General features: G+C 39.2%; 1 protein-coding gene and 1 non-coding gene across 3 annotated transcripts; one reads left to right on the plus strand and one right to left on the minus strand.

Moving 5' to 3' along the window:
• Positions 1-1139: 1139 nt before the first annotated feature.
• Positions 1140-1246, minus strand: LOC137943292 (small nucleolar RNA R71). The gene has a single exon (XR_011110630.1). It is a non-coding gene; the product is annotated as a small nucleolar RNA R71 (small nucleolar RNA).
• A 5944-nt stretch (positions 1247-7190) lies between these two features.
• On the plus strand, positions 7191-36785 carry LOC137942716 (uncharacterized). 2 transcript variants are annotated; one of them, XM_068788450.1, is made up of 11 exons: positions 7191-7477; positions 8268-8310; positions 8566-8619; positions 9260-9323; positions 21014-21070; positions 21261-21367; positions 21444-21482; positions 21724-21812; positions 32087-32165; positions 33022-33069; positions 36399-36785. In XM_068788450.1, exons 1-11 carry the CDS (start codon positions 7296-7298, stop codon positions 36477-36479), a joined length of 843 nt encoding a protein of 280 aa, XP_068644551.1. In that variant the 5' UTR covers positions 7191-7295; the 3' UTR covers positions 36480-36785. The 2 variants fall into 2 exon arrangements, with proteins under 2 accessions (XP_068644551.1, XP_068644552.1); XM_068788451.1 differs by lacking the exon at positions 21014-21070.
• Positions 36786-72089: the final 35304 nt, after the last annotated feature.

A 72089-nucleotide genomic window follows, 5' to 3' on the forward strand; every position in this document is an offset into this window, starting at 1 on the left:
TACTCTGCAGTAGTGGACGAGTTATGTCTCGTGAGGGTTTGCATGGAATTTACCCACAAAATTCATCTAAATCAATAATATAAAAAGAAAAAAAACTGAAGAAAATTTACTCCTCATTAGCATATGACTAACACTTAGTATCGTAAAATATCTGAAATTCATATGAGATCTTGCAAAATATTAAAACCTGTGTAAAAGATAGCCTATTATCAATCCAAATACACTCATTGTTACTCCACCTGAACCAATGTGACCCATAAGCCGTTTTGACTGAAGAATACACGAAATTCAATCCTCCCTGTGGATATGACCCTCGCTTACTGCTAGATTACATGAACGATTCGTACGCTTGCGAGGTATAAAAGTCGATATAACTAAAATTCTACATCAAGTTTTTGGCGCCGTTGCCGGGGAGGCACGTATTAAGCGTATATCTTTGTTCTCCATAGTCTTAGGTTAGATTTTATTTTATTTTATTTTTGTTTTTATTTTTATTTTTTTATTTTTTTTGCTTTCATAATTTTAGTTTGGTATTTTTTATGAAATTATTTTTATTTCTTCTAGTTAGTTCATATTTTTAGTAGCGAGTTTGTTAGCTTAATTTGATAGTTCATTTTGTTTCTTTTTGTGTTTTTATGCACGGGCGCCGCTCCCTAGGTGGACCATTAGCTCCCTTTGTTGAAGAGGTAGAACATATTTGTAGGAAAACACCCGAAGTCAAGTTAGGAGCTACCATGGCCAATCAGGGTGAACCATTACAGTTACCTGCAGCAGGTGACCGTAGAGCCCTGAGGGATTATTCTATCCCATCCCACTTCACATCACCTTCTTGCATTATATTGCCACCCACTACTGCCGCCAGTTATGAGTTGAAACCGGGTGTGATCCAACTCCTCCCTACATTCTATGGGTTGGATAAGGAGGACCCATATTACCACATCAAGGAATTCTTAGATATTTGTGCAACTTTTAAATTCCAGAATTTCTCAGATAACTCTATCCGGTTAAGACTTTTTCCATTTTCACTTAAGGATAAGGCCAAGTCTTGGCTTAATTCCTTGGAGGTGGGCAGCATTACTTCATGGGACACGTTAGTCACAAAATTTTTGTCCAAGTACTTTCCCATTCAGAGAACTACAGCCCTCAGGAGAGAAATCTCCAACTTTATGCAGCAGGAGGGTGAACACTTTTATGAGGCTTGGGAGAAATGGAAGGATTTGATTCGTAGGTGTCCGCATCATGGGTTTAAGAAATGGCATTTAGTGCAATACTTTTATCAAGGTCTTACACCCCAGGTTAGATCCATGGTAGACGCAACGAGTGGTGGGAGCTTGATGGGTAAGAGTGCTAGTGAGGCGTGGGACTTCTTTGAAACGTTGAGTGATCAATCTCAGCAATGGGGTTCGTCATTTAATGTTGATAGGAGATCCCACGAAACCAAAAGAGGGGGTCTCTACGAGGTTAGTGAAACACCTATGCTCATGGCCAAGATTGAGGGGTTGACTAGAAAAATTGATGCCCTTATGGTGTCCAAGAGTTCACCTGCTCCTAACCCATCTACTGTCTGTGCCATATGCTCTGGTTCATCTCATCCCACACAAATGTGTCCATCTAGTTCATCCTACCCAGAGCTCATTGAGGACTTGAATGCAGTCCAGAATTTTCATAGACCAAACCGGAACGATCCTTTTTCAGAAACATATAATCCGGGTTGGGCTAGGCACCCAAATTTCTCATGGTCCAAGGGCCCACAGGTTGGGGGTCCTCCAGGGTTTACTCAACCCCAAGCTCCGCGCCCACACTTCACCCAACAACCATTGATTCCACAAAAATCTTCACTTGAGGATACACTTCAATTATTCATGCAGAATACACAGTCCTCCATTGCCAAACTTGAAATGCAAGTGAGTCAGTTGGCCAGCCACATGAGTGAACAAGCACAAAATAGACTCCCGAGTCAAACCATTCCTAACCCCAAAATCACACATGAGAGTGAGTTGAGTTCCAAACCCCACCATGAGCAAGCAAAAGCCATAACCACCCTTGGGAGTGGTCGTGAGTTGAACAATGGGGAAGGGACCACTAAGTCTAAGGAGTCAAAGGATGACAATGGGGACACATCATTGAGTGACGAACCTCCAAGTTCTCCACCAACAACCAAGCAGATCCCTAACCAAGTCCCACTAGCTCCTTATCCGCAGAGGTTATCGGGCCCACCTAGGAAAGGAGATAGCATGCATGAAACGTTGGAACTGTTTAGTAAGGTTCACATTAACATTCCACTTCTTGATGCTATTAGACAAGTCCCTGCCTATGCCCGATTTTTGAAAGACTTTTTTACACAGAAGAGAAAACAACATGTTAACAAAAAGGTCTTTCTTACTGAGAATGTAAGCTCAATTCTGAAGCACAACACTCCTCCTAAAGTTAAAGATCCTGGATGTCCCACAATTTCATGTGTCATTGGTGAACATACCATCCAGAGAGCTCTTCTTGACTTAGGAGCAAGTGTGAATTTGCTTCCTTTCTTTGTGTACCAGCAATTAGGTTTGGGGGAATTGAAGCCTACCCCCATCACACTTCAACTAGCTGACCGTTCTGTCAAGATACCACGAGGAATAGTTGAAGATGTTTTGATAAAAGTGGACAAATTTTTGTTCCCGGTTGATTTCATTGTTCTTGATACAGAACCAGTATTCAATGTGACCAACCAAATTCCTGTCATCCTAGGACGTCCCTTCTTAGCCACATCTAATGCTATCATTCATTGTAAAAGTGGTGAGTTGGAGTTGTCTTTTGGAAATTTTAAGGTCTCATTGAATGTATTTAATGCCGGGCACCACCCACTTGAGTCTGATGATCTGAGTCCTGCATTTAATATAGAAACTGTTATGCTTGATAACGAATCCACTCTTGAATCTTTTGAGTCTTGCATAACATCTTTAGACATGGACTATTTTGATGAGGAAACATATTTCCGAGAGGTTAATTCTTTACTCAATTCTGTACCTCTGTTGGAGGAAGCTTATGAGGTTATCACAACTGATCATCCACAGGATCTTCCTCTTGACTTAGACAAACCTCTCGAAACTTCCAAGCTAGATCTTAAGCCACTTCCTCCCACGTTGAAGTATGCGTTCTTGGGACCCATGAACTCATTACCAGTCATTATTTCCTCTGATTTGAGTATTGAGCAGGAGGAACAATTGACTGAAGTTTTACAAGCACACAGAGAGGCATTGGGGTGGACTCTTGATGCCTTAAAAGGGATTAGCCCCTCCATATGCATGCATCGTATTCATTTGGAGGAGGGGACTAATGCCTCACGTGAGATGCAACGTAGGTTAAATCCCCATATGCTGGAGGTTGTGAGAGAAGAAGTCATTAGGTTGCTTGTGACAGGAATCATTTACCCTATTTCCGATAGCACCTGGGTGAGTCCAATTCAAGTTGTCCCTAAGAAAGGGGGGATAACAATAATGAAAAATGAGAGTGGTGAATTGATTCCCACAAGAACTACCACCAAGTGGCGTGTCTGCATTGACTATAGAAAACTTAATTCCGTCACTAGGAAGGATCACTTCCCACTACCTTTCATTGATCAGGTACTAGAGCGATTGGCCGGCCACAATTTTTATTGCTTCTTAGATGGATACTCCGGCTACAATCAAATTCCCATTGCTCCAGAAGACCAGGAAAAGACCACATTCACGTGTCCGTTTGGCACCTATGCTTACAGACGCATGCCTTTTGGTTTATGCAATGCACCCGCCACTTTCCAACGGTGCATGATGAGTATTTTTTCTGACATGATTGGTGAATTTTTAGAGGTCTTTATGGATGACTTTTCTGTGTTTGGCTCTAGTTTTGATACATGTCTGTACAATCTTTCACTCGTATTGTCCCGTTGCATTAAGTCCAATTTAGTCTTGAATTGGGAGAAATGCCACTTCATGGTGAAAGAAGGAATTGTGTTAGGACATGTAGTGTCTGAGAGGGGTGTAGAAGTGGACAAAGCCAAGGTTGACCTAATTACCAATCTGTCACCACCTACTTCTGTGAAGGGAGTGCGTTCTTTCCTTGGCCATGCTGGGTTCTATAGGCGTTTCATTAAAGACTTTAGCAAAATTTCTCGTCCTTTGACTAATTTACTTGCTCAAGATGTTGCTTTTGCCTTTGATGATGCATGTATTCATGCTTTTGAGACACTGAAGAAATGTTTGTCCACTGCACCCATTGTCCAACCCCCTATTTGGTCTTTGCCTTTTGAGTTGATGTGTGATGCCTCTGACTATGCATTGGGGGCTGTTTTGGGGCAAAAGACAGATAAAATGCCCTGTGTCATTCAATATGCTAGCCGAACTCTTCATGATGCTCAATTGAATTATACTACCACTGAGAAGGAGTTGCTAGCTGTTGTGTTTGCCTTGAACAAATTCAGATCATATATGTTAGGGTCAAAGGTTATAGTGTTCACTGATCATTCTGCTTTGAAGTATTTATTATCCATCAAGGACACTAAACCTCGCTTGATTAGATGGATCTTGCAATTGCAAGAATTTGACCTTGAGATTCGAGATAAGAAGGGTTGTGAGAATGTTGTTGCTGATCATCTATCTAGGATATGTGTAGTACCTCAGGAAGGATTCCTTCCTTTAAATGATTCCTTCCCTGATGAACAACTTCTCCAAGTATCCCAGTTGCCTTGGTTTGCTGATATAGTCAACTATCTTGTAACTCATAAGATTCCTGATTATTGGAGTAAACAAGATAGATTGAAATTCTTTTCCCAAGTCAAACATTTTTTTTGGGATGACCCTTATTTGTTCAAGGTGTGTTCTGACCAAGTCATTAGGCGTTGTGTACATGAGCAAGACTTTGCCAACATTCTTGAATTTTGTCATTCCCACGCATGTGGTGGACATTTTGGTGCTAGAAAGACCGTGGCTAAAGTCTTGCAATGTGGTTTCTATTGGCCTTCATTATTTAGAGATACCCATGAGTTTTGTCAGGTGTGTGATAAATGCCAACGAACTGGTTGTTTGTCTAGGAAGAACATGATGCCTCTTAACCCCATTCTTATTGTTGAATTGTTTGATGTGTGGGGTATTGACTTCATGGGTCCTTTTCCTGTCTCGTTCGGCTATCAATACATCCTTGTTGCTGTTGAATATGTCTCTAAATGGATTGAAGCTATATCATGTAAGACAAACGATCACAAAGTGGTGGTAAAGTTTTTAAAAGAAAATATCTTTAATCGATTTGGTACCCCGAGAGCGATCATCAGTGATGGGGGATCTCATTTTTGTAACAGAGCATTTGAGGTTAGAGAACGTCAGCTCTGTTTCGCTCTTCGCCGGACATTACCTCCGGCCGTCGGCTTCTAACCGTCGTCGCCAGCGTCGTCTCTACCTCCGGCCACTCACTATTGCTACCCGACGCCACCAATTTCCGGAAATCGCAGCACCCGTGAGAACGAGTTGCTGCCCGAGCGAGAGGAGGAAGAAGGGGAGTAATTCGTCATTATTGAATATGATTTTCTTATTTTAAAACGATTTGCCCTGGAAATTACCTCCATTTCACTAAGGGCATTTTGGTAAATATCTTCTTCTCCACCCAAATTCTCCTGAAATTCCATAATTGAATCTATAAAAAGCATTTCAGGAAGAAATAAGACTAAAAAATAATGAAATATAATTCAGGAGAGAGAAATATGCAATATCGACAGTGATTAATGCCAAATTCAATAAATGCTCATTTCATTTGAAAACCGATAAGTAACTACCTATAATACAATTATAAAGGTTATTCTATTATAATTAACCTACTTCTCATGTCAAAATATGGCATCTATCATCTTGGTACAAAATTCTGTATTTATAATCTCATTGGGTTATACATATGATTAAACTCATGTGAATATATTTCGTTCCTACATTATTATAAACAATGGAAATCATGTTGCACAATGTTTTTCCAACTATAAGATAAAATATTTTGAAATATAAAAAGATTTGGTTTGTGTTTTACATATCCAAGTTTATTTGGTGAGGTTATAAAAAATATTGCATGAAAACCACCACATTTGCAAGGTAAAGTTGGTAATTGATCTTACATATTGGTGTGAACAAGTTGCGATTGACAAGTGGTGGATGCTATCTTGTTGGTAGAAACAAAAGAAGAAGAGATTGTTTTGTTTTCCTAATTAATGAGAATGATAAATAGGAGAACCAACTTATCATTGGAAAAGTTAATTATTCTTACATAAAAAAATAATAACAAAAAAAAAAACATTTGTCTAAAACCATGGTGCTAAACCTCTAGACTTGTATGTTTACTTGGAAGAATAAAATGACAAAGAAAATCATTGTAACAAAAATAAAACAAAAGATTAGCATAAAAAAAACACAAAGACAAGTTGTGTAGTTCAAGGATCTTCTATACTAGTGAATGTTTAGATTGTTAAATCTGTCAATTAGGTTAATGATATTTGTACTTAAATTATTAATATAATGCCCTTAGCTAATGACTATGCATGTATTAATTGGGGATGAAAATATTTTGTTATATTTGTAAATAAAAATAAGAAACAAAATTATCTTAAGTTTATTAGTAGAGGAAAAGGAGGTTGGATTCGAGTTCATCTGATATTGGCTGCATTTAATTTTTTCTTTCTTAGAAAAGTTACTATTTTTATAAGAATGTTGTTTTCTTCACCGTAGATACAATAATGCCTTCTTTTTAAAATTTTTATTATAAAAATAATAAAAATAAGAAAAAATCAAAATAACCTACATGAATTTATAGGGAAAAAATACAGAATAGGAAAAATTCCTATTCATTTTAAATTATTTAATTAGAATTTGAGGGTGCACTCTAGCTTATGGAGACTATATTCCTTTTCTTCCTCATTAGTATACAAAAAATTAGATACAAATATTCAATAATATGTCTCATTTTTTCAAGCTTGGCTTCCAAGGCATTTATTTATTTAGGAGACCTAGAGGACGTTCAAATTCTAGTTTTACTCGATTCAGATCTCGGACCATACGGGCCTCAGGGCCCAGCCTATGTACGTGAGGGACCATCATGTCAAGTAAATGGGTCCCCGAATTACGTAGCACGAAGGGCCCACCGGGGAGTACAAAACGGCAAACGCGGCAAAGCCATCCATATTCGGCGATGGGCATCCTGCAACTGGAATCCTGTGATTTACATGTAAACGAGGGAGTAAAACTCTCCCATTCCATCACGCTGTCTCTGGAATCTTCGTTCATACTCTGCTGCTCCGAGACATGATGGTTTCAGAGATAATCGGCAAATGGATTCTTCTTTTTTCTCTTCTTCTCTCTCATAAATCTCTTACTTCTGTCTCGGCCATTTGTGACCTCAGCGTTCTTCATGGCAACGATCTCTACAATTTCAGTTTGACCCGACCGACTGCTAAGCATCCTCATGGAATCCTCAGCGAAGACGGGTATGTATGATTTTTTGGAAGCTCAATCCTTCAGTCAGCTGGTTATTTCTTTTATTTCTATTATCTTCTTTTCTTTCGGCTTAGCTTTTTCCAAAATACAAGATGTACTCCTTGCTTTTGTTTTCTTACTATATAGTATGTTTGAATTTTTTTTATTGTGCCTCAATGACAAGTATTTTTGTTTTCTTCAGTATTTATCTTTTTTGGTGAATTACTGTTATTTTCATTAAAATTAAGAATGTCGAACGGTTAACTTTTTTGTTTTGAGAGAAGGCTAATGTTCCGGCAATTGCTAGGAGAGTTGAAATGGTGTGGATAATTAGTTAATGGGATATGAAGGGTAAGGGATTGGTATTCTTTGGAGAGATTTAGACTGACATTATAGTCAGAAAAAAAAGTATTTAGACTAACATTTTACTTGTACCGTCTGCAAAGGTTTCATTCTCTTGGACTTAGTTCACTAAGCAATGGTCGATTCTAAGAAGACACAATTCAAAAATAAAAGTTTCTATTGCTTTTCAACGTCCCTTGTCATCTTTTTTAAAACGATGAAACTTCTTTCTTGATTAAGTCTCCGTGAAGTTTGTAATTATGTTGTTTTATTTTCAGATCATTTTCATTTTTTTTTCTTATAACACTTCAACAAAAGACACGCAACATCAGCTTCTCTCGTTTATGCTTGTCTATGCAATAATGTTGTTTTCAAATCTCTTTATCAAATTTCTTTTGAGTGAAAGGTGTATGTGCGAGTATCTAGTCTAATGATATATCTGTTCCTATGTGAATGCAGATTTTACAAAATATCAGTAAATGAAACGGTGCTCTGGTTTCAGGTTGGCTCCATCAGGTCACCTATTTCTTCTTTTTATGATCAATGGTTTTTATGTATTTGAAAATTATTTTAAATGCGATAGTGTTGTACTTTACTCTCGTGAGCATTTCACATTAGTTTCTCATCTTATATGGTCCAGATGATCCATGAACATGTGCCTCTCGAATATGATCAAAATTGATGGTCCTTTTCGAATATGATCAAAATTGATGGTCCTTTTCTTTCTTTTTTATTTTATTTTTTTATGTCCAAACAGCTTTGTGATCAAATGATCTTCAACCATGACCAGCCTAAATGCTTTGGTTGCCAGGTAATTGCTATTTGTACTTCTGAAAATGATTTTTGTCTTCTAGATGAAGAGAGAGAGAGACGAGTGTACCCATAGCTGTTGTATTGGTTCTGTCAAGGAACTCAAATAAATGATCCATGAAAATTTTTATTATGTGTTTGTGGTAAGTATGTAAACCCAACGACACTGATTTTTTTCATTGGCCTTTAAATATGTGTCCTTCTGGTATGTGGTTATGATAAAACTTCAAAAAGTCAAGTGAAAAGTTCATTGGCCTCAAGGCTGCAATTGTGCTATGTAATATACTTATTGACACGACCGATTCATATCTGGTGAAGAGATTGATGGCACTGATTGAAAATGTAAACCAGATTCAATTTGATGATTTTCATCATAGGTCTTCTGGAGAAATACCAGTTGACCTACTTAATCAGACTTTGCACCAGATAGAGCTGACTGCCTGTAAACCACTTGTCTGATAGTGGGGAGTGTGATGAACTGAAAACAGGAAACTCTTTTTACTGAAAAAATATCTTTATATGTAGTTTGATTAATTGCATTTTGGTCTAAACGTGCATTCATTGTCTAGAATTATCTCTTGAGGTAGTCAATTTCATGCAGACTTGCCAGTTTAATTTTTCTATCTTGGTTCATCTCACAGGGTTGTGGAGGTGAAACACACTGTGGCATAAAATGCAGTGCACTTGTTTCGAACAACATTGGAGGTATGCTTAGATTTAATATTTTAGTTCTTGTCTAAAAACCACGTTTCAGCATCTCAGTATCCGGTGCCAAATTCTGATACTTGTTGGCTGATCTGGTTGACATGATGTACTTTATCAGACTGTAGTGGCTGTGAAAAGATACAATATTGAATGGATTAAAAGGAGAAGAGAGGGAGAAAGGGAGAAAAGGAGATAAAAGAGTAGGAGAAGAAGCACTTGAGAGTCTGCATTGATTGAGGGCTAAAAAATCAAACCCTCTCTTTTATTAACCCACTTATAGCTTCATAAATACAAGTCATAATTCAATGAAAATTGAAAACTAGAGTTCTAATATGAAGCCTATCTTGCTGTAACTTTATGAGACCCATATGAATATGTGAAATGACCAAAAGACCTCTATATCAGTATTTTAACTCTCCTCCTAAAGCTGGGAAGTAAATGTAAAATAGACTCTGCTCGTCACAAAACACCAAATGTTCACGCTTTCCAAGGAGTTCTGTAAACACATTACCAAGTTTGTCGGAGTATTTTACATGTGGAGTAACAACCTTCCCTTGCATAACAACATCTCTAATGAAATAACAATCAACTTCTATGTGTTTAGTCTTCTCGTGAAACAAGAGATTGTTGGCTATGAAAATTGCAGCTTGATTGTCACACTTCATAACCATAAGCTTAGGAATGTGAAATCCAAACTCAACAAGAATTGATTTTACCATATAGGTTCCCTAATTGCGTGAACCATTGCCCTATACTTTGCTTCGGCATTAGATCTAGCCACTACAATTTTTTTCTACTCTTCCTACTCACTAAGTTACCTCCAACAAAATGGCAGTACCCAGTGGTAGCCCTCCTATCCATCTTGTATTGACATATTCTGCATCAAAATATCCCAACACAAGAATCTTCTCATGACAGGTATACAAAAGACCTTTTCTAGGAGCTCCTTTCAAATACTTTAGAATCCTCTAAGCAGATTCTAAGTGTATTTTCCTTGGGTTTATTATGAATTGACTCATCAATCCTATTGCAAATGATATATTGGACTTGGTAACAGTGGTATAAATCAACTTACCCACTAGATGTCTATACAGTATCTCCTTGGGTATAGGACTTTGAGAATAATGAAGGCTAACATTGATTTCTTTGGGAATATCCACTGGTTGTGCATCCAAGAGACCATACTCCTCCAACATATCTAAAACGTACTTTCTTTGAGATAAAATAACACCTTGCTTACTTTGAGCCACCTCAATACCAAGGAACTATTTTATTTTTCCTTAATCCTTTGTTTGAAAATGAGTGGCAAAATATTTTTCTACTTGCTCAATTCCTTCAAGGTCATTCCTAGGCAAAACAATGTCATCCACTTAACACTACCAAAACAATAATCCCAGTTTTTCTTTTTGGCAAAAACATAGAATGGTCACAATGGGTCCAGTAAAAACCAAACTGCATCGCCCACATTACTGAAATTTCCAAACCATGCTCTAGGACTTTGCTTAAGCCCATAAAAAGGATTTTTTAGCCGACACATTTTCCTTGTTTCTCCCTCAACCACATACCCAAGACGTTGCACATTATAAACCTCTTCCTTTAATCACCATATAGAAAAGCATTTTTAACATTCAGTTGAAATAGTGGCTACCCTTTGTTAGCAGCCACAAAAATGAAAATACGAACTGAGGTGAGTTGAGCAATTGGAGAAAACGTTTCAAACACGTCTATTAAAATACAAGTTCAGGGGTATTTTGGTCATTTTCTATATTTTCATATTACATTTTTCTCTTAGAGTATGTCTATTAGACAGAGAATGTCTTATTTTATCAGGTCTCTTGTTGTCAGGAGTTAGCTCCTTTTGTTTCTCTTAATAAAATTCACATTTCATAAAAAAAAAAGTCTTATTTTATCTCTTGTTAAATTTTCATTCAATTTAGACATGTATTGAGGGTCATTTTTGTACTTTTGTAAATTTTCACTTAAACCCTGATTATAAAGAAGCAGGAAGGGCCTTTCTGGCTCGGATTCCAAGGCAGCAGAGTTGCCCCTCTTCCAAAAATCTTTTTCCTCTTCTATTTTCTCCCTAAATCACCTATTTTTCATTCTATCAGAGAAGTAACGCAAGTCTGGGGCAAGTTTCTTTCAATTTTGCGGATCTTCTCTTCATTTTCAGCAATCTCCTTGAAGTTTTTTCCCAGATTTCTGGACTAGTAGGGTAAAAATTCAATTTTTTTCCCTTTTTCTGCATATCTTAGCCTATTGGCTAATGATTACTGTTTCTATTTGATTGATTGTGGGATTTAGAAGTGTTTGATGATCCCAGTTTGAGGAAATTTCTCAAATCTGCCTGTGTCATCAACCCAATGCTTGTGTCATCATCCATATAGCCTACATCATCCTGGTTTCTTGCAATTAGGTCATTCTTTCATCGATTTATAGTCTCAATTGCTGGAATTGATCACTGTTGGTTCTAAATTGAATGAAATGGGTGTTGAATTGCCCTAATTGAATTCGGTGTGGGGCCCACTTGACTACGCAAGCATAGAAATTTGGGGAAAGTGCTTCCCTTTGGTTAATTGACGCTCTAGTGTATTGAATTGTGGTGTTTGGTGATATTTAATGGCTGATTCCAGCACACGGGTTGCTGTCCAGAGGACTATTGAGAGCTCAGATGTGAAATTCTCTTAGTTTATTCAGATAGTTATGATCCGGTTGAATGGATCAAATTATGTGAACTGGTCTAGATTAGTTTTGATGTATTTGAGGGCTAGAAGAATGGAAAAATATATAAATGATGATCCCCCGGTACCTGTTACTGAAGATTGGGTGGCAGAAGATAATTTAGTAATGACCTGGTTGGTCAATGATATAAAATCCAGATTTAGTGATTAGATTTTGAGTTGCAGTACTGCTAAGGCAATGTGGACCACATTGGCTTCCATTTTGTCTCAAGAAAGTAATTTGTCAAGGATCTATGAGTTATATGTGAAGTTCCTTAATATAAAGCGTGGAGGTAGATAAGTGACAAATTATTTCACTGAGATGAGGAGAGTACTATAGGAGATTAGTACATTCCATCCTTTTACTACGAATGTTGAAGACATTCGTTAGAAAGAAAATCAGATTCAAGTAGCCCAATTTTTGGATGGTTTGGGGCATGAGTATGATGCTATTAGAGCCTAGTTGTTGGTCAATGAGGATGTGACCACTCTTGAGCAAGCTTTTAACAGAGTTCTTCGAGCTGAAGGTACGAATGAGTCAGGTGGAGCTCTCTCAGAAGCAGTTGTTCTTAACCTTCAATCTTCTATTGGTAAGCCTAATGGTCAGTTTCAGGGGGGTAATAATAGAGGTAGAAGTCGCTCTTACACAACCCGTGGTCGTGGCCGAAATGATCAAAGGGATCAGAAATGTGTTTATTGTGGTAGGACTAATCATATTTATGAGAAATGTTGGGAAAAAATTGGTAAACCTACTTGGGCCAATTCTACCGTCACAGATAAGGACACTCCTCACACACTGGATCCTATGAGGACATTCAACAGTTATTACAACGATTGGGTCAACTGATTGCTTCATCTACTGCTTTTTAGACTACCGAGACTCCACAATGGCTAGTATAGGTATGAATGCACTGAATATGTCTCATTCCCCCTCTTGGATCATTGATTCAGAAGCCTCTACACACGTCAGGTATGCCCTCCCTATTTCAGTCCATTAGTCCATCTCATTCATATCATTGAGTTACTTTAGCTGATGGATCCACCTCTCCTATTCAGGAGGTACAGTTCACATTACTCCACAAATATCCTTAGATTCTGTTTTATTTGTACCAAAGTTTCCAATTAACCTCTTGTCCATGAGTCATATAACTAAATCCTTAAACTGTTCAATAACCTTTTATCCTACTTCTTGTGTTTTCTAGGATTTGTAGACGAAGAGGATGATTGGTCTAGGACATGAGAAGGGAGGGTTCTACATGCTGGATGATGTATCCATTTCTCGAGCTGTAGTTCTCATTACTACAAATTCTTCTTACTTGTGGCATCTGCGCTTGGGACATCCCTCACTAGCTAAGTTGGGTCAGTCTTTTGTTTCTCTGCCAGCTGATATTTCATTTGATTGCGAATCCCGTTAGATGGGAAAGCATCATCGCTCCAATTTCCCAGTTTATTCTAGTCAAAGCACCAAGTTGTTTGAATTAGACCACTCTGATGTATGGGCTCCATGTCGGGTCCCTAGCCCATCGGGTTTTAAGTATTTTGTGTCGTTCATTTATGATTTCAGTAGAGTCTCTAGGGTGTATCTCCTATGGGAGAAGTCCGAAGTATTTGATGTATTCCTCAATTTTTTCAATGGAATAAAAAATCAATTTGGTGTCTGTGTTCATGTATTTTGTACTGACAATGGTTTGAAATTTCTTAACCATAAATTTTTAGTATTTTGTGCAAACATCTTGCCCTTATACACCACAACAAAATGGGGTGGTTGAACATAAAAATAGACATCTCCTTAAGGTTACAAGGACACTATTATTGCATATGAATGTTCCTAAATCTTTTTGGGGAGACGGTTTTAGCTTCGTGCTACTTGGATAGTCATATGCCCTCATCTGTTTTGAGTGTTCAAGTTCTTTTTCGGGTTTTAAAGCCTAACTGTAAATTGTTTGGTGTGGTTCTTTGTATTTTTGGATGTACCTGTTTTGTTCATATGTTTGGAACTTCGGTCGATAAGTTGTCACCTCGGTCTGTCAAATGTGTTTTTCTGGGATATTCTCGTCGACAAAAAGGGTACAGATGTTATGATCCTATTCGATGGAAAACATGTATCGGCCGATGTGACTTTCTTTGAACATACTCCATATTTTTCATTATCTACTGAGCTTCCTGTATCACCTGAATCTCCTTCAAACTGTCCCGTTCCTGTTGCAGTTTTGGATGTTTTAGCGTCATCGAGTTCTTCATTGCCTCTTTGCATTTTCAGCCGTCGCTCTCGTACTCCTGCAGTGCCTCCAGCAGTTACCTCTACAGAGCTCTCTTCTCATGATCCACCAATTTTCTTATTGCCTGCAAATCTTGTTGTCTCTGTTTTGGACTTGCCTATTGTCTACGAAAAGGCAAACGATCTTGTACTTCTCATCCAATATCCAAATATGTGTCTCTTGATTTTTTGTCCCCATCCTTCAAGTCTCTTGATTTTTTGTCCCCATCCTTCAAGTCCTTTGCTATGTCATTGTTTACTTTCCATATACCTCGTTCAGTGCAGAAAGCCTTGTGCTCTCCAGAATGAAAACAAGCTATGGATGATGAGATGAGTGCTTTGGTGTCTCGGGGAACATGGCGTCTATGTGATCCACCTGCAGGAGCAACTATTGTGGGGGTGTCGTTGGGTTTATACCATCAAATATATTGCTGATGGCTTTATTAACGCTACAAAGCTCGATTGGTAGCAACGAAAGGATATACGCAGACTTTTGGAGTTGATGTCTTTGAGACATTCTCTCCTGTGGCCCGACTTACTTCGGTACGTATCTTAATATCTGTGGCTGTTAATATGGGTTGACCTCTATTTCAACTCAATGTGAAGAATGTCTTTCTATATGGTGATCTGCATGATGAAGTGTATATGGAGCAACCTCCTGGGTATGTTGCTCAGGGGGAGACAGGAAAGGTGTGTAAGCTGCAGAATGCTATTTATGGACTTAAACAGAGTCCACGAGCTTGATTTGAAAAGTTTAGTGATGTGGTACTACAATTTGGGTTCTATAGGAGCCATTGTGATCATTCTATGTTTCTGCTTAAAAGGCAGACTGGTATGGTGGTTCTGGTTGTCTATGTAGATGACGTTGTGTTATTTGGTGATGATCTTGATGGTATTACAGAAGTTAAACAATATCTGGCTACACATTTTTAGACAAAGGATTTGGGCTCTCTCAAGTACTTCCTTGGCATTGAAGTCGCTCGTAGCAAGCGAGGTATTGTTCTTTCTCTGAGAAAACATATATTGGATATGTTACAGGAGTATGGTTTATTAGGTGCTAAACCCATAGACACCCCCATGGAAGTTAATCATAATCTACTTGACACCCAGGGTCCTACACTCTAGGATAAAACTCAATACCGACGATTAGAAGGTAAACTGATCTATGCTATAGTTACCAGGCCGGATATCTCATTTGTTGTGGGAGTTTTGAGTTGGTTCATGGAAAATCCTCAAAAAGTCCATTTAGAAGCTGCTCAGAGGATTTTGAAGTACTTGAAGGGTGCACCTGGAAAAAGGTCTTTTGTATACTAAGAATGGAAAAGTTGATGTACTTGGGTATTCTGATGCCGATTATGTTGGGTGTAAGATGGATAAACGTTCTACATTAGGCTACTGTTGTTTGTTGGAGGCAACCTGGTAAGTTGGAAAAGTAAAAAACAAACAGTTGTGGCTAGGTCCAGTGCAGAGGCCGAGTATCGAGCAATGACTCATACAGTCAGTGAGTTTATGTGGATTAAGTTTGTGCTTCTTAAGTTTGGTTTTACGTTACCTGACCCTATGGTTATGAATTGTGATAACCAGACAGTCATTTTTATTGCCAGCAACCCTGTATTTCATGAGAGAACAAAACATATAGAGGTTGACTGTCACTTCATTAGAGATGCAGTTATGCAGAGGAAGGTGGTAACTCCTTATGTAAAGTCTTCAGACCAGTTGGGAGATATATTTACCAAGTCTTAGAGGAGACGTGAACATGTATCATTTAGTGACAAGCTGGGATTGTTTGATATCTACTCTCCAGCTTGAGGAGTGTTAAAATACAAGGCTAGGGGTATTTTGGTCATTTCCTATATTTTCCATATTACATTTTTCTCTTATAGTATGGCTATTAGACAGAGAACGTCTTATTTTATCTCTAGTTAAATTTTCATTCAATTTAGACATGTATTTTAGGAGATATGTAAATTTGGGTATTGAGGGGCATTTTTGTCCTTTTTTTAAAATTTCACTTAAACCTTGATTATAAAGAATCAGAAAGGGCCTTTTTGGCTCGGATTCCAAGGTAGCAGAGCTGCCCATCTTCCATAAATCTTTTTCCTCTTCTATTTTCTCCCCAAATCACCTATTTTTCAACGTCAACACCACAATTTTAGTATATCTCTTTGCCACCAATCTAGTATTGTACAGGTCAATGGTCCCATGTCCCTTTTACTTGGGGGGAGGGGGGGGGGGGGGGGGGGGGTTAGTCAATTTGAATCAGGAGATGAACTTCAGCCGCATTACTTAGGTCATCTCTTGACGTCGTTAGTGGTGCACCAGTGCCTGATTCATGTTGATGAATCAGATAAATCCGAAGATAACACCCATGGTTTAATTTCCAGATTTCGGATTCCATAGTATTTTGCCATCCGGATGAAGCGAGCGGGAGGCCGAAATTTTTTTTCTCTCCCGCTCGCTTCTCCCTCTTGGTCTGTCCCGGCGTCTCCGTCGCAGCACACCGCTGTACCTTCTGGCCTCCCGACGCCGAACATTGTCTCCGTCGCAGCCCTCGCAGCGCCCCCTTTCCCTGTCGGAGAGCCTCCGTTGCAGCACCTACGGCGTAGCGTTGTCTCTGTCGCAGGGCTGCCTCCGTCGCAGAGCCTTCGACACAGCCCTTGTAGCGCCCCCCCAGGGCCGCCTCTGTCACAACGTCATGAGGAAGAAGACGCAGATTTAATTTTTCCTAAGTTAGGAAAAATTAAACCACCGGTTCTGCCCGAGTCTTGGACCGAACCCGCCCGATTTCAGCCAAGTTAATTCGGGTCAACTCGGTTTCAAAAAAAATCTATATTATTATGGAAATATATTATTAATACTATAAAAAATCCATCTTTTGTTATTAGTAAAATAATATCTTTATTTATTCATTATATTTATTTTGGTTTAATTAACCTATTTTTATAATTAATAAAACCAGTGGTTTTAAATTTAACGGAAAAATATTATTAATTAATAATACATAAAAATATATAGTGTGTTAAAGTTAGCATTTGATCAATTCTTTTTGTTTAATCATTCCTTTTTATGTTAAAGTATATCATATGTTATTACTAAATTAAGAACTTAATTTATTATATTCGTTTTTGTTATTTTTAACTTTATTTATTTATTTTTTATAATTAATCATGTGCACAGTTAATTGGCTCACGTAATTACTGTATTAATGTGCAATAAATTGCAACCATTAAATAATATAATATCTAATTTAATTAATTAGTATATTAATATATTTTAATTATACATTAAATTACTTATTCGTGTGGTAATCATGTTTGTTTTACCTAATTTTGGGTTTAGGTATTATGTTTTATTTAAGTATATTATTACAAGTTACTTGTTCTCTTGCTTTTGATATTTTTCTCGTTTTGGGGCACTAACACTGGAAACTGTTTTCCAGTGCACATGAACTCGTCCACACTAACACCAAATTTGAAATTGAAGTTCATGTAGATGATTGAAATGAATTTGAAGTTTGTTGACTAACCCCCCTTAATTGTGCACAACCAATGGCATCCCACGATAGTGGCCCTCGTAGGTGGATCACAAAGACCCACGTTTCCCTACACTCCAAAGCATCCATTTCCTCATTCATAACTTGTTTCCACTCAGGTGAAGCTATAACATCTTGCATTAAATGAGGTATAGGAGACATAAATAATGATAGAGCAAAAGACTTGGAGGGTAGCAAAAAATTGAGGGGACATGTATTTGGAAATGGGACGAGAAGTACATGACTTTTTACTTTTTCGAAGACCAATGGGCAATTCCAAATCAGATGGAACTAGACTTGTAGGCAAAGAGGAAGATGGTTGGTCATGAGGATGGGGCTCATGAGCTGGAACATGAGGAGCTTCTGGTGTTGGTAACAAAAAACAAGACGTCGGTTTTAAACTTGAAGTGGTAGAGAGGAGCTTGCAGTTGGTGCATCCATGACAACAATAGGCACTGGGTTATTTAGAGAAGGATCAGATGATAGCTGATAATCAATAGCGGACTCACAATTCTAAAAAAGTGTAACATTAATAGAAATATATGTTTTACGCTTAACATAATTATAACACTTATAACCTTTCTGATGATGGGAACAACTTAGAAAAAGACATTTGACAGAGCGAGGACATAATTTATCCACAAAGTTATTGAACAAATGAACAAAACACGTAGACCTAAAGATACGAGGAAGAACTTTAAAAAAGTTTATATTGTAGTTTTAAAACCTGCATAGGAACTTATCCTTGCAAAACAGATGATGTCATACGATTGCTTAAGAAACCTGATGTTAACATTGCCTCCCCCCAAAAAAGATTTGGGAACATTTATTTGGAAAAGCATGGTACACATAACTTCAAGAAGATGACTGTTTTTTCGTTTGGCAACTCGATTTTTTTGGGGAGAATATATGCAGGAAGTCTGATGAGTAATACCATGTAAATCACAAAATGAATTAAACTTGTGATTGAGATACTCAATGCCATTATCTGTACGAAAAATATGAACATTGGTGCCAAATTGATTTTTATTTTATTGAAAAATATCACAAATACATCAAAGACTTTGGACTCCCATATACGAGATACACCCACGTAACTCTGTTGAAATCTTCTACAAAGGAAAGAAAATACTTAAAACCAAAATGAGGACTTGACACAGGTCCCTTACATCTGAATGGATTCATTCAAAACACCAGAGCTATGATTAGAACTAGCTGGTGATGTTTCCCAAGTTGAAACAACACACAATCAAAGGTAAGATTAGTTGGCAAAGATGGAAAGGATTGACAAAGTTTAGCTAATGCAAGAGCCATTGGTATGGAGAAATCTTTCCACCGACTTTGGAATGGATACATTATACAACTAGTAGAATGCTCCTTTCTGTTGTTCGAAATCAATAGTCTTTTTCGTCTGCAAGTCTTGAATAATGCAAAAATTAGGGGAGAAAATTACAAAACAATTTAGAGAATTAGTGATATGACTAACATTCAAAAGATTGACATGAAAATTTGGAACAAATAGAACAAAATTCAAGGATATCTAAGGTGTAGTGTGTAGAGCACTCTCCCTTGAATTGAGGAGGTAGATGTATTGGCTAAAGTAATATGATGATAGGACTGAAAAGGAGTGATAGATTGAAAAAAAGAAGACATACTTGATATATGTGTGAATGCCCATGAATCAATGATTCTGGAGGGAGAATGGGACATATTGAGTGCTGGCATACCTGTGCTTCCCGTTGTATCACTTGCTGAGGAAGAGAAATTTTGGCTCTTTGATGGTAGTAGTAGTAGGTGTGGAGGTCAATTGACCAAGCCGCTGGAGTAGTTGCTAAATTTATTCTAATGGACCAGTATATGAAACATTTTCTCTTCGGGTCATTGCGGGCTGCCCATGTTTCCAAACTTCTCTTAGCATTTATCAGAAAAATGGTTCATGCGGCCACTATGAACACACTTTCTATCCCTTCTATCACTAAGTCCACAACCTCAAGTAGAGAAGTCTCTACCATGAACTCCATTGCTACCCTTCGACCTTGGATCTTAGACTTATTAAACGATGAGTGGAGGTTGAGAGCAATTGCATCATTGATTCTCGTATCCTTCTCACTTTTACTTGCCATTGCTTCTTTTGCCCGAATTACACAATTAAACGCTTGTTCAAGAGTAGTCATACCATCATTAGCTAACAACTGTGTTCGAATTTGGTGATACTCAGATTCAAGACCATTTAGAAACCTTGCCACCTGAATTTGATTTTTCTCATGAATATCATCTGCATTAGTAGTAAAAGGATGAAAAGTTTTTATTTCCTACAAAACACTTCTCATCTCTGTAAAATAGTCAGTGACTGATTTGTCATCCCTTTACATATTAAAATAATGGACATACAACTCATATATTCTGGATGAATTACTCTCCTGAGACAAGATCGAAGCCAGTATAGTCAACAAATGTAGGCATAGTGTAAGTGACACAGGCATGGATTGAGCAAAAAATCCAATTAAGGATCCACGAGGGGTAGTAAGGCATAATAACTGCTTAATTAGTAGTTGAAGCCATCAACCAAATGGTAATAACAGAAAAAAGAGGGAAAAATTTGACCTTTACCTTACCAATAGAGAGACTTCCATAGGGATCACAAAACCGTAGAGAGAACTAAGAAAAGTGTAGAAGAACCTCTCAAAATTGACTTCTACTGCTCTGATACTATGAAAAGATACAATATTGAATGGATTAAAAGAGAAGAAAGGGAGAAAAGGAGATAAAGAGAGTAGGGGAAGCAGCACTTGAGGCTGCTTGAATGAGCGCTCAGAAATTGAGCCCTCTTTTAATAACCTCGCATAAGTGAAAAATACAAGGATGCTACCCTTCATTTTAAACTCACTCATAACTTCATAAATACAAGTCAGAATTCAATGAAAATTAAAAATTAGAGTTCTAATATGAACTCTACCTTGCTATAACTTTATAAGATCCATATGAGCATGTAAAAATGACTAAAATACCCCTATACCAGTATTTTAACTGGCTGAAATACTCCATTTAATCTTTTTGACATGGATCATAACACTAACAGCTATTTGGTGAACCTTGTTACAGATAGTCAGCCTATGCTTTTAGTTGAATAGAAGAAACAAAAATGTTTTGTATGGTCACTAGGTTCTGGTCTTATGTGCAGGTTACCATGTTTGTGAAACAATTGGGCAAGCTTCAACAGCAAATGTTTTTATTCTTGGTTTGTAACTATCAAAACAATTTTTTTTCAGTTTTTGTTTTAAGTGTTTTCTGTTTTTTTACTTGATTCTTTCATGCACTGACGTATGATCTGTTCTATAATGTGAATTAATTTATGGCAGAATTTGAGTAATGTTTATAATTAGATGCAATATTACATATTTGCCTTTTTTTTGGTAATGATATTCCAGATGTTATGAATCCTCACAAAGGCATCAACATTAAGACGTCAGCTAGAGGGCCCGAAAATAACTGTTCACTCACTGTATCTGTGTACTGTGATCCAAATGGAGTGCAGGTTAGTTTTCAATTCTACACATATCATGTAATCCTATCATGATCTTACCTAATTTTCACTTTCAAATATCCTGCAGGGTCCATATTCATTGGATAGATCAGGGACCTGTGATTATGTGAGTGAAGACTGTTTTTCTCGTTCATTTTTTATTTAATCACTTTGAGAACTGTGACATTGGTTTTGCACTCTAGAAATAGTCAAGAGTTTAAAGATAAGATGGCATAATGAATTTTGAAACTTGAGAAGAAAATATTTACAGGGACAACCAATTTTTTATTGCTTTATGCCTGTCTGTGATTATGATAATTTCTTTCTTTACTATTTTTATATCTAATCGGTGGGTTTTGTACCTTTAGGCTGCAAAAATGAGCCATCCTTCGGGCTGCGCTACTATAATTTCTGGTCATGGAAGTGGCTGGGGCTGGTTTGGAACTCTCATCATCATGTATGTACATAACTCCTTCAAAACTGTTAAAGTATTTGCAAAGGTATTCTGGTCATTTACTTACTATTGTATACTCTGGAGTTAGCTATAGACTATATGTCATGTTAGGAACTTAAGGTTCAAGTTTGGTTAAATTCTGACTTGTATTTATGAAGTTATATAGGTAGAGGTTATAAGGGGTATTAGTGCAATCTTACCATTATAACCAGTTAAGTGAAATAAAAGAAAAGGGAGGCTCGATTTTTTGCTTCCAACAAGTGCAACCTCAAGCCCTCCTCTTCTTTTCTCTCAATTCTCTCTTCCTTTATCTCTGTCTATCTCAATTTCTCACTTTTTTAGTGGTATCAAAGCAATAAGATCCTTATCCAGGCCTTTGTAGAGGTTCTTTTTCCCTCTTCTTGAAGTTTGCATATTCCAGGAATGGGAAATTTCCAGATCATCGTCTGATTGGAGTTAATGGTTAGACATTTTTTATTTCTTTCTGCCATAACGCAAGTGTTAATTTTAGATCAAGTCTATGAAAATTTTATGCTCTTAAATTGTCCAACATTGGAAATCTTCCAACTTTTGCTTGTGCAACCATAGTATTGTCTTTGTCACTCCTCTAAAAGGTGACATCACCTATATTTTGCCCTAAATGTGGTGTTATTTCTCGGATTTTTGCCCATTGATGGTGGAATTGGTTTAATATATGAATCATTGCTATTGTTCCTGCTCTAATTACTCTGTGTGGGGCCCACGTAGCCTGTGTACACATAAATCAGTGCATGTGTTGAGTTTTTTGAGATGGCTGATTCTGGTGAAGTCTTTACTCCAATTAAGGAGACAAATTATTCAGATGGAAAGATACAACTGTGATAACTACAGAGGAGGTGAATGACCAGAACTACTTAAGTTGGTTTGAATCAGATCAGATCTACTTGAAAGCCAAAAGAAAGACTAAATATTTGAGAGATGATCCTCCTGTTTGAGTTCCTGTTTGAGTGAATAATGATTGGGAAGCTAAAAATAGCCAAATAATGACTTGGTTACTCAATAGTACGGATGCAAAACTCAAAAACCTAATTGTGAACTATGAAACTATTGAGGAGATTTGGACGCCCCTTTAGTCCATATATGTGCAGGAAAGTAATTTGTCAAAGATCTGTGAGTTCTGTTCTAGATTGTTTGGTTTGAAGAGGGGTGATAGGAAAGTTCTTGGTTACTACAGTGAGTTCTAGGGTATCTTACAAGAAATCAACATCTATCACCCATTTACTATTGATGAAAAACAACTGAGGAAGTAGCAAAGACAAATTTATGTTGCAAAGTTTTTGGAAGGTCTCGAGCTCTAGTATGATCTCAATTACTTGTTTCAGATGAGATTCCTGCGCTCCCTAATGCTTTTGATAGAGTGATGCATGTAGAATCAGCTGTGACATCACATGGTGGTAAGGAAACACCTATTGGTTGATGCTTCTATCCTTAATATTCAACATGAGTCTAGTCAATCAGCAGTCACTCATAGCCATGGTAGTAGCAACAGAGGTCGAGGTTGAGATAGCTCAGGTCGTGGCAGATGCAGAGGGGATCATAGGTGTGTCCATTGTGGATGTACCAATCATGTTTCAAAAAAATGTTGAAAAAGTTTGGTAAGTTAGAATGGACAAATTATAGTGTTTTTTGGAGAGGTGAGACCTCTGCAACTCCTATAGGTGATATTGTGCCTAGGACTCCAAATGAGATGCAACAATTACTTTAGTGGGTGGCCTAGTTAGCGTCTGCGTCTACGTCTTGGCCTCAATCCACTCCTGTTGCTACAACTGCTCTTGTTAAGTTAGGTGAGTTTGCTCTGCATGTATGCCAGTGTTTACATGGTTATTGATATTTGGTGCATCCTCTCATATGTTTGGCATGTCTTCGTTTTTTTTTTTTTTTTGAATCTTAATCAATGTTCGCCGTGCAAACAAGTTACACTTGCAGATGGCTCGTCTTCATTGGTTAGTAGTAGGAACTATTAAGCCTATTCTCGATTCTGTTTTATTTGTTCCTAAATTTCTTGTCAATCTTCTCTCAGTTAGCCAAATCTCAAAGTCTTTGAATTGTTCAGTAACTTTCTACCTTTCTCATTGTTTATTTTAGGACCTCTAGACAAAGAAGATGATTGGTTCATGGCTTGAGAGAGATCGATTACATCATTTGGAGGGATTATCATCACATGCATCTTCTGTGCTTCATGTCCATGGTACACCCTTCCAATGGTGTTTTTGTCTAGGTCGTTCGTCCCTAGGGAAATTATCGCAGTTATTTTCTGCATTTTCATCTCCTCAATTTCAAGGTAAGTCTTGTCAACTTGGAAAGCACCAATGAGCATTGTTTCCTCCTAGTCAGTCTTCTAGTTGTAGTCTTTTTGAGATCGTCAGTTCTGATTTATGGGGACCAGCTCCTGTTGTCCATACTTTTGGTTATAAGTATTTTTTGTTGTTCATTGGTGATTTTAGTATATCTACCTGGTTGTATCTGTGTTTGATTATTTTAAAAAAAATTATAATGAATAAAGACTCAGTTTGGTGCTTCATTCCGTGTTTTGTGTACAAACAATGGGCTTGAGTTTAGGAATCATAAATTTAATTCTTTTCGTCAATCTATAGGCATCATTCATCATTTGTCAAAAAAAAAAAAAATAGGCATCATTCATCAATCTAGTTGAGTGTATACTCCACAACAAAATGGTGTTACAAAAAGGAAAAATCACCATTTACTTGAAGTTGTATGCATTGTTGTTTCATATGCATTTTCCTTAATCGTTTTGGGTTGATGCGGTTCTCACTGTCTGTTTTCTTATCAGCAAGATGCTTTCTTTCTTACTTGATGTCAAAATTCCATTTCATATTCTCAAGCTTGGTGTGGAATTATTTCCCTCGTGTCATCAAGTCTTTGGTTGTGTTTGTTTTGTGCATGTACTTGGACCAACAATGGATAAACTTTCACCTAAAGTTGTGAAATTTGTTTTCTTGGGATATTCCCAAACACAAAAGGGTTGTAAATATTATTATCTATCTATGCCAAAAAGCTTTGTGCCCTCGGATGTTACATTTTTTGAAGATGCTCCTTATTTTCACTTGTCTGATTCTACCCCTAGTGTTACCATTCATCTTGCTCCTATTGCTCCTAGTCCTATGGAGGATATGTCTAGTCCTCTACCACGGTTCCAGTATCAAAATCATTATAGGTGTATCAATGCAAAAAACATGGGACAACGCCATAAAATACTCTCTACAACCTGAGTCAACACCTTTTGTGTTTGAGGCACATGAGGTAAGTGATCTCCATCTTCTTATTGTTGTTTGCACTTATACACTGTATCCTATTTCTCAATTTATTTCTTTTCATTCTTTGTTGAAGTCCTTTAAAACATTTGCCCTATCATTGACTTCTTGTGCTTTTCCTTCTTCGGTGCAAGAAGTGTTGTCATCTCCCTTGTCGAAACAGGCTATGGATGTAGAGATGGATGCTCTATTGGACCTTGGGACTTGGACTCTATGTGGCCTTTGGGTACTTCAGTTATGGGTCGTCGTTGGGTATATACTGTCAAACACAATGCTGATGGATCTATTTAACTGTATAAGACACGTCTTATTGTTAAAGGATATACCCAAATTTATGGTGTAGATGTGTTTGAAAATTTCTCTTCTATAGCCTTGTTATCTTCTGTTTGGATTCTTGTGTCCATGGCAGTGACATAGGGTTGGCCATTACTCCAGTTGGACATTAAAAATGCATTTTTATATGGTCACCTAGATGAGGAGGTATATATGGAACAACCTCTTGGGTATGTTGCTCAAGGGAAGACTGCAAAGGTATGTAAGTTGAATAAGGCTATTTATGGTCTTAAAAAGATTCTTAGGCATGGTTTTACAAGTTCAACAGGGTAGTTATGACATTGGATTTTTCTAGAAGTCATTGTGATCATTCCTTGGTTATTTTGTGACGACATATTGGAATTATGGTGATACGTGTTTAAGTGGATTATAATACTATCTAGGCTTAGGCTCCATGAGAATGTTTTTGGCTTTGTTTTAAACCGAGCAGGCTTTGATCATTGGCTCATCCAGATTGACACTAAATTTGACAAATGGACCTCTAATTATGATTGTTGGACCTTCTCTCGCAAGTTAAAATGGCTCAAAGATAAACTTAAGTCTTGGTCCTTCGGAACATCACCTCTCTACCACTATCGATAAGTCCTTGCTCCAGTCTCAGATTGCTGGCCTTGACCTGATTGAGGAGCAAATGTGCCTTTCTTATGCTGAATTCTCTCATCGCATTTTTTATTTATTTATTTATTTTTTTTTTTGAGAAAAGGAATTCTCTCGTCACATTTCTCTCCAAATTAATCTTCAATCTATTCTTCACATTGAACGGGTACAATGGAAGTAGTGGGCCATTTTTAAGTGGCTGGCTGAGGGCAACACCAACACAAAGGTCTTTCATGCTATAGCCTTAGCCTACCAGAGGTCTAATCAAGTCACTTCCTTGTCTATTGACAATGATGTTACTTTGGATAGGGCCTCTTTTACTGATGCTCTTCTCAGTTTCTTCACAGATCTTTATAGGGAAGACTGCCACTACCGCCCTCGACTGCCTCATCGTAGATTCACCTTGATCTCTTCTGTCTTGGCGACATTCATTGAGCTCCCCTTCTTGGACTTTGAAGTTGAGGACGTTGTTATGGGTTTCCCTCATGATAGGGGCGTAGGCTTTGATGGATATAATGGTGAATTCTATACTCTTTTGGCCTACCTTGAGGACGGATATTCTCTCCATGGTTCATAGCTTCTATGTTCGTGGCATCACTTTTAAAAGTGTTGGTGCTTCCCTTATTGCTCTGGTGCCTAAGAAAGCCAACGTTGAGCATCCGCATGACTTCAGGCCGATAAGTCTTGTCTCTAGCCCATACAAGGTCAATCCTCGCATCTTGGCTCACCGTCTTAAGCTTGTTCTCCCCATCGTGATCCATTACGATCAAAGTGCTCTTATCCACGACCGAGACATTCTTGACTCTGCCTTCGCTACTCGTGAGATTATTGATCACTTCGTCAAGTTGGGTCTCCCCCGTTTTGTCCTCAAGCTTGAGCTTGAAAAAGCTTTGGACCGCATGAGTTGATCCCTCCTAGATGATCGGGTGAGCTGGTCCCACCTAGATGATCTCTTACAACGCATGGGTTTTGGTGACCGATGGAGGTTTTGGATTTGTAGTTGCATTTCATCGGCCTCATACTCTCTTCTTCTCAACGCCATTGTTTGTTGCTTCTTCCATGGTTGCATTTGGTAAGGAGACCCCCTCTCGCCGCTGCTCTTCAATATTATCGTCGAGTACCTGTCCTCCATGTTTTACTCCACTCTTCAATATTATCGTCGAGTACCTGTCCTCCATGTGTTACTCCACTCGTAACCTTGGATGGCTTAACACCGTCTCAGATCGAAGCTACTTTGATATTCCACTGATGTAGTTTTTTTATGACACTATTTGCTTCGGTACTAGCAGGCTTGATCAAATCCACAATATCAAAACTCTACTTGGCCTCTTTGAGATCACTTCTGGTCAGAAGATTAATTGGAGGAAGACGACTATTATGGGTATCCATATTGAGCCCCCTCTTCTTCAGCTTATGGCAGACACCATGGGTTGCTCGATCATCTCTCTCATCCTCCTTCCTCGGCCTCCCTTTTATTGATTGCAAACCACATAGGGGGCTTTGGGCCTTGGTAATTGAGAGGCTAGAGCGGTGGTTGTCTACTTGGAAGGGTAGGCTTCTCTCCAAAGCAGGAAGATTGGCTCTCTTCAACTCTTGTCTGGCTGGTATACCCAACTACTTCCTCTTGTTTCTGCCTTACCCCACCTCTGTTTGCTGGACATTGACACGATCAAGAGACGATTCCTGTAGCGTGGCACCAACAATGAATTTCACTATCACCTTATTAGCTGGGAAGATGTTTATATGCTAAAGTCCTTGGGCGGTTTGGGATCAGATGTACCAATGAGATGGGATCTGCTCTCTTTCTCAAGTGGTTTTGAAAACTCAACTCCAACTCGACGGCCTTTTGGAAACCGATGGTGTCCTCCAAGCTCCAGTGTCTTGTGGCTAGATGGATCACTGATGGCAGTAAACATCATCTCTCTCCCATTTAGAAAACCATGTTCCATCTACTCCTAGTCTTTCGCTCTGCTATCCGTTACTTTGTTGGCGATGGTTCTAGCCTTAGCTTTTGGACTGATTGGTGGTTGGGTTATGGTCCTCTTGCCTCTTCCTTCCCCTGGCTTCTCTAGCTCACCACTTGCCGTGATCTCTCTGTTGTTGATGTTTGGGGAAATGGCTCCTAGGACCTTCGCTTGAGGCATGACCTCACTAACGAGGAGGCCATTACTATATGTGACCTGATTGACGGCTTTGGTGGAATTAAACTTCATGCTTATGTGGCTGACGAAATGATTTGGCTCCCTGACTACAGTGGCCATTTCTCCATTTCCTTAGCCTACGTACTCCTCATGGACTGGACTAGGCCCCCCGTTACCCATCCGGCCGCCATTGCTTGGCATCTCTTGGCACCCCCTTTGGTGAGATTCTTCCTGTGGAGTGCCTGCCGCAATAGTCCTCACTATTGACAATCTCCTTCGGCGTGACAACACTCTCTCTTGACCCCTTTTGCTCTTTTTGTGGATTAGAGGAAGAAACTGCTTATCACATCTTTCTGCATTGCTCCTTTGCCTGACAGATTTGGACTTCTCTCCTCAGCGTTATGGGTCTCCAGTTTTGCATCCCCCATGACTTGAGCACCATATGTCGCTACTCCTCTAGGGTCTGTCTACGCAATCTAGCTAAGCTCCTTTTATCAGCATGTGTTGCTCACATCCCTTAGTTCCTCTGGAAGGAAAGGAACTCTTGGTGCTTTGACTGTGCCTCCCGTTCGGCTGCTGAAGTCACTTGCATTGCCACAGGCCTCATCACTTCCTGGATTCCATTGCCACGAGCCTCATCTCTTCTCCCCCCTCCCTGTCGGTCACTTTAAGCTCAACTTTGATGGCAACACTCTCGAGAGTCCTAGATTGGCAGGTTTTGGTGGGGTGATCTTTGACCCAGGTGGCTCAGCTCTTATCTCCTACTCCGCACCCCTTGGCATTGCTGACTAGACCACGACGGAGCTCTCAGATCTTCTTCATGATCTTCGTATCTTTCATAATCATTTTATGGCCCGATCATTTTGGAAGGGGACTCCTAGGTGGTCATTGGATAGTGCTCCTCTCCCTCCCCTCCATGGCGTCATTGGCAGTTATTTCTTGATATTATGGACCTCATCTCTTCTATCCTCTGCTCCTAGTCTCATGTACATAGATCAACCAATTCGCCTGCAGACTCTTGTGCTAAATTGGGTCCCTCCCTTCATTTCTTGTTGTAAAGGGAGGCCTCTCTTGATGTATTATTTTGCTTTCTTTTGAAATAAAATCATCACCATTTAAAAAAAAAAAAAAAAAGAAAAGAAGTGACAAGTGAAGAATTGAGGAAGTGAAAATTCATCGTGCAAAACATATTTAAATAAAAGACTTAGGGTCCCTACATTACTTTTTGAGCATTGAGATTGCTAGGAGTACAACAGGAATTGTGTTAACTCAAGGGAAATATGTGATAGATATGCTCCACATGTATGGGTTACTAGGGACTACGCCTGCACAAACTCTTATAGAAGTTGGTCATAACCTCCATGGACATGATAGTTTAGAGCTCAGAGAAAAGACTTTGTATCAATGGCTGGTAGGTAAGTTCATTTATGCTATTGTCACAGGTCCAGATATATCTTTTGTTGTATGGTCAGCCAGTTTATGGAATATCCCCATAAGGTTCATTTGGAGGCATCCCAAAGCTGAATTTTATTACTACATAGGCCTTGACTATCCATTGTGATAATCAAGCTGCCATCTTCATTGCTAACAGCCCTGTATTCCATGAACATACAACATGTAGAGGTTGATTGTCATTTCACTCAAGATGCCATTATGAGTGGAGCAATGGTCACACTATATGTTATATCAGCTGATCAGACTGGTGACATTTTCACTAAAGCTTTGGGTAAGAAAGAGTTTGAAATTTTTTCTAAAAAGTTGGGCTTCTTGATATATACACTTCAGCTTGAGGGGGAATATTAAAATATTTGTAAGGGTATTCTAGTCATTTTTTAGTATTAGTGTATAATTCTGGAGTTAGCTATATAATGTATGTCATGTTAGGAACCTATGGTTCAAGTTTGGTTAAATTCTGACTTGTATTAATGAAGTTAGTGGGCACTCTCTCATGAAGCTTTTGGTCGATTGTTCCATCTATTGGATTAGCATCGCCTTCAGTGAACTCTGCTGTGACTCCTGGGTACCTGTTGGCGATCTGGCCAAGGAGTAAACTCAGCTCACCCACTCAACCCTGGGTGACTCTACCAACCATGCGTGACTCCAGGCCCGGCTACTGAAGTTTCTTGCCTTGCCACTGGCCTAATCTCGGCTTGAATGCACATCAGGAAGGAATTCGATTGCTTGATGAATGCCCCCTTTGCACAAACTGGCGTACAATCGCTCAAATGTCCGCTCCTTCCCCATCCCTCCCAGGGTAGCTTGTTGGATTCCTCCCCCGGCCGGTCATCTCAAACTCAACTTTGATGGAAACACTTTTAGCAATCCTGGGATTGAGGGATTTGGTGGTGTGTTATTCGATTCTGAGGGCACCCCCTCATCTCCTATTCCGGACCTCTCAGCATTGTGGAGTTGACTGCGGCTGAGCTCTCCGACTTCCTTCATGGCTCACGAGTGTTTTATCGGCTAATTCATTGTGGAAGGTGACTCCAAGGTGGTTATTGGGTAGTGCTCGTCCTCCACATTCCCTTCTTGGCATCATTGGCACCTGTTTCTGGACATCTTAGATCTTATATCTACTATTCCTTGTATTTAGTCTCATATTCTTAGATTAGCGAATTCAGTTGTTGATACTTGTGCTAAATTGAGTCCTTCCCTGCAATCCCTTGTTGTAAGGGGAGGCCTCCTTTGAAGTAATTTTTAGTTTCTTGCAATAAAATCTTCACTCTTTCAAAAAAAAAAAAAAAAAAAAAAAAAACATAAAGTTATGTAAGTAGAGGTTATGAGGGGTTATTGTAATCTTACCATTGTAACTACTTAAGTGAAATAAAAGAAGAGGGAGGCTCGATTTTTTGCCTCTAAAGAGTGCAGCTTCAAGCACTCTTCTCCTCTATTCTCTCTATTTATATTATTGTTACTAGACTGATGTATCATTTGCAATTAGAGTTGCGAGTCAGTTTGTGGACATTCTCAGGAAAGTACATCTTGAGGTAGCACGAGGAATTTTGCAGTACTTAAAGGGAGCTTCTTGAGAAGGATTGCAGTATGAACCACATAAGCACTTAGACATTGTTGGTTTTTCTGATGCTGACTATGTAGGATCAAAATTAGACAGAAATCCACTACAGGATATTGTGTTTGTTGGAGGTAACCTTATCAACTGGAAAAAACAAAAAACAAAATGTAGTTACCCGAGCAATGACACATCCTAAGTAAACTTATGTGGGTAAACTCCATGTTACAAGAATTTGGTTAGGAGGAAATGGTCCTATGAAACAGAAATGTGATAACCAAGTAGCAATGTTTTCGCTAGCAATCTAGTGTTTCATGAGTGGATTAAACATATAGAAATGGATTGCCATTTTATTGGTGATATAGTATTTAGATAAAGTGATCACTCCATATTTAAGGACAACTGACCATGTTGGAAACTTGTTTACCAAAGCCCTTGGAAAATGTATGTCTGTTGAGTTTTGTTTCAAGTTGAGATTGGTGCATATATACTCCCCAACTTAAGGGGGAGTGTTAAAGTTTGGGGATATTTTGGTAATTTAATATGGTATATTGTGTACTGAAGTCATAGTTAGAAAGGGGTTAATTAGACATGTTCAATGATGTAATTTTATCCTTTTTCATTTCTGTTTTAAGGCTGTAAGTGATAAAGGTATAGAGGGGTATTTTAGACTTTTTATCATATAATCACTCAAGCCGTTAATAAAGAGAGTTAGGGGTCGAATATACTCTCTAACGTGACTGCTCCTGAATGCAGTCTTTCCTTCATTTTCTCTTCTTCTCAATCCTTTTTTTCTCTTATTTTACAAGTATCATTTTAGAGAGATGTCCAAAGTTGCATATGATATTTTCTTTATGTCTTACTAAATATTTGTTTTTCTTTCAGAATTTTATGCATTTTTGGAGTGTATTTACTGGCTGGTACAATTTATCGCTTCTTCTTCCTTGGTGTTCGAGGTATAGAAGTAAGTATTCTTGTTGTGGTTCCTTTTCTTTATTTGTGACCATTTTTTCTGTCATTTCTTCATCACTCGCCAAGGAAATACTAAGAAAGCAGCAGGTGCTATCCAGGATATAGTATTTTATCATTGCTTAGTTATCTATATATTATTTTGTGCATTATTATGAGTATGATGGTGTATTATTTTGTCCTCTTAGTTCTTTGTACGAAATATTTAGTACAGAACATGTTCAAGTACAAAGGAATTACTGGTTCTATGATGTGATCTTCTTGAATGAATGGTCTTCTCAACTCACCCACTTTAATTTGCCCCACTTTCCAAATTTCCACTTGTGTTCTCGTGAAATGTGAAAGTTTGACATTTGGTTGACATTGCTCTTTGACCATTTAAGAGTATCTGCAAAATCTATTTTTAACTATGATCAATGAATCCGTTTTTTAGAATAGTAACTTTGATTGCTGCAACTGTTTAAATTGTCTTTGTACCATAGGCTTTACACCGTCAGGGGTCCAGAGTGCCTGGCCACGGACAGCATAAGCCGCAGTTAATTTTGTACTTTTTATGTTGTTACCATATACTGTGGACAAGAAGAAATATAGTATTTTCCTTGAAGTTACAAGGACTATGGATTTCCAGTACAGTTGTTAAGTATGAGCTGCATTATGGATTGGGCCTCTGGCTCAATGGTCAAGGAGAAATTTCTAGTGTGAGGTCTTGAGCTCAAATCTCTCTGTGGGGTATTTGATAATAATATGTATGTAGTGTGTGTGTACATTAAACAAAAAATATAAAGAAAAAGTTGCATTACATGCTTACTTATTTTAGAGTGGGGCTTATGCATGCTATTTTTTTCTTATAGGTTATTCCAAACCTGGATTTGTGGCTCAGTCTACCACAAAGATTACAGGTGTGTATCCATTTTCCTTTGAAATGTCTTGTCAGCATATACTCTAATAAATTAGAGAACAGCAGTTCTGTTACATTTGTTGAAATTTTGTGTTCCTTTTCAAAGATGATGCACTAATTCTCTATTTTCATTAAAATTCAGCTCTCTAAACTTCCAGTAGAGAGTTGTGACCACCAAATTTTCTTTATAGTAGCACTTCAGCGTTGGTATGGTAGGCCTGAAATACTGTTAGATAGATGTCCATTGCTCCCACCAACGAGGAGTTATGACAGCTCAATGTTGTCTTTATGGCAACACTTCTGTGTTGGTATGTTAGATCTCTCAGAGGACAAGAAAAGCATACATGTAGGAATTCTCTTAGTGAGACGCTTACTTAGAGAAATTTAAGCTCCCTTTTTTCGTAGTTTCAGAGAGGCCCTGATGGGGAGCGATGTCGTCATTTTGATTTAATGATTCCGATGATGGAATTGGGAAAGAAGGGAAGAGAAACAGAGAAGGAGGAGGCATTGAGAAGAAGAAGAAAGGAGAAGAATAGAGAGGAAGAAGAGAAAGAATGGGAAAGGTGGAAACAGTAGAAGCAAAATTTCTATTTCATTATCATCAATCTCCCTTACAGTTACAATCAATTAATAATAAGAGAAATCTCAATTCAAAATTCAAAAGAGATAAAATCAATAATTGATAAATTTGTAAAATCAGGGAAGATAAAAATAAAATAAAATAAAGAAATTATAAAAATGTTGAATCACCCAACCACAATGTGGTGAGTTATGGTGGGGCCCTATGTCTCTGAGTATACACTTAGGTGATCGGTTGCATATTGGTGTCCTCACCAACTCTCCCGTGGTAGGCGAATTTCGACCCTGTCGAGTATAACTCTTGATGACTCTGATAGTACTCAAACAAAATTGGGTCCAATTGCTACAATGTCTCGTGAGAAATCCAAGTGTTGTTTGAGTCTAGACGCCCCACCCAACGTACTAAGAAACGTTGAACTTTGCCACTCCTAGTAAAAACTACTTATTCATCTAAAATAACATCAATATGGTATGTTTTGTGCTGGGGGGAGGGGAAGGAATCAAAAGGACTGCAGGGGTGGGAATAGGTGACAGCGGCTAGCCAATACACCCAAAAGACCGATCTATTAGGTACGGAAAGCTACCGCCTAGAAGAGTGGACGGAACCACTCTGACACCCACCCTGTCCATTCTTGACCGCCTCTCATAGGATTCGAATGCGGGACGTGGCGTGCCCAGCTCTGATACCATGTCAAGAGGCTGGCCAATACAACTTAAAAGACTAGTCATTTAAGTGCGGAAAACTAACCTATTCAAGAGAGGTGGACCGGAACCACCTTTGATGCCAGAATCCGTGCCTAAACCGAAAAGATTCACCAGACCCTTGCCTCCCTTCCCACAGCCAGACAACGTCGTCTTCTACTGGCACTGACTCTGGACTGATTACCAAGCTGCAGCAGGTGTTACATGCCACTTTCCATATGAAAGATCTTGGCCAACTCACGTACTTCTTAGGACTGGAAGTCCATCATCGGGCCAATGGTATTTTCTTAAACCAACATAAGTATCTTCAAGATATTATTACCTTGGCTGGTTTGGAGGATACTTCTTCTGTTGATACTCCTATGGAGGTAAATGTCAAATACAGGAAAGATGAAGGGGACCTTTTAGATGACCCTACTCTTTATCGGCACTTGGTTGGGAGTCTCATCTACTTGAACACTAATCGCCCCGACATCTCCTATGCCATTCATCAGGTCAGTCAGTTTATGTCCTTTCCTCATCATCTCCATATTGCTGCAGTTCGACGCATCATCTGCTATTTTCGAGGTTCTCCTACTCGTGGGTTATTCTTTCCTACAGGTTCCTCTCTTCCACTTATTGCTTACAGTGATGCTGATTGGGCTGGGTGTCCAGATAGCCGTCGCTTTACTACGGGTTGGTGTATGTTTTTAGGTGATGCCTTAATTTCTTGGAGATGTAAGAAACAAGATCGTGTTTCTAAATCCTCTACTGAAGCTGACTATCATGCCATGTCTACGGCTTGTTCTGAGATTGTATGGCTACGCGGTCTTCTTGCGGAGCTTGAGTTCCCTCAGACTACTTCTACCCCTCTTCTACCCCTCTAGTGCTATTCAGATTGCCACCAACCCGTTTTCCATGAACGCACCAAGCACATTGAGGTTGATTGTCATTCTATCCGCGAAACCTTGGATAGTCGGGTGATCTCTCTTCCTTACATTTCTTCAGATCTCCAAGTGGTCGATGTCTTCACCAAAGCAATGACTTAGCAGTAACATCAATTTTTGGTTGGCAAATTGTTGTTAGTTGATTTACCCGCATCAATTTGAGGGGCATTATTGTAATTTTGTATCTTATAAGGGCATTATTGTAGTTTCTATTTTAAACCTCTATATCTATGTATCGAACAGAAAATCAGAGATCGATTTTGACCTCTTGTTTCGGGAAATCAAAATAATCTTCGGAAAATCTTGACATGGTATCAGAGCCAGGTCCGGCATGTCCCGCCTTCGAATCCCGCGGGGAGCGGTAAGGGGCGGGGTGGGTGTCAGAGGTGGTTCTGGTCCACCTCTCTTGAATAGGTTGGCTTTCCGCACTTAAACGACTAGTCTTTTAGGTTGTATTGGCCAACCTCTTCACAATAGGCGCCGTATTAGACGATGTGGTAGAGTCAGAAGGAGTCAGATAAAAAGGATCATCAGGGATGGATGAATGACCCCTGTATGCTATGAAATCCTCAATGTTAAAAAGTGGAGTTAATTTCAGATTCAAGTGGCAAATCGACAACATAAACATTAGATCCTACTCTTTTTCAGCACCTTAATTGGTCCTGCACTATGAGCAAGACTTCGAGGTCTTGGGGGTCTATTTCATTATCATCAATCTCCCTCATAGTTACAACCAATTAATAATAAGAGAATTCTCAATCAAATTTCAAAAGAGATAAAAATCAATAACTAATAAATCTCGTAAAATTTGGGAAGATAAAAATAATATAAAATAAAAAAATTATAAAAATGATAAATCACCCAACCACAATATGGTGGGTCCTGGGGAGGTCTTATACCTCCGACTGTACACTTAGGTGATTGGTGGCATACTGGTATCTCCACCAGGCCCCTTTCTTTTTTGATCCATCTCATTAGCCAATAATTGTTTCTATACTACATATTTCCTAAATTAAGAGCAGAGTGTTAAATGTTGCCATTCAAAAACAGAAATTTTTAGATGTTCATATTGGAGCACCCTAGCGTCATATAGGCTTATGTCATAATTCAATCTCATTTTCAGGGTCTATTTGAATCATTATTAAGAAAAGCCAGAAGATACTCTCAAGGCAGTCGAGGTTCCTACAATCCAGTCAACTACTAAGCTGCAACTTTTTCTGATAGTCTTAACTGACATGCTATGCAACATGAGATGATCGCAGATTATGAAGTAATTGTATCCAAAGAGAACATTTACTCATTGTTTGATACAAAGTGAGAAAAAAGTTTTGATGAGGCTGATGAGCATAGCTTGATTCCGTGATTGTAACATTTTTTGCCTCTGCAGTATGTACCATTGTCAAATGAGGTCTGACAGGATGTTTGATTCGGGAATTCTTTTATACCTTTTAGAAGCTCACCATGAAAGTGGATAATTGTCATTGCTTATCAAACATTTTTTTTTGTCTCTCATCTTTGTTGGAGTGAAACTCTTTCCTTGAATAGGGGGAATCGTCATTGAAGATGACATATTTTGTGCAGGCTCATTTCAATTATTTTAAATTGTTCTTATTCAAAACAGAGACGTTTCTTCTCATTGTTAAACTTCCTGAAGCTAAAAATTTGCCAGTTCTTGTATCTCAGTTGATTTTACTTTGGAGTACTTGAGTTGGGTAAGGTCAGTCTTAGATGAAACTGTACCCTGCTTTAAAAATGCTTTCCAGCAGCTGAACTGAAGATTTCTTTTTACCCGAGTTGAGATGGTGACCATGCTTCTTCTACCTGTGAGGACTTGAGATTGAGTTTGATTGTGAGGATTTTCATTGTCAATTGATTGGACCACACCTTTCAAGTATTTCTGCAGGTTTTTGAGATGAAAAATTTTTCATTCCAATTTTTTTTTTCCTACAAAAAGAGCAAATAAATTTAAAGATGACTTTTCTATTATAAAAATAAACATACTGGAAAAATAAATTTGGAGCTTTCAGTCTCCTCTGCCAGTCACCCTACATACTTCTACTTTGTTATTCATATAGTTTTTTTTTTTTTTTATAATTTTTGTGTTTTTATAATGCAAGCATAAACATTTTGATTAGCCTTTCCATTGTTTCCTTTGGTGGCACAAACACAAGATAGTTAGTCAAAGGTCATTTAGTTTTTCTACAGGACAATTGATTTTCCCAAATGGTCCCTTGGTATGTGTGTGTGGCTTAGTGAAGATTGATGTAATATAACCTACTTGTAGTGCTTGAGAAAATGCCTTTCTCTCTCACTAAATGTTATCAATGCTGATAAGTTAAACTGCAGGCATACTTTTGGAAGCTCAAGCGAGGACAGAGTTTTGTAAAATTGCTTCAATCAATTGTAAGATTTGGAAGTCAATGCTCAAATGTACTTTGCTAAAGGAAGGAGTATGATTTAACAATCAACAAAAACAATTACAATGATGAAAACAACTAAGATGACTAAAGATTTCACAATAGAAGCATCAAATGTACTTAGTTATTTCAAATGAATAGCAAACTCAAACATATGTTGTTGTGAAAAATGGAGCAAGAAAACTTTTAAATAAACATAAAAAACATAGTTGTTTGGCTAAAAAATGGACTTTTTGTGTTTTTGCAAATATTGCTGAAAACCTAGTTAAAAAATTATCAAGTAAAATGCTTAAATTTTGTGTCTTGAGCTATTAATCACAATGGTAAGTCACATAATTTGAAAACCTGATGGGATTAAACGAAAGTTAGAATTTGATTCAACAACTTTTTGGTCAGCCATTAAACTATTCTAATGCTCTCTCTTCAGAAATGCATATTGTTCAAACTATTGACACTATTATTTGAATGGTTCTTTTTCTTTCAATGCTTATGTTAGCTTCTATGTGCCTCATCATTTAAATATTGAAATAAACTATTCAAATGGTTTGTCCATTTCAACTCTTTGTTTACAATAATGTTTGAGTATTGGTCATATTGTTTGAATGGTCTTTCCTTTTCAATATTTCACTTGACTTTTCTTTGATGCATCATTGGAATACTTAAAAGTCCCATTATTCATATGGTGTGGTTTTTTGGCCTTCTTCACTTTCAATTTGCAAAACTATTCAAATAATTGTGCTTTACCAATTGAAAAGACATGGTTATAGAAGATTGAACTTGATTTAAATGTTTGTCCAAAGTTTTCTTAAGCACATGATCACTTCCCAATGATTTGTTATCTTCATAATCAGATAAGATGAGGATTTTAAGACTAATTATCTCCTAACATACTATTGTGACTCTACCTCTTCTCTTCTTCGAGTCCACACAAAGCTAACTCTTTGCTCTATTGATATTGGACAAAAATATCCCTATAAACTAAATCAACACCCAATCCAATAGTGATCCAATCCCCTTCTAACCTTATCCAAATATGCATTCTTAGATTTCTTTTGCTACACCACCATAATACTCAAAGAAGAATAGGTCAGTGTAGTCCTGGGTGCAAATGGGTGACTTTTTAGGGAACAGAGGATTTAAATTTTGATCCAAGTCTATTTAGAAACCAAAAAGCTTTGTCCAAATCTTCTGTTAGACAGTAAATGCCAACAAGAGAATACAAATATTTTAAAATTATAGAAATTCTCTTGATCAAGAGAAGATGTCTCATTGCTTAAGATTTGAAGTTGTTGATGGAGATAGAACTCTCAATTTTTTGTTTAATTGATTGAGACATGTAGTTTCACATTTAATTTGTACCTTTCTGAATGTTCGTAAACCAACAATGTGGCTTAGCACTCATCCCTCACAGTAATGGTCAACTAATTCACAAGGAGTTCCTACAATGATATTGTTCATATGCTAGGTGGGTGGAGAGGGGGCTCTTCACTAACTTCACAAAAGGGTGCTAGAAGAAACTGTTTTAGGAGGTGGATTGATGCCTTCAATGTCTCCCATGAGATCATAGGATGGAAGACCAACAACTCAAACATGGAATATGCTAGAGGAATTAAGTTTGAGAGATATGTAGAAGTAATAAGAAAGAAAATGTTTTGTTAAAGTCGGGTTTAGATTCATCCTAAAATAACTAGTCGAAGTAAAATGTTTCTTTCCAAGTAATAAGTACATGATTTTTCCTTTTTTAGATTAATGTTGGAACGTCTTAACTCTCCCCTTTTTTATTGTTGAGAAAATACTGGTTTCAAGATCCTTTTCCCACCAAAGTTTTGATGATAATGAACATGTGGAGCTAGCGATGTGTTTTCACTGAATTTGGACATATTTTTAAATTATTTTAAACCTCTGCAACTAAGAACATTCGAATGGTAGAGTGATAGAAAAGAGAAATGCATAAAATAGGACTAGCATTTTAATGTCTAAAGCGGTTGCATTTTAAAGAGAAATGCATAAAATAGGACTAGCACTTGAATAATGGTTGAAACATAATAAGCTGCCTACTTGCCCCAACATTCAAATACCACTCAAGTATTTTGAATGGTGGCTCAAATAGAAATTGTCCAAATTGTCCAAGAAGAAAAACATTTGAATGGTGTCGTTCAAAACACAGTAAAAGTGGATTTTGAGTGTCGATCATCATAAGTTATGTCTCTAAATCTTTTAAGTGACCTACCATTATGATTAGCAACTCAAACCAATAAATTTTAAGTATTTCTTATATTTTTTAGGAAAAATTTGGATAATGACTCTATTTTAGACTGTTAGAGCCTTGTTATCCATGATATTTTTTTTGTTTGTCGTTTTTCATGAGAGAAGCATGTCATAATGACCACAAAACTTTCTAAAGTACTCTTATGGTTTGAAATCATCTTTGAAGGCTGATTTGGAAACTATAAGCTCAATTTATTAGGTTTTCCAAAAAGCTCAAGTACACCAATGCTTTGATTAATGCTAAAATTTGATCCGGTTGCTAGTTAAAGTGCCCAACAAGTTTCTATATGTTGTGATTTTCAAATCTCCTCTTCAATTAGGCTACATTTTCAAAAGTCAAATAGAATGTATTTGCTTGATTTCTTGTTGAACTTGAGTTATTTGGCTTTTATATCTTCAAATAAATTCAACTAATCATTCAAGAACGTAGGTAGGAGAGGAAAAAAACATGGGAAGAGAGGGCTAGAGAAAACAATTTACGTTAAATAAGAAGAGGAAGTAATTATGATCCTTCTTATCTCTTATTTATAATATAAAATAGTGACAAAAAGACTAATATTATTTCTCCTTTTACACCCTTAGAGACAAGATTTTGTAAGAAACCACATTCTTGGAAACCTAAATAGAACTTGTATCTTCTAACACTCCCCTCATGCTACCTTTTACAACGTCAACTTGTTACATAGTTTATCAAAATAAAAAAATAAAAACAAAAAAGTTTCCATGCTTAGGTCTAATCAGCGAAGAAATCAGCTCACATATCTTCAACTTCCTCTTGATCTTTCTTTTGATTTTACACTCGATCACTTCACAAAATTTGTATCTTCCATTCTCCCCCTTGGATATCTTGTCAAAACTTGACTCTAGTCTCTAATTTTGATCAAAACTTCTCCACCACTTGTGAACTCTTCATTGTCCTTCTCATTTTACTTTCCCCCCCTGAAGTCGTGGATCCATGACACCAAGAGACCTACGTTGCCCAAAACTAATATGAGAGAAGAAATATCATTTTTGACTAAATGACAAGACTCCTAACACTGATACCCATAGGCCAATGAAGAGTTAAGAAACACTAGTATCTAGTTCTAAGGGTAGTATAATACTCACCCACTTTTAGTGATGTAAAACAAGCTAACTCTATTTGACTCAAGTTGGATTTGGGCACACTCTCGTTCTGCTAGGTAGTAAGCCTATAGGCATTGCTACTAAGTAATAAAAAATATAACCAACCAAAGAAATGCTATTAGAGGCTTTTTACGACCTACCCTTTGAACATAAACTTGGACACTATGGTGTGCTGTTGTAGGCAGCCAAAATATATGTAGCAGTGCGAGTAAGGATCATTCCCACGAAGAGTGATTAGTCTAATTTTATGCTCCAAGTACAAGGATAGGGGGGGGGGGGGGGGGGGGGGGGTGGGCACGTCACAGTGCATGTGTCGAAACTTCAAGCCAGATTTCGACCTGGATTCAGCCAGCATATCTCAAAATTCAAAACATAAAAGTTGTAGAAAATTTTCTTGGCGTTCCATATCATCTTGAATCATCTAAATCAGAGCTTGGATGAGAGAGTTATGCCCAGATTACGAAGCAATATTGAAATTATCCAGAATCGCCCAATTAACTTATTTTTGCACTTAACGCCTCCATTTTCATCCTAAATCAAAATATAAGAATAATTAGTATATTTAGGAACCAAATAATTATAAAATCCTATGCATTAATGGAGAAAAATATGACATTTTATATTCTCATCAAATTCCCCTACCCCTTAGCTTGTGCTTGTCCTCAGGCAAAACTCAAATTCACTTTCCCAAAAACACCAAGGTTGTAACACCATCAACAAAGAACAACCAACCTCTTCAAAACTCATAACATATCATGAACAAATATTCTTAAACAACTTTCAATTACTCAGTAAGCATTTTCATTCAAAGATAGTGTACACTAAATAAGTAGACCCTCAAAGAAATAAACACTCGACTCTCATGTGTTTGAAGGGTATGTGTTTCGCTCAAATTCATTCAAATGGAAATGATCTACCATAGGCTTGCATATCTTCTCATTCTCCACCACTCAGATCACATGCATAACACGAATCATAAGGACTTTTCAAAGCTTGTAATGGGGTTTAGGATCAAGGTGGGAAATATTTGGGAATGTAGCTCAAAAGCCATCAAAACTAGTGGAGCAAAAATGAATCAACTCAAGCTCAAATATATAAGACATAAAACCAATCACTCCACTCAACAACTTCAATTTGTATCTATCTTGTATAAACATACCCCTTTCTTGGAATTTTAGGAAGAATTATGAACACGGACAGTTTGTAAGTTTAAAAGTCATTCCCTCCATCACTTCCTTTCTTCTTTCCTTTTTCTCTTCACTTTTTTTTTTCGATTTTTTTTCTTCAAAATTACACTTACAATGGAACTCATGAATTGAGGATGAAAACATGTTCCACTTCACCAGTCATAGCCATAACATAAATCCAGACACCCCCACACTTATTTCTTAGACACCCATACGAATCATAATGATGAACAATGTTCCACTAGCTCTACGGCAAGGGTAAAGTTTTTTTTTTTTTTTTTTTTCAGGTTTAAAGCTTGTAACATGGGCTCAGAAAAAAAAAAAAACAATAAAGCTCGACAAGGTTCAACAAAAGAAAAAAAATTAATTACAAGGTAGGCTATTTGGCTTATGTAGCTTATAACAAAGAGGGCTTTTAATCATGTTCATGCATGCATATGTCAATGTGACTTCAACGAGAATCAAGGCAAGTTCTAGATAAAAAAATTCATGGAAGAATATCTCTCATGAAAGAAAATAGTGAGACTGATATGGATGTGTCAGTCAAAGAAAATAACTAGACTAATTAATTCTCAGTAGGAAGATTACTTATTCAATCATGTTATGATTCTTTCAAGAGCCTAATTTAATCTTGCTCATAAAATACACAACCAAAAATCATTAAAAACACAACCTAATTGAAACACAACCATTAGTGTAACATATTTAACAAAAACCTTTTGAAATCTATGGACAAAAAATTTTTCTTTTTTATTCTTCTTAGTTCTTCTTGAAATCTAAAAAAGGTTCAAAGATGGGATAAAATGATATTGAAAAGCACAAAATGGTTAAGAAGTTACTTCTAATTTTAATTTTATTTTTTATTTATAAAAAATAATATTTTTAACTCAAATAGACCAAAAATAAAATTTTTAATCATAATTGCCACTATACTATCTTAATTGTCATAACCCTTACATATTTAAAACTTTTTCAATTTAATGGAAATATTAATCGGTCAGTGTAATAATGACCTTTTGATTAGTGACGAATTAATCATTAAAAGTTAATAAAGTCTAATTATATAACTAAGTAGTTAATTAAATAATTCTTGTATTAACTAACCAAATAACCTTGATGTAATACATAACTATTTAATCAGTGCCATATTAATAATTAATTAATTACCAATAAATACATTTACTAATTGAATAATTAAAAATTAGGTAAGAAAATAATTGAATACATGATGTTTTGTGCTAATTAAGTGACCAATTGTCCTATTTAATGTAATAAATAATCAATTATTTAATGAAATTAGGTAGTAAGTACTTAAATTGCTAATTAATTGAACTTATTCTAATTACATAATTAACTAATTATTTGATTCAATTAATTTGGTTAGTAGAATTAATGGAGTTAGTTCAAACAACCAAAAATGATATACTATTTCATTGCAACTATTACTAGTTAATTAACTAGCATCTAATGCTTTTACTAATTAGGTAAGAAAATAATTAAATACTTGATGATTTCTGCTAATTAATCGGGGAATTTACTTATTTAATGTAATAAATAATCAATAATTTAATGGAACAGGTAGTAATTAATTAGTTAGTTAATTATACTATTAAATAATTATTTGATTCAATTAATTTGGTTAGTAGAATTAAAGGAGTTAGTGCAAACAAAAAGAATGATATACTATTTGATCGTAGCTAATACTAGTTAATTAATTAGTAATTAATATATTTACTAATTTACTAATTATTAATTAGGTAAAAATAATTAATTATGTGATGATTTGTGATAATTAACTTATGAATTGACCTATTTAATGTAATAACTAATCAATTATTTAATGAAACATGTAGTAATTACTTAATTAACAGGGTGGTTGGTGTGCACCTTTGGGCCTGGTACATTCCAGTTTGGTCCTGTTTAATTTTGTCTTTAATCATGTTTTTAGTCATACTTTTAATGTTGCTTTAATCGTACTTTTAATCCTGTTTTAAATCATGCTCTTACTCATGTTTAATTATGCTTTCAATGATGTTTTGCCATGATTTTTAATTATATTGCTTGAGACATTGAAGTGCTACAAAAAAATTCATGCAGCAAGGAGAAAAAACTCATCGTGAAGGAGGGGGAATATGATGGGATTGTTGTTTGGATTTTATTATAATTGTTTACTAGGTTGAGTGGTCGAGGGACGGTAGCGTATTTAGATAAATTTGTGTTGGCCCAAGTGGCATCTCAGAGCGAGGGTGGGGGTGTGGTGGTGTTATGGACTCCATAGCATCAAGAGTGGCTAACCGGAGAAGAGAAGAGATGGAGTAAACTTGTATTTCAGTACCTTAGGGGTTTAATTGTAATTTGAAGTTCCATAAGGGTCTAATTGTAATTATAGAACCTTTGATGTTTTCCTTGACCTATTTAGGGCGTCAAGTGATTGAATGGAAGTAAGCATTGATCATTAGTCTAAATGAGATCAGGTTCTCTCTCTAAAGAGGCCTAAGGTTGGAGCTCCTTCAAAGACTCACGTCCCCTCATCATTGGGCGTTCCAAGAACCCCAAATCCTTCCCTTCTTCGTCATTCAATCTGGAAGCTAGAGGAGATCGCCGAGTGACTCGATCCATGGCTAGAGAGCCTAACATCGAGGTATCAGACAGGACCACCCTTGGTGATTCCTCTTCCCCTGCAGAAATTCGAAATTTTGTGGAAGAGAACCATGCTGATCTACAATCTCAAATCAATGGCCTAGAGGGCAAATTCCAGATGTTGCTGTCACGGATGGAGGAGGGCTTTACCCAGCTTTCAGTCCAGATGGCATCCTCCTCATGCCCAACAGATCATCTCAACCCTCATCCAACGCCTCCACCTCCTCCCCTGCGCCAAACACCTCCACCTCGTGGGGGCCTCAATCCAGCACCCCCTACCGTGCCAAGGTACACAAAGCTTGATTTTCCAACGTATGATGGGTCCTCCGACCCTTTAATGTGGTTGCACAGGTGTGATCATTTCTTTTCCAATCAAGGAACTCTGCCCGACGGTAAGGTTCAATTAGCTGCCTTCCACATGCTCGATGAACCGCTTATGTGGTTTCATCAATTCAAAAACGAGTTTGTGGTATATGATTGGGATTTTTTCAAAGAAAATTGTATGCTACGGTTTGGTCCTCCGCTTCGCAGCAACCCAGTTGGGGATTTGGTCAATCTAAAACAGCTTGGAACTACAGAACAATATCAAAAATTGTTCCAAGAAAAACTTGCTCGTGCAAGTCATTTGGTCCGACCTGAACTTTATGTCAATTTGTTCACGGCTGGCCTGGTAGAACCCCTTCGCCTAGAAGTGGAATTGGAAGCCCCCACCTCCCTAGCCCACGCCATGAATTTGGCAAGAGCATTGGACACCAAACAACACCTCTTCCGAGAGTCGTTAACCAAACGTCCCCCTTGGCCACCTCGCCCACAGCCCCATGGTCCTTATTCCACTAACCCAAGGCTTCAACCCAACAACCCCTCTCCACCACCACCACCAGCCTTTACACCCCCACCAGGATTTATCAAACGTCTCACAAAAGCAGAAATTGATTAGAGAAGGGCTCAGGGCCTATGTTTCAATTGTGTTGAAAAATTCGTCAAGGGCCATCAATGCAAAAGACTCTTTTGGGTAGAAATAGAAGACCCCTCAGAGGATGACTTTCAGGAGGATATGGACCAAACCGAGGAGGAAACACCAGAAATCTCCCTCCATGCCATGATAGGACTGCATAGCACAAATACCATGCAGGTCCATGCCACCATGACCCATCATATTCTGCTAGCACTCGTGGACTCAGGCAGCACACATAGTTTTATAAGCAGCGAGGCAGCACAACAGTTGGGGTTATCACTACAACAGAAATCAAGAATATCAGTCTTAGTGGCTAACGGTGACAAGGTCACCACTGTGGGTTTCAGTTCAGTAGTGCCCTTTACTATTGAAGGTCACTCCTTTGTAGCAGATTTTTTGGTCATACCGCTGGCTGGGTTTGACCTCGTATTGGGCATTAAATGGCTACAGCGATTGGGTCCGATCTTATGGGATTTCCAATCCCTTACCATGAGTTTTAAACAGGACACCCATCCGATCACCCTCCAGGGCAATAGCGCCCAGCGGCCATGCAGCCTCCAAACACTTTCGGTGGATCCTTCAAAAGGGGATAACTTAGCTTCATTGTTGGCAGAATATGTTGATTTATTTCAGGAACCTGTCGACCTTCCTCCTATACGAGCTTGTGATCACAGAATTCGTTTGAAGATGGGCACCGAACCAGTGGTAGTGCGTCCCTACCTCTATCCCCATGTGCAAAAAGATGAGATAGAAAGACAATGTCAACAAATGCTCCAACAAGGTATTATTCAGCCTAGTCATTCTCCTGTTTCATCCCAGGTATTGCTGGTAAAGAAATCAGATAAATCTTGGCGCTTTTGTGTGGATTACTGTGAACTCAATGCTCCACCATCAAAGATAAATTTCCAATTCCAGTGGTCGATGAATTATTGGATGAGCTACACGGCTCTCAATTATTTACAAAGTTGGACTTGAAATCTGGCTACCATCAGATTCGGGTTTATTCGGAGGATGTCGAAAAAACTGCCTTCCGCACCCACCATGGTCACTACGAGTTCTTGGTGATGCCATTTGGGCTATCCAATGCCCCGTCCACCTTTCAAGCGCTTATGAACCAGGTATTTCGCCCTTTCTTATAGAAGCATGTCTTAGTTTTTTTGACGATATACTGGTCTATAGCAAAACTTGGGAAGCACATTTGCACCAATTGAGACAGGTTTTCACAATTCTCCGAGCACACCATTTATTTCTCAATCATGCCAAATGTGACTTTGTCACATCCGAAGTAGCTTATTTGGGGCATGTGATCTCGGCATCTGGGGTGAAACCAGACTTCAGCAAGATACAATCGGTTATGGATTGGCCCACACCTCATTCCGTTACAGCTTTGAAAGGGTTCCTTGGTCTCGCAGGGTATTATAGAAAATTTATCAAAGAATATGGTCACCTGGCAGCGCCATTGCACAATTTACTGAAGAAGCATGCCTTTCAGTGGTCTGAGTTGGCAGACTCCTCGTTTAACAACTTAAAACAGGCATTAGTGTCAGCACCAGTTCTCCAATTGCCCAACTTTGCCAAAAATTTCATCATCAAATGCGATGCATCTGGGGGAGGGATAGGTGCCGTCTTGCAGCAACAGGGTCACCCCATTGCCTATTTCAGCCTCCATCTCGCTCCTCACCATCACAAGTTAGCCACTTATGAAAGGGAACTCATCGGTTTGGCCAAAGCCGTGTAGCATTGGAGGCTGTATCTGTGGGGCAGACCTTTTGTGAGCCGGACAGACCACTGTAGCCTCAAATACTTATTGGAACAACGCCTTACTACATCCCCACAACAACATTGACTCTGCAAATTAGTGGGATTCGATTTTCAGGTGGAATACAAACCAGGTTATCTTAACCGGGCAGCAGACGCTTTGTCCCGTAGAGAACTAGGGGATTCACACTTGCACGCACTGAGCCACCCCAAGTCCCCTTTGCTGGACACAATCCGTCAGGATACTAGCCATCATCCAGATCTCCTTGCATTACAAGCTCAAATTGAAAACCATTCCAAGGACAAGAACTAGACACTACAGGACTGTCTCATTCTGTATAAAGGATGCATATATCTTCATCCTTCGTCGGTACTCCTTCCTGCCATTATTGCCTCCTTTTATGATAGTACACATGAGGGCCAGCAGAAGAGATACTTCCGCCTCAGTCGGGAGTTTTATTGGAGAGGTATGAAGCAGGTCATTGCTGAGTATGTTGCAGTGTGCCAGGTCTGTCAGAGGAATAAGTCTGAATCCTTACAACCCGCCGACTTGCTCCAGCCACTTCAACTTCCTTCATAGGTATGGGCAGATCTCTCAATGGATTTTATCGATGGTCTTCCTCCTTCTGCAGGGAAATCTGTTATTCTTGTTTTGGTAGACCGGTTCTCAAAATATGCCCACTTTATGGCCCTCAGCCATCCATATATAGCAACACAAGTCGCTCAGCTCTTCATGGATAATATTGTTCGTCTCCATGGCCTTCCGGAGACCATCACCAACGACCGTGATGCTATCTTCACCAGTAAATTCTGGGGGGAACTATTTAAGCTCCATGGCTCTAAGTTAGCTTTTTCTTCAACATACCACCCTCAAACAGACGTCCAGACAGAGGTAGTTAACCGCACATTGGCGATGTATTTGCGGTGCTTTGTGGGGGACACGCCCCGACAGTGGGTTCGTTGGTTAGCATGGGCGGAGTATTGTTATAATACCTCATACCACACCGCACTGGGTACTACCCCTTTTCGAGTTGTGTATGGATGCGAACCTCTGCGCCTACTTTCTTATGAACCGGGGTCTTCTCGGGTAGCGGCATTGGACCAAGCATTAGCCGACAGAGATGCAATGCTTGCTCAAGTCCGCTTTCAGTTACAACGTTCACAAGCTACTATGAAGGATACTTATGACAAAGAACATCGTCCCCTTTCCTTTGCACCTGGAGAATTTGTTTGGCTCAAACTTCAGCCATACCGCCAACTATCTCTTGCAGCCATCAAACGCCATAAGCTCTCTCCAAAATTTTATGGGCCATTCCAGGTCATGCACCGTATTGGCACTATGGCGTATCATTTGAAACTACCACCAGACGCCAAGCTCCATGACGTCTTCCACGTCTCCCTTCTCAAGCCATTCAAGGGAGACTCACCACTGCTGCATACCCCTCTGCCTCCTCTCAAAGATGGCAGGTCCATGCCCACGCCCGCTCAGATCCTTCAAGCAAGGCGAGTTAACAATGCTTGGGAAGTGCTTGTTCGGTGGACTGACAAGGAATTGATAGAAGCCTCTTGGGAGACACTCGAGTCCTTCCAGACTCTATTCCCCACTTTCAAGCTTGAGGACAAGCTCTTTCTTCAGGAGGGGGGTGATGTTATGGACTCCATAGCATCAATAGTGGCTAACCGGAGAAGAGAAGAGATGGAGTAAACTTGTATTTCAGTACCTTAGGGGTTTAATTGTAATTTGAAGTTCCATAAGGGTCTAATTGTAATTATAGAACCTTTGATGCTTTCCTTGACCTATTTAGGGCGTCAAGTGATTGAATGGAAGCAAGCATTGATCATTAGTCTAAATGAGATCAGGTTCTCTCTCTAAAGAGGCCTAAGGTTGGAGCTCCTTCAAAGACTCACGTCCCTTCATCATTGGGCGTTCCAAGAACCCCAAATCCTTCCCTTCTTTGTCATTCAATTTGGAAGCTAGTGGAGATCGCCGGGTGACTCGATCCATGGCTAGAGAGCCTAACAGGTGGGCGAATTGAGTGTTGACCATAGGTTGACTCCTTGATTCCTTTTGATGATAACAAAACTTAATAGATCTGATAACTTGAAAAATTAAGTATTTCAGATACTTTACCTTCAAGAGTCAATACATCTCAATTTCAAAAGATTCAAAACAATCAAGTCTACTCAAGACTTGAGGCAACATTGAAGGATGTCTCCCGAAGAAGCACCCACTAAGAAGAAGACAACGTGAACACAAGAGTTTAAGTGTAAAAGTCATATGTCAAAACTTAGTCACAAATGTAAGAGAGAATTTCTAACTCCCTTCTTTTAGTACAATAATGAATATGGAGCTTTAGGTCATCCATTGCATTTAAACATGTTTAGGAACATCATAAACATCCCTTAGAACGTTGTTAAAGCACTTACGCAAAATCATTCTCATGCTTTTAGACTCAACTTAGTTGAGCTGGCACTGAAATGATCAATTAAACTCTATCCAGGCAAGTGAATTTCACAAGGATTGATCGATCATCCCACATGATTGATCAATCAGACAAAACCTTGTCAATCATGTACATAAAGCATGATCGATCACACTTGCACTGCATAGCCAGAGAGAATTCTAAGTGATCGATCATCCTTTGACAATGATTGATCATCGAATAAACTTTTCAGGACCAGTGGTAACATATTGATCGATCAATCCATCAATCAATATGTCACATCCTGAGACGAAAAGAGTCATTATGATAGATTGATCAATCAATCACTTTACAACGATCAATCAATCAAAGGTCTAATTTTTACAAATGGGCATCAACTAGCTAGTTTGGCTTGGGGAAGTTATAAGTACCCCACCAAACTATACACTGAGAAGTTAATGAACATTTTTTGGAAAAACCTTTAAGCTTTTATCCTCAAACTTGAAAACTTCTCAAAAGTGCTTTAGTGTGAATAGGGAGCTTCAACCTTGAAAATTTCATAACTCTTTCTATTCCTTTTCTTGCATTGCATACTAGACAAGAGCCCTCACTCCTCATTTTTCTGTTAAAGAAGTGGAAGTTTGGATTTCTTAAAGAGAAAGAATTCTCGAAGTAAAGGGAGTAAGTTTTTACTTTTCTTTAATTTCACTCTGTGAAAGGTTCATCTAGAATCTATTCATTCTAAATAGAAAGGGTTAGTTAGAGCTAGAATCTAGCCAATCTCTTGGGGAGATTGTGATTGTAAAAAGTGTGTATTGAGCTATAAATGGCCTAAAGAGCATTGGAACCTCTTTTTGTAAATTCCAGCTATTGAAGGTTTAAAATAGTAGAATTTTCCAAGCAATGGTTCTTGGACAGTGAATACCATTAGGGGAAGGAATATCAATAATAAGAATTCTTCTTGTGGTATGGTGTGTGAATGTTTATATTTCATTGACATTGCGAATTTGAATGAGCTTTTGTTACATAGTTTATAATTTGAAATACTCAATTCACCCCCTCTTGAGAAGTCGCTTGGGCCAACAATTGGTATCATAGTAGGCCAAACATTCGATTGAAATCAAAATCCACTTGATTTTGAAAAAGATTAAGTGGCAAGTCAAGATAAATTGCTCCTTCTCAAAGGACAATCCGCTAACCATCCTCCTTTGTTCAATGGAACAAACTATAGATATAGGAAAGTAAGAATGAAATTCTTCCTTCAATGTAAGAATGGAAAGTAAGAATGGAATTCAACCCATGTAACCATGAATGAGCCTTTTGAGCCTCAAAAGCTTGAGAAGGACATTTCGATGACAAAAGAATTTAATGAGCTGACTGGGGAAGATAAAGAGCAGCTCAAGACAAACTCTAAGGCAATAAACCTCATATTATGTACCTTAGGACCCAATGAGTTCAATAGGGTCTCCACATGTAAGACCGCCAAGGATATTTGGGAAAAGTTAGAGGTCACACATGAGGGAACTAATAGAGTTGAAGACTCTAGAATTAACTTCTTGATTGCTAAATATGATGAATTCAAAATGAACCTGAGTGAATGAATGGCTATGCTGAACTCTAGGTTCACTCACAATATAGATGAGTTGCATATCCTACGAGGAGATATTTCCTTTTATAGAAAAAATGTCAAGCTTCTCAAGGCACTTCCAAAGTCATGGGACATGAGGAAGACCATCATTCGTGAGAATAAAAACTTTAGAACCATGAGCTCGGAAGAGCTACTAGGAATCCTTCTCTCATATGAGATGGAACCTCAAGATATTGAGGAAGAGCAACCCAAAATAAAAATAATTAATCTTAAGTCCAAGATGAGTGCTAAAAGCAACTCCTGTGAAGAAAGATCTGATGAGGTGAGTTTTATCACTAGACATCTTCATAGAATTTAGAGGTAAAAGAAGAACTTCAAAAAAGGCAAATAGAACTCAAAATGACAAATCTTATAAGAAAAGTGATATTTGTTTTTAGTGTGGGAAATCAGGACATAGAAGGAACAAATGTCCAAACCTTGAAGGAAGAACCCCATCCACAAGTAAAGATCCCAAGAACAAGAAGAAGAAGGTATTGATCTTAACTTGGGATGTTATAGATGAAGAGTCTAGCCACTCGAAAGAAGAAGAAAACAATGTTGGACTCATGGCAATTGAAGACAATGATGACGAGTCTACCACTTCCGAAGAGGTTTTGCTCCGAGCCAAGGTACCGAAAAATGTTTGGATTTTGGATATCAGTTGCTCAAGGCACATGATCGATGATAAGAAGAAGTTCATTGAACTCAATCTAAAAGATGGAGGTTTTGTAACTTTTGAAGACAATAGCAAAGGTACTATAAAAGGAATTGGTAAAATCGCTACCTCAATCTCTTTCTTATCCTATGTGTATTATGTAAAAGGGTTGATGCATGACTTACTTAACATTAATCAATTCTATGAAATGAGAAACAAAGTTTCATTTTAATAGGACAAATGTTATGTAAAGAACTAAAATGATGAACTAGTTCTAGAGAGACAAAGAAATAGGATTTCTTATGTAGTTAACATAGTTAATTTGCCCTCAATTAGTGCCATCTGTTTGGGTGCAAAAATCGATGAATCTTGGTAATGGCACGAGAGACTTGGACATATAGGAATAAATTACTTGAACAAACTAGTAAAAGAGAACCTAGTGAGATGACTAATGGATCAAAAATTTGTAAGTGAGAGACTTTATGATGCTTGCCAACTTTGAAAGTAACACAAAACTTTTGTCACATATAAGAAAAAAGTTTCAACCTCTCATCATCTGCAACTAATCCACATGGACTTAGTTGGACCTACTCAACACTTAAGCCTAAACAGGAAGTGTCTCACGTCATCGTAGATGACTATTCAAGGTTCACATGGGTATTCCTAGCTCATAGGATGATGTTTTTCCAGCCTTCACTAAACTTGTTACAAGGTAGGTTTCACCAAGCTTGCACGAGCTGGTGGGACCCACCATGTGGACAAGGGATGACTTGATAAGTCATCACACGAGCTGGCATGAGTTGGAAGAGTTTAAGATCAAATAAGACTATGACAAACTGGCTGTCTTATCTCATAAGTTGGAAGATTAAGTGGGACTCACACAAGCTGGTTAGAAGATCAAGAAGGACTCCTAAGGAGAGCCACAAGTTGGTTAGAAGGTCTAGTGGGACCCACAAGATAGGCACAAAAATCTTATCCTAAAGGTCATGTCCTCATAAGAAGGAGTTAGTATTTGAGTTATGTTAGACTTCTAGTTTACGTTGAGTTATCTTATCATGATAGGCTTATCTTTAAGAGTTAGAGATTGAATGTAATTAGGAGAATGAAGTGTAATTATACATGGACTCTACCACATCCTCTACTATAAATAGAGGACCTTGTACACGGATTATAATAAGAAAAGGGAGTTTAAGTTTTTCTCTTTCACGTGAAGAACTCTTCTCTTGCTTAACCTCCTTCTTTTCTTTTTCCATTTTCTCTCTTCTCCTCCTTACCCGAGAGCACTCTCTGTCATCTTTCTTTTTTCTCCCTCTTTCTTCTTGCTTGTGATTTCAGAAAAGGGATCCTAAATTCAACATGGTATCAGAGTATTAAATTTAGGATCCCTATGTCAAAAGGAATGCTCTAAAAAGGTATGATCAAAACCACTCATAGAAGGCTCCTTGTGAAGGAAGATCAAAAGGCATTAGATAAGTTCTTTCATTATTTTTATTATTTCATGTTACTGGTCCGAATTTAGAAGATGATTTGAAGACGATTATGTGAATGTTTTCTTTCTCATCTTATGGATATGAATGCCTCTCGGTCTAGAAGAAGCTATCAAAACAGTTTTGTCAGTTTTGAATTTTTTACCGAGACTAGTTCATGAGGAGATTATTGAATTTATTTTTTGAGTGGGAACAAGTCCGTTGCTGTAATACATTGATATTGAGTCATCTTATGAGCCTTTATTCAGAAAAAAAATAAGAATATTGATCATTTAGAGTCAATGCTAAATCTCTCCATTAATAGAGTTAGTTACAGAACACTACTAGGTTTTAGTTGAATTTATGAAAAAGAGAAATACTTCATTGACTTAATTAACTTATTTATAATAGAGGAAGGTAGCAGAGTCAATTACAATAAAACTACCTTTGTCCCAATTACACCCAAACTCTAACACTTAAAGATAAGTCCTACCATAATTAAATAACTCAATATAGATAAAAGACAAACATAACTCAAGATGACCATAAGATAAATATGCCTTTGTGAGTCCTTCTTGATCTTCCAACTTATGTGATAAGGATGCCAGCTCATGGTAATCATGGTGGGTCCTACTTCTTATGGGCTTGGGCCCATCTTGTGGGCCTTCCTTGGTCATGTGGGCTGAAGACCATTTTCCAACATTTTTTTTATTAATTGGAGTTGATTTGAAATTGTCTATTATAGCTGAAGACAACATGAGTAACAAGAATGATATACTCAAAATTACTACTATACCCTTGCGAGGGGTATCAAATTACATGAGCTGGTCCATATCGGTTAACCGGTTTCTTATAACAAAAGACCTTCTTGGTCACCTCACCAACCGTGGACCACCTATTGATATAGAAGATATTTTTTTATAACAAGTGGTTGAGGAATGATACTTTGGTTATTAGTTGACTTTTAAACAACATGGAAGAACATGCCTCCAACAATGTTATTCATCTTGATCCTGCTAAACAAATTTGGGAGACATGTGCTAAGCTGTATTCTAGCTCTGACAACTTACACAGACCATATGATATTCTCCAAAAAATGCTTAACACTAAACAAGGAGAAAATATCCATGAGTATTTGGCTAGTTTTAGAGGCCTTCTTCAAGAATGGAAAATAGCTCAGAGTACCTCCATAGATGTCTCTGTCCAAGACAAACAAAAAGAAGCTTTAATCACTGCCATATGCCTTGCAAACATTAAGTTGTATCTCGAAGTTGCTAAAAGTCAACTCCTTAGTACTTCGGCTATTCCCACTTTTGATGATGTATGTGCTACATTACTTTGTATTCCAGACACTTCTTCTTCTACTACTATAGTGCCATCCGCTATGTACTCCGAGCATAGGGGACCATCATCTGACCATGGTAGAAATTCTAGAGGAGGATGAGGAAGAGGTGGTAGGAATGGTTATGATAGAATAGATTGGAAAGGATGCACTAAGGGTGGGAAAACTGGTCACACTATAGATACGTGATATTCAGAAAAGGAATGCACCTTTTGCAGAAGATATGGCCACATTGCAGAGATATGTTATAAGAAGGCTCATGAAGCCGTATTAAGTGCTACAAAGGAGTAACGACCTACCAAATCCATAGATAGAAAACCCTTAATGATGATAAGTTTTAGCTATTCGAGAAAATGAAAATACTACTGGGCTCTGATCCATCCTCCACTGTTGTTGCCACCACCACTTCAAGTATGCTATCTGCTTCCTCTTCATCTGGATAATTGACTCAAGGGCCACCGAGCATCTCACAGGTAACAAAAATTTACTACATCACAAAAAAATGTTGCCATAGCTGACAGTTCTCAAACTAAAGTTCTAGGGAAAAGATCCACTTCCGTTACACCATCATTTCCGCGTACAGATATTCTGTTTGTTCCTACTTTTTCGTTGAACCTTTTATCGGTTAGTCAACTCACAAAATTTTTTAATTGCTCTATTACCTTCTCACTTACTTCTTATGTTTTTTAGGATCTTGTAACGAAGCAGGTGATTAGTGGAGGCCATGAACAAGGGGGACTCTACTACCTAGATGTGCCTCAAATAAATATTGTTTCAACTAGTGAAATCGAGACAAGCCTATGGCACAATCAGTTGGCACATCCATCCGCACAATCTCTTCATCATATTTTCCCTACTCTTAAAGCAATGTCAGAATTATATTGTGAAGTTTGTCATCTTTGCAAACACCATAGAACTATATACTCACCGCATCCAGAACTTAAAAGTGTTACCCTTTTTCATTGATTCATATAGATGTATGAGGACCCTTGAGTGTCTCAAATATTTCCAAAGTCAAGTATTTTATTACATTTATTGATGACTTTACTTGTCCCACATGGGTTTTTTTTTTTTAAATCACGTTCTGAAATACCATCCATCTTTAAGTCTTTTCATGCTATGGTACTCACTTAGTTTGGCAAGAAAATAAAAGTACTCTGGTCTGATAATGCCAAAGAATATACTTCCAGAGTGTTTATTTTCAAGACTTCATGAATTTAGCTCAAGGAGAAAAAGGGAAAGAAACCCATTGGGAGAAAACTAGAGGAAGAAGGGTTATAGAATTGATTATTCCTTACCCTCCCCCTGAAGATCTATTTATAGATTTATGAAACTACTATATTATAATAATACCCCTGAACTTAGGGTTTTAACCTGGAACTTTAACTTAATTACATCAATGCCATATCTATGAGATGACCCTTTATTTACCGTCCTACCATCAATTTATGTGGGCGTATGGGCCTTCACTTTGATATGTGGGACTTGAGCCCATCTTCTAATACACTTGGATGTGTAGGCCTTCTTTGGTCGTGTGGGCTTGGACCCTGTCTTCCAACACTCCCCCTCAACCTGGGGGTGAGAGAACCACATGAACTCCCAACTTGTTGCAAATGATGTATAAAATCTTTTTTTGTGTAATATGCCTTTATTTTCCAACACTCCCCCTCATGCTGGTGTGTTAGGATCCTCACGAGCCATGGATCTTGTCACCCTCCTCTCTTCTCTTCCTTCCATTGCCTTGCTTGACGTAGAGATGGATTGATGGAATGATGGAGAAAGAAATTCGGAAAGGAGAATTGGGGAAAACGGGGAAGAGCTTGAAGGAGCTCTCGACCTGTATCTAAATTACTCTAGGCTAATTTACTAACTCACTTGCTACATTTCATTAACCTAGCCGTCCCCTTAAATAGGGTTGAGGACGCCAAATACACTTTAGACCCTTGGGTCACTGGTTCAACCCAAATAAATTGTAAACCAAACCAAACCAAAAATCAAACCAAATCAATTATATGAAAATTGAAAACCACATTAATTAATTCCTACGCTTGCTGGTAACACGTGATGCTATTGATTCCATAACATCACCCCCTCCTAGAGAAAGAGCTTGTCCTCAAGCTCGAAGGAAGGGTAGAGAAACCGAAATGCTGATAATGGCTCCCATGAAGTATCACTAGGGTCTGCATCTGCCCACTGGACGAGAATTTCCCAATCGCCCTGTATGTGGCGTGCCTGCAATACCTGAGCTAGAGTAGAAAGGACACGGCCCTCATGGAGTGGTGGTAGAGGGGTGTGCAGCAGGGGAGAGTCACCCTGGAACAGCTTCAGGTGGGAGATGTGAAAGACATTATGTATCTTTGCCTTGGGTGGTAGCTGCAAGCGATAGGCCACGGTGCCAATGCGGTCCAACACCTGAAATGGACCATAATATTTTGGAGAAAGCTTGTGGCACTTGGAGGCGGTCAGTGACAGTTGGCGGTAGTGTTGTAGCTTTAACCACACATAATCTCCTGGGGAATATTATACCTCGCGGTGCTTCTTATCATTATAGAACTTCATAGAGTGTTGGGCCTCCTGAAGGTGCGTACGTACCTCAGTGAGCATAGCGTCACTTTCAGCTAACGCTTGGTCAAAAGTGGCGACTTTGGATGCTGCTGGTTCATAAGATAACAAACGACGTGGATCTCTGCCATAAACTTACCTGAAAGGAGTAGTTCCCGGTGCACTGTGGTAAGAGGTGTTATAGCAAAATCCAGCCCATGAAAGCCACTTAACCCACCGTTTAGGTGAGTCCCCCAAAAAATAGAGAAGATACATTTCAATCGTGCGATTGACGACCTCGGTTTGTCCGTCAGTCTGTGGATGATATGCAGAAGAGAATGCCAGTTGGGTCCCCTGTAACTTGAATAATTTTTTCCAAAAGGTACCGGTAAAAATTGCATCCCTGTCACTGATAATGGATGTTGGAATCCCGTGTAATCGGACAATGTGGTCCATAAATAATTGAGCTACATGAGCAGCAGTAAATGGATGCGCCAAAGCAATGAAGTGACCATATTTTGAAAAACGGTCAACCACAACAAATATCACTAATTTACCTGATGAAGTGGGAAGGACATCAATGAAGTCGATTGAAATGTCGGACCAGATTTGAGACTGTAGCTGTAGAGGTTGTAGTAGGCCGGCAGGACTTAAAGATTCGGCCTTGTTTCATTGACAAATCTGACAAGCAGCTACATAAGCAGCAATCGTGCTCTTCATACCCTTCCAATAAAATTCCTAACTGATTCGGGAATATGTTTTCTGTCGACCCTCATGTGTGCTATCATGGATAGAAGACAAAATGGTGTGAAGAAGTGGGGACGTGTGATGCATAAAAATCTTGTTTTTGTATAGGATAAGATGATCCTGAGTCGTCCAATGATGAGCTGCTGTCCCTTGCTGAATATCTTGATATAAGGAAATAAGTTCTGGATATTGATGTGTTTCGAATAGAATCCAACAAAAGTGAACGTGGGTTGCTAATAGCATAAATGTGTGGTTCTGGGATGTCCCGACGAGATAAAGCATCAGCCCCCAAATTCAAACTGCCTGGCTTATATTGAACTGTAAAATCGAAGCCCATGAGTTTCGTCAACCAATGCTGCTGTGGTGATGTGGTGAGGCGTTGTTCAAGAAGATACTTGAGGCTGCAATGATCTGTCAATGAGAAATGGTTGTCCCTAGAGATAAGGCCACCAACGTTGGACAACCTTGGCTAACCCAATCAATTCCCTCTCATAAGCAGCTAACTTGTGGTGGTGTTGTCCCAACTGGCGGCTGAAATAAGCAATGGGGTATCCCAGTTGTTGTAACATTGCACCAATACCTCCACCGGACGCATCACATTCTACCACAAAGTCTTCATCAAAATCTGGTAGTTGTAGTACCGGCGTGTTATGGACTCTATAGCATCACGAGTTACCAATAGGCGTAGGAATTAATGAATGTGTTTTTCAATTTCCATGTAATTGTTTTTGGTTTGGTTTTGTCTTTGGTTTGGGTTGGTTTTTTATTGGTTTGAACCATTGACCCAAGGGGTCTTTAGTGTTTTGGACGTCCTCAACCCTATTTAAGGGGACGGCTAGGGTAATGAGAGATATGAATTGAGTCTACTTTAGCTAGAGTAAATTAGATAAACAGGTCAAGAGCTCCTTCAAGCTCTCTCCCGTTTTTCCCCAAGTCTTTTTCGAAATTCAATCTCCATCATTCCCTCATTCCATCTCAACGTCAAGCAAGGTAATGGAAGGAAGAGAAGAGAGGAGGGTGATAAGATCCATGGCTCGTGAGGATCCTAACAATGTGGTATCAGACAGGTCCACCCTCGGTGATTCCTCTTCTCCAGAGGACATACGTCAAATACTTTCAGAACTTCAACAACGATCCACTCTTCAAGGTACTGAAATTTCTCACATCAATAATACATTACATACGCTGGAATCATCTCTCCAAACAGTCATCTGGCAACTTGCTGCACTTCAAGCACCAACGCCACCACCAACCACCAATTTTCAACAACAACCAGTACATCAACAACAATTCACGCCACCACCAAATCCACCCATGCGCCAACCACTGGTTCCCATGGCTACTCACGCACAAGGACCATCCACGGTTCCAAGGTACTTTAAACTTAACTTTCCTACATATGATGGCTCTAAAGATCCCTTACTGTGGTTCACGAAATGTGAACAATTCTACTATCATCAACAAACGGTGGAAATGGACAAGGTTACTTTGGCCGCCTACCACCTGCTCCATGAAGCGCTCATGTGGTTCCATCACTACCGAAATGTCCATTTGACTCAGGATTGGCTGCACTTTAAACATGCTTGCCAGTTGAGGTTTGGACCTCCAGCTAGCAGCAACCTAGTGGGGGAATTGATCAACTATAAACAAACAGGCACCTTCGAAGTTTACCAAAAAACGTTCCAAGAAAGGTTGGCCTGAGCTAGTGAATTTGTTCCTCCTCACCTACATGTTCTGATTTTTAATGCTGGATTAATAGAGGCGGTTAAATTGGAAGTAGAATTACTTGGTCAGACAAATTTGGACTCAGCAATGAATTATGCCAGAGCTGTGGAACACAAACAGAGAGTTCTAAAAGAGTCTTTACACCGAAAACCATTTTGGAACAACAGAACATAGGGTACTGCATTTGGTCCACGTTTGGGGTCCTCTACCCCTAACCGAGCAGATCAGTCTACCACTGTGCCTCCACACACTATGCCACACAAATTTTTGACTAAACAGGAAATGGAAGCTAGAAAGGCCAAAGGCCTATGTTTTAATTGTGACGAACAATTCCTTTGAGGACATACCTGTAAACGCTTATTCAATATTGAACTGTTGGAAGAAGATTTAGAAGTGCTTCCTGAAAATGAATTTGTTGAAGAGGTATAGTAAGAACCAGAGCTCTCCCTCCATGCCATGCATGGCCTGCGTAGTTCTAATACCATGCAGGTAAAGGCCAGGGTACATCATCTCATGCTACTTGCTTTAGTTGATTCGGGCAGCACACATAATTTTATCAGTGAACCAGCCGCGCCACAATTGGGATTGGAAATTCAATAGCAAAGGGGACTCTCAGTTTCAGTGGCCAATGGGGCGAAAATTGCAAGTGTGGGTTTATGTCCAAACACCCCTTTCACCATTGAGGGACATTCCTTTCAGGCAGATTTACTAGTCATTCCCTTGGCTGGATTTGATTTGGTGCTCGGGGTCAAATGGCTTCAGTTATTAGGACCTATATTATGGGACTTTCAGGCTCGGCCTATGACCTTTACAGCACCACAGGGTCAGATTACATTACAAGGTATTGTGGCACAGGTCCCTAACGCACTTCACACTTTACAGTTCAACACAATGGTGATGGTCAGTTAGCTCCTTTACTTACAGCATTTGCAGATTTATTTAATGACCCTATGGGTCTACCACCAGTGCGTCACTGCGATCACCACATTTGTTTAAAGTTGGGAACTGATCCAGTAGTGGTGCGGCTTTATCGTTACCTGCATATACAGAAAGATGAAATAGAATGACAGTGCATGCGTATGCTCGTTCAAGGCGTGATCCAGCCCAGTCGATCTCCTTTTTCCTCACCAGTGTTACGAGTACGTAAAAAGGGTAAATCATGGAGGTTTTGTGTCGACTATAGGCAACTCAAATTGCAGACAATTAAAGACAAGTTCTCCATTCTTGTCGTGGACGAGTTGCTGGATGAGTTACATGGTGCTACAATTTTTACCAAATTAGATTTGAAATCGGGCTATCATCAAATAAGAGTTCACCCGACAGATGTGGAGAGGACTACATTTCGTACACATCACGGTCATTTCGAGTTCCTCGTCATGCCCTTCGGTCTCTCCAATGCACCCTCCACCTTTCAGGCCCTCATGAATGAGGTATTTTCATCACTTCTGCACAACTATGTGTTAGTCTTTTTTTATGACATTCTGGTCTACAGCAAAAATTGGGAAGAACATCTCCACCACCTCCATTAGGTATTTACCGTTCTACGCTCTCATCATTTGGTTTTGAATAAATCAAAATGTTCTATGGGTACATCTGAGGTGGCATATTTGGGCCATGTCATATCAGCTGTGGGCGTGAAAGTTGACCAGAGTAGGATACAAGTAGTAACAGATTGGCCGATTCCCACCTCCATCATAGCATTAAAGGGATTTTTGGGCCTAGCAGGATATTACAAAAAATTTATCCAATCTTACGGCCAGATAGCAGCACCTCTCAACAATCTTCTCAAAAAACATGCCTTCCACTGGTCTTCTTCAGCGGAACAGGCCTTTCACCTGTTAAAGGAGGCCTTAGCCTCAGCGCCAGTCCTACAATTACCATATTTTGAGGGAGACTTTATGGTGGAATGTGATGCATCCGGGGGAGGTATAGGGGTAGTGTTACAACAATTGGGACACCCCATTGCTTATTTCAGCTGTTAGTTGGGACAACATCACCATAAGTTAGCTGCATATTAGAGGGAATTGATTGGGTTAGCCAAGGCTGTCCAACATTGGCGACCTTATCTCTTGGGATGACCATTTCTCATTCGTACAGATCATTGCAGTCTCAAGTATCTTCTTGAACAACGCCTTACCACATCCCCACAGCAGCATTGGTTAACTAAACTCATGGGTTTCGATTTTACCGTTCACTATAAGCCAGGTAGTTCAAATTTGGGGGTTGATGCTTTATCATGTCGGGATAATTCAGCCACACAAGTTTATGCTATCAGTCACCCACGTTCACTGGTATTAGATTCTATTCGTGAGGAAGTACATCAATATCCGGATCTCATGTCATTATATCAGGATATTCAATAGGGGACAACAGCTCCTGATTGGACGATTCAGGATCGTCTCATACTCTACAAAAACAGGATCTATATGCATCATACGTCCCCACTTCTTCACACCATCCTGTCCTCTATCCATGATAGTACACATGATGGTCAACAGAAAACATATTTTCGAATCAGTCGGGACTTTTACTGGAAGGGCATGAAGAGCACAATTGCTGATTATGTAGCTGCTTGTCAGATTTGTCAATGAAACAAGGCCGAATCTTTAAGTCCGGCAGGCCTACTACAACCTCTACAACTACTGTCTCAAATCTGGTCTGACATTTCCATGGACTTCATTGCTGGCCTTGCCATTTCATCAGGTAAATCTGTGATATTCATCGTCGTTGATCGATTTTCAAAATATGGCCACTTTATTGCTTTGGCGTATCCATATACTGCTGCTCAGGTCGCTCAATTATTTATGGACAACATTGTCCGATTACATGGAATTCCCTCATCCATTATCAGTGATAGGGATGCCATTTTTACCAGTATGTTTTGGAAGGAATTCTTCAAATTACTGGGCACCCAATTGGCATTTTCGTCTGCATATCACCCACAAACGGACGGACAAACAGAGGTTGTCAATCGCATGATTGAAATGTATCTTCGTTGTTTTGTGGGGGACGCACCTAGACGGTGGGTGAAATGGCTTTCTTGAGCAGAATTTTGCTATAACACATCTTACCACACAGCACTGGGAACTACACCTTTGAGGGTTTTTTATGGCAGAGATCCACCTCGTCTGTTACCATATGAACCAGGGGCATCCAAAGTCGTCACTTTGGACCAAGCGTTAGCTGAAAGAGACGCTATGCTCACTGAGGTACGTACTCATCTACCGGAGGCCCAACACTCTATGAAACACTATTATGATAAGAAGCACCGGGAGGTCTCTTATTTCCTTGGAGACTATGTGTGGTTAAAGCTTCAACACTACCGCCAGCTGTCTATGACTGCATCCAAGCGCCATAAGCTATCTCCAAAATATTATAGTCCATTTCAGGTGTTGGACAAAATTGGGACCGTGGCATACCGCTTGCAGCTACCACAAGAATCAAAGATCCATAATGTATTTCACGTCTCCCAATTGAAGCCCTTCCAGGGTGACTCACCTCTACTGCACACTCCACTGCCGCCACTACATGAGGGAAGAGTCCTCTCTATTCCAGTTCAGGTGGTAAACGCATGCCACATTCAAGGTGATTGGGAAATTTTTGTCCAGTGGGCAGATGCTGACCCCAGCGACACCACATGGGAGCCGTTATCAGCATTTCGATTCTTATATCCTTCCTTCGAGCTTGAGGACAAGCTCTTTCTCCAGGAGGGGGTGATGTTATGGACTCTATAGCATCACGAGTTACCAATAGGCGTAGGAATTAATGAATGTGTTTTTCAATTTCCATGTAATTGTTTTTGGTTTGGTTTTGTCTTTGGTTTGGGTTGGTTTAGCATTTATTGGTTTGAACCATTGACCGAAGGGGTCTTTAGTGTTTTGGACATCCTCAACCCTATTTAAGCAGCTAAAAGGCCTGATCCGCTGAGGAAGACCAGTTGAATGCATGTTTCTTGAGAAGGTTGATGAGTGGTGTTGCTATCTGGCCATAAGAACGGATAAATTTTCTATAATATCCTGCTTGGCCCAAAAATCCTCTTAATGCGGTAAGGGAGGTGGGAGGAGGCCAATCTGTAACTGCTTGGATCTTACTCTGGTCAACGTTCACGCCCACAGCTGATATAACGTGGCCCAAATATGCCACTTCTGAGGTGCCCATGGAACATTTGGATTTATTCAAAACCAAATGATGGGATCGTAGAATGGTAAACACCTGATGGAGGTGTTGGAGATGTTCGACCCAATTTTTGCTATAGACCAAGATGTAATCAAAGAATATTAACACATAGTTCCGTAGAAGTGAGGAAAATACCTCATTCATGAGGGCCTGGAAGGTTGAGGGTGCATTGGAAAGACCGAAGGGTATGACGAGGAACTCGAAATGATCGTGGTGCGTGCGGAACGCCATCTTCTCCACATCTGCAGGGTGAACTCTAATTTGATGACAACCCGATTTCAAATCTAACTTGGTAAAAATTGTAGCACCATGTAACTCATCCAACAACTCGTCCACCACTGGGATGGTGAACTTGTCTTTAATTGTCTGCAAATTGAGTTGCCTATAGTCGACACAAAACCTCCTTGATTATCCTTTTTTTGGACCAGTAAAACAGGTGATGAGAAGGGAGACCTACTGGGCTGGATAACTCCCTGAGCGAGCATATTCAGGCACTGTTTTTCGATTTCATCTTTCTGTATATGTGGGTAACGATAAGGGCGCACCACCACTGGATCGGTTCCCAACTTCAAACGAATGCGGTGATCACAGTGATGAACTGGTGGTAGACCAGTAGGGTCATTAAATAAATCTGAAAATGCTGTAAGTAAAGAAGCTATCTTACAATCACTAGTGCTCTGAATCTATAAAGTGTGATGTGCGCTAGGCATCTGTGCCATAATGCTCTGTAATGTAATCTGGCCCTGTTGTGCTGTAAATGTCATAGTCCGAGCCTAAAAGTCCCACAATATAGGGCCTAATAGCTGAAGCCATTTTACCCCGAGCACCAAATCAAATCCTGCCAAAGGAATGACCAGTAAGTCTGCCTTAAATGAATGTCCTTCAATGGTAAGAGGAGTGTTTGCACATAACCCAACACTGGCAATTTTAGCCCCATTGGCCACTAAAACCGCGAGACCCTTTTGCTATTGAATTTCTAATCCCAATTGTTTCACTGTGGGGTCACTAATAAAATTATGGGTGCTGCCAGAATCAACTAAAGCAAGTATCATGAGATGGTGTAACTTGGCCTTTACCTGCACCGTATTAGAACTACGTAGGCCATGCATAGCATGGAGGGAGAGCTCTGGGTCTTGCTGTTCCTCTTCAACAATATCAGTTTCAGGAAGCTCTTCTGGACCTTCTTCCCAAAGTTCAATACTGAATAATCGTTTGCAGGTATGCCCTGGAAGAAATTGTTCATCACAATTAAAACAGAGGCCTTAGCCTTTCTTGCCTCCATTTCCTGTTTAGTCAAGAATTTACGTGGAAGATTGTGAGGGGGCACACTTATAGACTGGTCTGCACGGTTAGGGGTAGAGGAGCCAAAACGTGGTCCAGGTGCAGTACCCGGAAGTCTGTTGTTCCAAAATGGTTTTCGGCCTAATGATTCCCTCATAACTCTTTGTCCACAACCCTGGCATAATTCATGGCTGAGTCCAAGTCTATGGGACCAAGTAATTCTACTTCCAATCGAATCGCTTTAGTCAAGCCCGCATTAAAAATCTGAACATGCAGGTGAGGAGGAACAAATTCACTTTCTCGGGCCAACCTTTCTTGAAATGTTTTCTGGTACAATTCTAAGGTTCCAGTCTATTTATAGTTGATCAATTCCCCCATTGGGTTGCTACTAGTTGGAGGTCCAAACCTCATTTGGCAAGCATATTTAAAATGTAGCCAATCCTGAGTGGAAAGGACATTTTGGTAGTGATGGAACCACATGAGCGCTTCATCGAGCAGGTGGTAGGCGGCCAGTGTGACCTTGTTCACATCCACCATTTGTTGATGATAGAAAAATTGCTCACATTTCATGAACCTCAGTAAAGGATCTTTAGATCCATCATATGTAGGAAAGTTGAGTTTAAAGTACCTGGGAACCGTAGTTGGTCGCTGTGCGTGAGTAGCTATGGGAACAGGTTGTTGGCGCAGTGGTGGGGGTGGTGGTGGCGTGAATTGTGGGTGATGGGCTGACGGTGGTTGCGAGTTGGTAGCTGGTGGTGGCACTGGCTATTGAAGTGCAGCAAGCTGACGGATGACAGTTTGGAGAGAAGATTCCAGCGTATGCAATGTATTATGAATGTTTGTAATTTCAGCACCTTGATGCGTGGACCTTTGCTGAAGATCTGAAAGCACTTGACGTATGTCCTCTGGAGAAGAGGAATCACCGAGGGTGGACCTGTCTGATACCACGTTGTTAGGATCCTCACGAGCCATGGATCTTGTCACCCTCCTCTCTTCTCTTCCTTCCATTGCCTTGCTTGATGTAGAGATGGATTGATGGAATGATGGAGAAAGAAATTCGGAAAGGAGAATTGGGGAAAATGGGGAAGAGCTTGAAGGAGCTCTCGACTTGTATCTAAATTATTCTAGGCTAATTTACTAATTCAATCGCTACCTTTCATTAACCTAGCCATCCCCTTAAATAGGGTTGAGGACGCCAAATACACTTTAGACCCTTGGGTCACTGGTTCAAGTTAAATAAATTGTAAAACAAACCAAACAAAAAATCAAACCAAATCAATTACATGAAAATTGAAAACCACATTAATTAATTCCTACGCCTGCTGGTAACACGTGATGCTATTGAGTCCATAACATGGTGCTCTCGTTCATGAGGCCCAGCTATTATAATATCAGTGAGAGTAAATCACTCCTAGCCGCTAAGACATTGCTCTAAAGTGTCCATCTCTACCACCGTGTCCCTCCATAGGACAATAAATCTCAAGTCGTACAGTAATATATGATATTAATGGGAGGGGGGGGGGGGGGGGGGGGAGTAACATAAATATAATAATAAATTCCTCCGTCGTGGACTTCCAACCACAAAAATTTAATATTATTGACGGGATGCAGTTCCTCTGTCATGGACTTCCAACCAAAAAAAATTGATATTTTTTATGGAGATGAAGTTCCTCCGTCATGAACTCCCAACCAAAAATAAATTTGATATTTTTGAAGGGGAGGAAGTTCCTCCGTCATGGACTCCCAACAAAAAAAAATGATATTTTTGACAGGGATGAAGTTCCTTCGTCAAGGACTCCCAACAAAAAAAATTTGATATTTTTGACGAGGACGAAGTTCCTCCGTCATGGACTCCCAACCACAGATAAATTTGATATGTTTGATGGGGATGAAGCTCCGCCATTATGGACTCCCTGTTATGGTCCCTAGCCATGGATCTAGTAACTCGGTGAGGTAATTGTGAACCCAGCACTGTATTAGGGTTCTTGGTCACGTAATGAAGAAAATAACTCCCTTTCTTTTCCTGTTCTTGTTATGCTTGAAAAGGAATTTCCTTTTCTTATTCTTCTACATAAATAAAGAACTTATCTTGCTGTTCTAGGCCAGGAAGGATCAAAACCTTTCTTGCTGCTCACGTCAAGAGGGTAGGGACCCTCTAGAAAGATTGCTGCTGCCCACGTAGGAAGATTAGGATTTCCTAATCCTCCCTTACACGATTAGAGGCTAAAGCTGCCTCTTTTAATATGCTGCTCGAGTAGAGAGTCATACCCTCTCTTTTCTTGCTTGAAATTAGGAAAAATTCTTCCCTCTTATTGCTGTAGACGTGAAGGAGGCTAAAGCCCCTCCTTGAACTCAGAAAACATTATTCAAACACCTCGTTTTCTCTTGAATAATCTCAATGCAAACAGAATTCAAAGAGAGAATAAATAAAGATCAATCCAAAAGAACCATACCTTGAAGATCGTCAAGGAGACCTCCCAACCCTAGAGTTCGTCAAGGAGAACTCCAAACCCTGTTTAACCTAATTCAATACTTGCCTTTTCTCTATTTCTTTACCCTTTAAATAGGGTTTGACGTCATAAGTGTTTTAGGGCTAAAAAATGATAATTCTGCCCCTACGTCCTTGTTCATTACATAATTAATGCAAAATTAGACTTAAAGCAATATAAAATATGAAATATAAAACTAATGAAATCAATGAGTTAGTGCCTCCTCCTTTGGGTGACTCGGTGTCCTTTTGAGTCCACAACATCTACCTCCCCTGGAAAAAGAGCTTGTCCTCAATCTCGTAAGCTAGGTATACTTGTTTGAAGGTGTCTAATCACTCGCATGTAGCTGCTTCAGGTTCTATAGCTGTCCACTGGACAAGAATCTCCCACTGGTCATTGACTAAACGGACTTGTAACATCGTGGAGGGTGTAAGAAAGATGTGTCCGTTGTCCACTGGAGGAAGGAACGGAGTGGATGTAGGCGGTGACCTCGTATACGGTTTCAGGAGGGAGACATGAAACACATCATGCAGCTTGGCCATGGCTGGCAGTTGTACTTGATAGCCCACCAGCCCCACACACTGAATAATGGAGAAAGACCCAAAATACTAGGGGGGAGAGCTTATGGCGCGATGGTCCCGCAATGGATTGCTGGCGGTACGGTTGTAGGCGTAACCAAACATAGTCCCCTACCTCGTATGAGACATCTCGGTGTCCCTTGTCGTAGACATATTTCATGGGAACCTAAGCTCACCGTGGCGACCATGCGGGTGGACCCAGGAGTTTAAGAGATAAGGCGAGAGATCTTGTTATGGTCCTGTGGTTAAGTACTTAGCTTTCCGCTACCTACTAGACTGGTCTTTTGGGTAGTATTGGCTAGGTACCTAATATTTGGTATCAGAGTAAGCGCAACGTCGTGAGTTTGAGTCCTGGTGTGGGCGATCGCGTTGACCCAGACACGGCGACCATGTAACAGGGGACCATGTCGCTAGTGTTAAGCCGCCGTGTAGGTCGTAAAGTTCGGCTACCATGGACGTCGGCTCGTGGAGGTGGGTGTATTGTGATGGTCCCGGGGTTAAGTACTTAGCTTTCCACTACCTACCAGGCCGATCTTTTTGTTAGTATCAGCTAGGTGCTTAACCGATCCCTGCCATACAGAACCCTGAAAGGAGATGATTGCAAAGCAGAGTGGAATGAAGTATTGTAATAGTATTCAACCCACGGTAGCTATTGAACCCATTGCTTCGGACAATCTCCAAAAAAGTATCGTAGATACATTTTGATGGTGCAATTAACCACCTTGGTTTGGGCATCTGTCCGAGGATGATATGGGGATTAAAATTTCAATTTCTTGCTGCTCAGACAAAAAAGTTCCCGCCAAAAATTTCTGGTGAATACCGTATCCCGATCACTGACAATAGATTCTAGAATACCATGTAATCGAACAATATGCTCAAGGAAAGTTTTTGCTACCTGTGATGCTGTATATGGATTAGCCAAAGGAATAAAATGTGCATACTTGGAGAATCGTTCAACAACCACAAATAGTACTGATTGTTTGACGGACTGTGGGTGACCCTCAACAAAGTCCATCGAAATATCGGCCCATACCTGTGTAGGGAGGGCGAGAGGTTGTAGAAGACCTGCTAGGCTTAAGTGGTTGACTTTGTTGCATTGACATACCTGACATGTTGAGACATATGTCGTAATGGAGGTCTTCATAGCTTGCTAATAAAAATCTATGCGAATACAATGCAAAGTTTTCTGAATACCTTCATGTGTGTTGTCATGGTATGCAGAGAGAATGGCTAGAATCAACTCAGAAGTGTGGGGAAGAAAAATACGCTATTTGTAGCAAATAAGTAAATCCTGGATGGACCACTTAGACTCCATTGTTCCCTCTGAAATTTTTCTATGTAGCTCCTGTAGGTCCGGAAGGGAGGCATGGTCTTCTCTCACTAAGTCTAGGATGAGGAAACAAAGTTGGCTGATCGCATATATGAGCTACTAATTTTCAAAATTCCGTTACAAGGCATCCGCTGCCTTGTTTAATCTTCCGAAATGGTACTCAAGCGAAAAGTCAAATCTCATCAACTTATTGATCCAATGCTGCTGTGGCGAAGTCGTGAGACGTTGTTCCATTAAGAATTTAAGGCTATAGTGATCAGTACAGATGAGAAATGCACGACCCCATAAGTAAGGGTGCCAGTGTTGGACTGCCTTAGCCAACCCTATTAATTTTCGTTCATATGCTGCCAATTTGTGATGATGAATTGCCAACTAGAGGCTGAAATATGCAATGGGATGTGACTGCTACTGTAAGACGGCCCCAATGCCCCCACTAGAAGCGTCGCACTCAACCACAAATAAGTCTTTGAAATTGGGAAGCTGTAAGACAGGCTTGGAGGCAAGAGTTGTTTTGAGGGCCTCAAAGGACTGTGTGGCCTCCTCATTCCAATGAAAAGAATTCTTCTTGAGGAGACTGGTCAATGGTGCTGCCAACAGACCGTAATTCTAAATGAATTTGCAGTAGTATTTGGCTAGACCCAAAAATCCTCGCAAAGCTGAGGAAGACTGAGGCTGTGGCCAATCATGAATGACCTGAATCTTCTCGGGATCAACAGTGATCCCCGCATGTTATATAATAAGACCGAAATAAGCGACATGAAGCTGCAAAAGTGCATTTGGATTTCTTCAACCAGAGCTGATGTGACCATAATAATTCAAAAACAATCTGTAAATGCGCTAAATGCTCTTCTTCGAACTTGCTATATATGAGTATATCATAAAAAAAAACAAGTACGAATTTCAGAAATAGTTGCTAAATACCTCATTCATCAGTGCTTGAAAAGTGGAGGGTGCATTTGATAAGCCGAACGACATGACCATAAATTCAAAATGGCCATGATGTGTGCGGAAGGCTGTCTTCTCAATGTCGGAGGGGTGCATATGGAGTTGATGATATCCAGAGCATAAGTCCAGTTTAGTAAAGACCCACAACCCATGTAATTCATCCAGGAGCTCCTCCACTACCGGGATAGGAAACTTATCCTTCACTGTCTGAGCATTTAACTCCCGATAATCAATACAAAATCTCCAAATACCATCATGTTTCTTCATGAGCAACACAGGTGAAGAGAACGGGGACCGACTGCTGCGAATAAGGCCCTATTGTAACATAGCCTAGCACTGTCTCTCAATTTCATCTTTCTGTAGGTGTGGATACCAGTACGGTCGAACTACCACTACATCAGAACCTGGTTTTAAACAGATCTGATGATCACAGTGCCTCAAGGGAGGCAATCCGTAAGGCTCATGGAAGAGGTGGGAGAACTCATCAATAAGATTTTCAATATTGCTGTCTGGGTGGTCCAGTGTGTGCATGGTATGAAGGTGACGGGGTTTGTCCACCTGACTACCCTGTAGGAGCACTTGGCTACTGCGTAATACAAAACTCATCGTTAAAGCAAAAAAGTCCCACAGAATGGGTCCCAATGTTTGCAACCAATTAATGCCTAACACCATATCAAAGCTGGCCAGAGGTATAACAAAAAGTTCTGCATGAAATAAAGTAGCACCAATGTAAAAATTTACCGCTTTGCTGATCCCGTAGTTAGGGATTTTCTCCCCATTGGCCACTGAAACCGTGGTTGTAGGATGTGGCAGGATCTGTAACTGCAGATGCCGAGCAACAGTTATGCTAAGAAAATTGTGTGTACTTCCCGAATCCACTAGTCCCAGAAGTTCCTGGTCGAGAACCTACGCTTTGACTTGCATAGTTTTGGCAGATTTCTGGTGCTTCCTCCTCAATAACATCATCAGTATCATCTGTATCCTTTGTTTCATCCACTTCGAGCCAAAACAACTTTTTACATTGGTGACCTGCTCGGTACGGTTCATCATAGTTGTAGCATAGATTCTTGGACCTCCATTTTGCCATCTCAGTATTTGTCAATTTTTTTATATACTGAGGTGGAGGATTACTAGATCGC

The sequence above is a fragment of the Aristolochia californica genome, unplaced genomic scaffold, assembly GCF_029961685.1.
Source record: "Aristolochia californica isolate CCGP_79_NKW_82.1479 unplaced genomic scaffold, dmAriCali1.0.hap1 SCAF_10, whole genome shotgun sequence".
In the NCBI taxonomy this organism is placed as follows: Eukaryota; Viridiplantae; Streptophyta; class Magnoliopsida; order Piperales; family Aristolochiaceae; genus Aristolochia; species Aristolochia californica.

Coding starts and splice junctions, on each gene's coding strand:
- LOC137942716 (XM_068788450.1), top strand. CDS start 7,296: ATGATGGTTTCAGAGATAATCGGCAAATGGATTCTTCTTTTTTCTCTT. Junction 8,311..8,565: donor AAACGGTGCTCTGGTTTCAG/GTTGGCTCCATC, acceptor ATGTCCAAACAG/CTTTGTGATCAAATGATCTT. Junction 33,070..36,398: donor GTCTACCACAAAGATTACAG/GTGTGTATCCAT, acceptor TCTCATTTTCAG/GGTCTATTTGAATCATTATT.